Genomic DNA, 72,089 nt, shown 5'->3' on the forward strand with positions numbered 1-72,089 from the left:
CACTGGTTAGCAGTGGTAAAGTGTACAGAGTCCTAATAACAACATAAATCAAATTCAGCAAAACAGGAAGAGGGAGTTCAAAACTAAGGGGGAATACCATACCAAGGTTGTCAGGTCTAACAAATATCACAATATTTTGGTGGTCCACATTCAGCAGTATGATCACAAAAGTTTTTATCTTATTCTCTGTTCAACTGAAAGCCAGTGAATGTATTTTTGGGCTGGGGAATTTACAGGGGCGGCTCCTCCGTAACGGTAGGAGCATTGCCCCACTGGCAGAGCCAGCAGCTAAAAAATAAAACGATATTTGACCATCATTTTATTTTTAAGCAGCTGGCTCAGCCAGCGTGTGCAGGGAGGGAATGGGGTGAGGTGTGGGAGGGGGTAGCAGGAGTGCTCTGTGCACTCTCTAAGCGCACATTTGTGTTTGGCCAACCGTCTCAGGCCGACCAAAATACAAATGCGCACTTAGGTTTCTCCAGCCCGGCTGCATTGAGCAGCCAGCTGGAAAAACCCCACAGACTCCCTGGTCTGTGCAGGGAGTCTTTCTAGCTACTGAGGCCAATCCCCAGGCTGCTCTGCAGCGCTGCGGTTTGGACAGGGAGTCTGATACAGCCCCAGTGCCTGCTGGGAAGTGGAAGAAGAAACACCCAGCGGGACGCAGCCGTCAACTCAAGGTACATTTAATATTCTTCCCCCCGTGCTCCCCCTCCCGCACGCCTTCCCCTCCCCACTACCTTTTATATGATGTGGCAAGAGCTGAGATATTATTTAGTTTCTTGAAGTTGATACAACGTCTTGCTGCTTTATTTTGCAGGCTCTGTAATGTTGTAGTTTCTTTCTTAGAGGTTGACTACAGTGCACAGTCAAAATATCGATTCCCTATTATCGACCTACAGTAATATCGAGTCCAAAATATCGAAGGTCAAGAATGTCGAGGTCAAGAATATCGTTGGACAGAATATTGACCCTAAGATGAGTAATATCAATTTTTTTATATCAATGTAAGTAATATCGAAGTTAGTAATATCGATATGAAATATATCTATGTCACTAATTTCGATGTTACTAATATCGATATTTGTTTCTTGTAATGTATTTTATTATGTATTTTATATGTATGTTGTATATGTTTTTTGTTAAGTATTTTATTTGTTTTTGAATTATATGTGTACTATTTTTTATATATTAAAAATGTTATTTTAAATTAAATTTTATGTTTTAGTACTGGAGCGGGTTGTGTGTTTATAGGGGAATAGGGGGGTAAGTAATTTAATTATAGTTTAATTATAGTAAATTAATTATACATTTTTAGTAATTGTAAATTAATTTTAAATAATGTTTCGTTTAAGTTCTGTAGCGGGTTGTGGGTTTAAAGGGGAATTAGGTGGGAAGTAATTTAATTGTAATTAAGTAATTATTTATTATTTATTGGTATTGATAATTATTTTATTTCTAAATAATTATTAATTGCTAATTAATTATTTTATTGGTAATTAATTTTTTTAATTGGTAATTAAGGTTTGTAATTGGTAATTCCATTTTTTATTTGGCAATTAATTTTTTAATTGCTAATTAAGGTTTGTAATTGCCAATTAAATTTTTTAATTGGTAATTACGTTTTTTAATTGGTCATTATTTTTTTTTTAATTGGTAATTGATATTTTTAATTGTTCATTATTTGGTAATTTATATTTATTAATTAATATTTATTGGTATTTATTGTGTTTTTATTGTTAATTAATTATTCAATTGTAATTATGTTTTAGTAATTATTAATGGGTATTTGCAAATTATGTAGAGTTATTTAAAAATTACATTTTTTATTATTTTATTTACAACAAAGATTTATAAGTATGTCATATTTAACTTCTTCACTATCCAACGCTTTCCCTACTGTTGCACTCTCTGGAGTAGGATAGTAATTTTTACCCCTACGGTATCCAACGCTTTCCCTACTGTTGCACTCTTTGGAGTGGGAATAGTAATTTTTACGCCTACGCTGTCCAACGCTTTTCCTACTGTTGCACTCCCTGGAGTGGGAATAGTAATTTTTACCCCTACGCTATCCAACGCTATCCCTACTGTGGCACTCTCTGGAGTGGGAATAGTAATTTTTACCCCTACGCTATCCAACGCTTTCCCTACTTTTGCACTCTTTGGAGTGGGGATAGTAATTTTTACCCCTATGCTATCCAACGCTTTCCCTACTATTGCACTCTCTGGAGTGGGAATAGTAATTTTTACCCCTACGCTATCCAACGCTTTCCCTACTGTTGCACTGTTTGGAGTTGGAATAGTAATTTTTACCCCTACGCTATCCAACGTTTTCCCTACTGTTGCACTCTCTGGAGTTGGAATAGTAATTTTTACCCCTACGCTATCCAACGCTTTCCCTACTGTTGCACTCTCTGGAGTTGGAATAGTCAATTGTACCCCTACGCTATCCAACGCTTTCCCTACTGTTGCACTTTTTGGAGTTGGAATAGTAATTTTTACCTCTACGCTATCCAACGTTTTCCCTACTGTTGCACTCTCTGGAGTTTGAATAGTAATTTTTACCCCTACGCTATCCAACGGTTTCTCTACTGTTGCGCTCTGTGGAGTGGGAATGGTAATGTTAAGTTCTATGCTATCCAACATTTTTATTACTGTATTTTGTTTAGTTATGGATTTTGAATAGTATTTTTATTTATTTAGCCACTAATTTTTTTGTATAAATTTAGATAATGTAGTATATAATTAATTTTAATAATATTAAAAGTATATTTGTATATTTAAATTTTTTACATTTATTAAACATAATTCTTTATTTTTATTTATGTTTTTTTATGTTTGTAAATGTATTTGTGATTTATAATATTTTTTATTAATGTATAAATTATTAAAATAATTATTACAACTTATTGTTAAGTATGTATATATTATATATTTTCTGTATATGTTTAATTAATGTATTATTATTATATATGTATTATTTATTAATTTTAAACAGTATTAGATATTTTTAACTATGTTTATTTTATCTATTAGTGTTATTTACTTTATTTTACATTTATATTTTTAAAGAAATAAAACAATATTTTTAACATCGATATTTTTAACATCTATATTTTTCTTTTGATATTTTTGTACTTACCATGTTGTAGATAGGATGTCGATATTCTTGCCTTCGATATTTCTGCATCGATATTCCTGTAGGTTGATATTTTCTTGGTCGATATTTTGTCAGTGATCCATTGACTACAAAGTATCAATAATTCAGTCTCTATAACACCAAGGCCATAATGAGCTCAGCCTCAAACAATGTAACCATAACTCTCTTTGAATTCATAGAACCAATAAATAATGAGATTTTACCACTCTAGTAAATAATAAGCTACATAGGTCAACAACTTGTTCTATCATAAATATCCCATACTACAAAGATACCTACTCACCATTATACAAAATGTAAGGCTTTATGATGTCTTGAGAGAAGGTATGGGTTCACAAAGAGGGTACACATACCACTCACAAAAAATATTAACATTATTCTACATAGATTTCTTTGTGATAGGTAGCGTACCTATCGAATAAGTAGTAGAAGTCAAACGTGTACCAGCTCATGCTGTGGTAAAATTCAAATTAAGTTTGCCCAGTATATTGCACTGCCCAAGATGAACGATGTATCACAAATCCATTTTGGAGAACAAAGTGATGGAGGAAATGAAATTTAGATCAAAGGAAATTACTGAACTTAAATAAGTACACCCCCCCCCCTTAGGAATAATTTGGGACTCACACAAAGCTTATTTGAGAGGTCTAATAAAAATGTCAAAAGAAAATGTGTGGCAACAAAGAACATTTTTAAACCAATAACAACAGCAACACTGCCTTAAGACACCTGAACAAAAGACTTAGAAGACACTCAAAATTGCATTCAGATTACCGGTGGAAGAAAATGCACAGAATTAAAGAGGGGTAACTAACACACAGCGTTTTGCATTTGGAGAAAAGAGCAGAGCTGGTTTAGCCTGGAAGGCCAGGTCTGACTATAATGAAAACAGCACTAATTAACTATTCAACGCCAAAACCAGTGTATATACAACCAAAGAAACTGAAACTGCATTCTTACATTTTTTCAAGCATGATACAAGGAGAGCACCGCGCCTGAAACCCTAAAATATAAGAAAATGGCTAAAACAAATGTATTTTCCAGAGATGAGGGAGGAAAATCCAAGGAGTTAAATAGCCCACTTCAGAAGAAAAGATAGATAGCACATCCTTCTCACAATATACTCATTATTTGACAGAGTAAGGCTTTCTTGGAAAATACAAGGAAGCTTTTAATATCTGGGGAGGGGGGGGGGGGTAGTCCTGCCAGTTTTCTTTCAATTATATTGTTGGGCAGTATTTCCTTTAAAAAATACAAGGATAGATCATAGAGAGTTATTTGCATACCCAGGTAATGCAAGTAGAAAAATACTGCAAAACAATTTACAAATAAATTCATAAATAAATTTCCAGCCCCGAAATGCTTTACAAGATTAACGTTAAAAAAATTACAAGCAGCCGCAAAGGTGGGTGTGGTTTAATATCATGAGTCTGTTGAAAATACATTATTATAGCTACATAGGTTTGATAAGGGACTCCCCAGGGACTCAGGAGTTATTTAAACATCAACTGAGCACTCTAGAGGAAGGAATAGTCAAATGAGGACAATGGAATTACAGAATTCAGCACATAAAAAGAGAGCAATATCAAAATGGTATCCTGGATTATGTGAAACAGATTAAGCTGGCTTAATTGCACTCTACAAAGTATGGAAACAAAACATGCCATAGCTGGAGCTCGACAACTTATGCCAAGTATCTTTACATATTCTCCATACTACAGTAATATCTTCCTCATTAAAGGAGAAATCATATTTTTCCTACAGGAAACATATTGGACTCTGCAAAAGACTGCGAAGATATCGGATTGGTTGGAAGGGAATTGTAAGAATTAAAATAGTCACAAGCAAACAACATTCATATGTTTATTAGTGGTCCAAGATAAACTCCTTTCCTGATAAGTGGGGGGAGGAGCACATCACCCATACTACACTGAGAAATTAAGGTAAACCATGCCCTTCTTCTTGTTGGGATATCAAACAATGAATATCTGGGTATAAATCAGGACTCTTAAACCTTTCCCATAAAGAAAACTACCTCTGGTTTTTGATTACCAACCAGAGCCACTGCCTAATATAGGGATTCAACAAGGGTAGAAAAAGGCCAAGTACCTTAAGCATCAACACTGACGTAACCCAATCCTGTCCCAGTAAACAAGCAAAAAGAGCTATATCGCAGAAGGTTTACCTCTGTGTTAGAAATAGGGGTCTCTAGTTGGAAAGGGTTTGAACCTTTGTCCAAGTAGGGACCCTTCCTTCTAGTTAGGATAAGGGAGTTACACTCCTAAAATAACCCCTGCTCACTCCCTTGGTAGCTTGGCACGAGCAGTCAGCGTGTAAAGCATTTGCACATACCCAACAGTAATACAGTGAAGACACTACAAAAGTACACCACACCAGTTTAGAAACATATCCAATATTTTTATATACTTAAATCAAGACCAAAAATGAGAAAAATGCACCATACAGTTCAATAATCAAAAAAGACTTAAAATACAGTCCCTTGAATGCGATAGCTCCATCTGGGGCTATCAGTGTCGTGAACAACAAATCCAAACAGTTCTGGCTGACCGTGGCATCACGGACCAGCTAAGCTGTCAGAAAGACCTGCAAAACAGTACCTCCAGAAATGTAGGGCCTCTGCGGCCTCTCAGTGAGCCCCGAAGAGCCGGCATCTGCAGGCGTCGGTTCCGGAAGTCGATGCAGGAGTCATCGGGCCCTTGAAGTCACACACGTTGCAAATCTCTCTTTGCGGTTGATGTCGGGAGCTCCGGCGTCGGGGCTGCGGTGCAAAGTGCAGCGGTGCAGCATGCAGTGCCCTCAGGTCGCAGTGCAGGCAGCAGCTCGGTGACGGTCGTCCAGCAGCATCGGCGAGACTAGGGTGGCAGTGCAAAGTGATGCTGTGCTCGTTGCCTTGCTGGCAGGTCATGGTGTAAGCAGGGCGTCGTCATTGCTGAAGAGTTGTCATCGGCTGACAAACTGGAGTTGATGGCGCCGGCGACGGCAGGCCAAGGCTGCAGTGCGGGATGAGGACGGTGCATTGTGTAACTTACAAGCAGTGCCCTCGAACCACGGTGCAAGCAGCGGCGTCGATGTCGGTGTGGAGCGGCGTCATCGGGGATACCAAGGCGACAGTGTGAAGCGAGGTGGTGTGGAGTGCGGTGCCCACAGGTCGCGGTGCAAGCAGCAGCTCGGTGGCGGCATCAGGTGGTGGCGTCGGTGAGACCAGGGTTGTGGTGCAGCATGCGGCAGTACCCTCTGCGATGCCTTCAGGACAAGGAATCAGCAGTGGTGTTGTAGATGGCGTTGGTTGCTTTTTCTTCTGTTGCAGCACAAAACACACAGTCCCTAGTGCTGATGGCAGAAGAACTTGAAGTCTTTGCTGTTCCTGAGACTTCATGAACATGGGGCACGCTCTACCTCAAGCACTTGGAGAAGCTCACAAAAATAAATTTCAGAAAGTTCAGTCCAGTCCTTTCACTGCACAAGACAGAAGTAGCCACTGCAGGCAAACACAGCAAAGCACACAGCAAAGGGGTAGTCCATCCTCACAGCTTCTCCAGCTCTTCTTCTTGGCAGTCTTCTTGGGTCCAAAAGAATTCTAACGTTCTGGGGTCTGGGCCCTATTTATACCCTAAATTCCTTTGTCCTCTCAGACAGAGAGTGTCTGTCTTAGTCAAAACCAGTTCTGTCCTCTCTGGCCCAGCTTCCCGGCAGGGGGTGGAGACAGCATTGTGGAAGGAAGACCAGGCCCATTCAGGTGCAAGGAAATCTCCTCCCACTATTCTAAATGCAGCCCAGGTCAATTCAGCCCAGCCCTGACCCATCAGACTCTCTGGAGCCACTGCACATCCTCAGCCTTGTCACGCCAAAGCCAGACAGTCAATCCACATCCTAGCAGAGGCACGCCAGATGGCTAAGCAAGAAAATACCTTCTTTCTAAAAGTGGTATTTTCAAACACAGAATGTAAAAATCACCTTTACTAAAAGATGCATCTTTAAATTCTGAGTTCAGGCATACTAAACTTTATTTTCCTATCTGGTCCCAATGGGAAGTTTTATTTAAAAGATGTTATAAATTAACTCCCGTGCTTTTCTATGGGCCAGATAGCCTTTCAATTGTGAAAAACAAAATTAGCAGCATTTCATTATCAGAACATGCCACAAACATCAGAACATGCCCTACCTTTCATACACTGCACCCTGCCCACAGGGGTACCTTGGGCCTACCTTAGGGGTGACTAATATGTTAGAAAAGAGAAGGGTAGGGTCTGGCAAGTGGGTGCACTTGCCAAGTCGACATGGTAGTTACTAACGGTGTGCAGACCCTGCAGTGGCAGGTCTGAGTTACCTTTGAAGGGCTGCTTGTGTGGGTGGCACAACCAGTGCTGCAAGCCCACTAACAGCATTTGATCCATCAGCCCAGGGCACACAGAGTGCACTGTACTAGGGACTAACTAGTAAATCAAATGACCAATCATGGAATCACCAATCCATGACAACAATTTACAACAGGAGCACTTGCAATTTAACACTGAACAGCAGTGAGAAAGTGTGTAGAGACACTAAACCAGCAAAAACAGAGTCAAACCCGTGAGGTCAGAAAGCAAAAAAACAGGGGAAACACACCAAAAGATGCCAAGTCTAACACTCTGGAGTCCCTACCGACAAGTTTTTTCCAATTGCTCTTGAGAGAGAAAAGGAAGGAAAGAGATAAAAAGTAAGCAGAGAAGGAGAGAAAATACAGTGAAGAAAGAAAGGAGTGAAAGAAGCAGGAATTTTAGACCTGTCAGCCTTAGAGAGGTCTTCCCCCAATTCTTTTGCCTCACCTCCTCCATTTTTGCTGCACTTATTTTTGTTAGCCTCAGGACTCTGTGCACTTTATCACTGCTAATTCAGTGCTAAAATGCTTGTGCTCCTCCCTTAAAACATGGTTACATTAGCTTATTCCAAATTGACATATTTAATCTACTTGTAAGTCCCTTGTAGAGCGGTATACCATATTCCCAGGGCCTGTAAATTAAATGCTACTAGGGGGTCTGCAGCATTATTGTGCCACCCATTTAAGTAGCACTTCAAAGCATGTCCCAGATCTGCATTGTCCTGTTATTAAATATGTCACCCCTAAGGTAGGTCCTAGGCAGCCCATAGGGCAGGATGCTATGCAATTAAAGGTTTGGGCATGTATCTTTAAGTTTTACAGGTCCTGGTATTGAAAAACGTTGAAATGTGTTCTTCCCTACTGTGAGGCCTACCCCGCCCGTAGGATAACATTGGGGATTCCTTTTTGCATTTAATAAGCTGTAATTTCCAATTGGAAGCTGGTAGGTATGCCATGTTTGGTCGCTTTGGAATTGTGGTGAAGAGCCATATTTAATGGTAAAGTCAGGTTTTTGGTCACAATTAGAAAAATGACGTTTTTAGAAGGTGTGTATTTTTCTGCCTTTGGCCCTTTTGTGCCTATAGCCTGGCCTGGTCACATGACTGGGTGTAACTGACAGTTGGAATTTCTGAATTCCTCCCAGATAGTCACACATTAGAATGATTAGGTTGCCTGAATGGGCCATCTGCTGGCAGGGTGGGCATGGAGCTGAGCACAGCCCAATTTCAACCAAATAGCCTGTGCTCTGACTTTACACAAAGGGCCTAACGACCCTTCATTGTCCTTTCAGCCAGCTTGTAGCCAGGGCATGGGAGGCAGGAAATTCCATGTACTTCAAAACCACTGTCTAGAAATTCTTCCCACCTGCCAGAGCCAAGGCACAAGCATAAAAAAGTAAGACCTCAGACACCACCTATTCAGTACACTTCTGGACCTGTAGGTACCCTGCCAGAAAGAAGGATTGCTGTGCTGCTGTAAGGTCTGTCCTGGAAAATGTGCCCAGATAGGCAAACTTAGAAAGGGGGACTTAAAAATGTTTTGACTAAAAACTGCTCTGAGAACCAGGAGGAGACCGGGACCAACTTGCTTGCCTACCCGCCAGCGGTGCATCGCCGACCGGATTGACTTCACGGCTTCCTCCACTATGTTTTCTCTGCAGCAGCAAATCAGTTTCAATGGTCCTTCGCCAAGGGGACATCTGACCTCTTGAAACTGACTTTAGCTACAGCCCTCTGCCTTGTCCTGGTGGAGATTTTCCATTTCAGAGACTTAGTCCAAAGGTAAAAATCTTTACCGTAGCTTCGGCCCAAGGCAATCCGGCGATGAAGCTTACTCATTGGACACCTTCTGCAGCCGTGCCCCACTGAACTTTACCTTCTCAAAATATTTTTTCAAGAATTGTTCTAAGTCCGAAGGTAAGCAGTGACCAGACCCAATCCACATCTTGTATCCATACCGCACTTCATTGCAGTTGGTCACATTTTTCGACTTGGACTCAGTCTTGCATGAATTGATGTCAGTGGTTGGTTCTTTGATCTATTAGATGCTAGGTTTTTCCAAAACATTTAAAATCCATAGCTCCGGTTTTGTTGACTGGATTTTGTCGTTATGGTGTCAAATAATATATCAAAATGTTATCTATTTTTCTAGATTGGTTTAGGATTTTTTTGTGTTTTCACTTTATAGCTGTTTATGTGCTGCATAAATACTTAACACATTGCCTCTAAGTTAGGCATGACTGATTGTTGTGCCAAGCTACCCAGGGTTAAGCACAGGTTAATTTAGTGACTTTTTGTGGTTCACCCTGAAGGAGATTATGGCTGTTGCTTGACCAGGGATCACATCCCAGTCAACCAACAACCCAGTTTCTAACAAGTAACATTTAGAGAAAGAAAGAGAAAGAGAATGATATAAAGGAAAGAAACAACGAGAAAAAAGAGAAAGAAACAAGTAGGAAAGGAATCCAACAAAGGAAGACTGAGGAAGAAAAAATAAACGTCAAATTTATCCTGCCAATAAAGAAATTTTCACCAAAAAAAATAAACGTCAAAGGAGTGAATGAAAGGAGCGTAGAAAGAAAAAAGGTAGAGCAAGAAAGAAAAAATAAAACAGAAAGAGAATGAAAGCAAAGCAAACATGAAAAAAGAGAAAGGGAGTGAGCGAGTGGAAGGAGAGAAAGAGAAAGATGCGAGGAAGAAAAAAAGATATGAAAGAAATAGAAAAGGAGTGAATTAGAAAGGAGATGAAGAAATAAAAAGGTAAAGAAATAAATAAAGCATGAAGGAGAGATTTGCAGACTACTTCTTCCCTTAGGTCTTTTTTCCATGTACTGGCTGGTAACAAGTTTGTCAATAGTTTGATAGAAATTACAGGGGTAACAGAAAAGACCTTGTTGAGCCAAGTAAATATGAATGGAATGAAATGGCACCAATCATAATACCCCCTTCTGTGCAAACTAAAACTAATAAAGTGAGTTTAGTGAGCCCCATGAACAATCAGCATTTAATTTGAGCAGGTGGTTGCAGGTGGGGCCCAACAGGACCAGTTTTGGGGAATGACACTTCTTTTTCCACAACAGATTTTGACCCAGAGCAAGAGAGAGAAAAACGCAAGAGAGAAGGAAGAAGAAAAAAACAGAAAATGGACAAATGGAGAAAGCACTGAAGAAAAACAGCCTGCAATGATGAGAAAAAGAGATGGAGAGTATCCGGAATTGGATTAAAGAGGCCTAAGGTGGGATCAAGATAATACAGCCTTGGTATTCGTGATGCCAGCCTTGGATAGTGCTGTCCACTGGCTTCTGGGCAAAACTTTGTACCGCAGCACTTATTCTTTTATAAATTAAGCACTGGGAAGAGCGAGAAGGAAAAATAAAATACCTAAGTAAAGCTACATATGGAACTGAAGATGGATATCAAATAACTGAAGGAATAACAATAAAAACATATGAAGCTCTGAATCTAACAGAAAGCACTTAGTTAAATGAGAGATCTATCAAAATACAAGTGACTCTGCTACAGCACAGCCTTCTCCAGATGTAGCAACAAGAGGAATTGATAAATGATGAGAATAATTTTGGTAATAAAAAGTTGTAAGATATGCTACTTAAATTTTACAACTCAAATTAAGTATAGATGTATGACTTCTGAAGCAAACCAGAGATAGGTCTAAAATGCCTGCTCCACACTGAAAAGGAAATAAGATGACATGACGACCAAGACAAAAAAATGTATAAATAGTAATGCAGGAAACTAAGCAAGATATGAAAAGAAACATTCAAGGTGTAGCACAAATTAAAGCAAAAAGTGCCAGAAGCAGTAGAAGGTGAGGATTTAAAAGGTATTGTGATACGATTTCTGCAAGAAGCAATTTATAAAAACAATACAACTATTGTTCTGGTAAAAAAAGATACAAAAGGTACATTGATGTAATGAGAAAAAAACCCTGAGCACACAGTCAATCCAATATATTGTCTAAATATCCCAAAAAAACTATTGATTCAAGTCCAGATTCAGTTATTTATTCATATGCATGTCGTCTCGAATGCAGCCAGGTAGTGTTCTCAAAACAAATCTTGAACTCAGATTTGTAAATAACAGAAAAGAATCAGCCAACACGTGTTTCGTTGTGCAATATCGTGCACAGAAGACTTCTTCAGGGCTCCCAATTTGAATATGGTAACAAGTTTGTTGGCTTCGTGAAATTAGTTTTTCACATATGCAGAAATTCCAATAGGAACTTGTATCTATTCTACTAAATATTCCTGGTTGAGTTCTGCAAGTCTTGTGGTGAACGTCTGTGTCTGGCGAAGTCTAAGCGCGAAAAGATGATGAGATAATCACAAGTATGTGACCTCTTGGGAAAACCGTATCTCTCTAATCCTGTGTTCCCGGGTGCACGTCGTCAGGAACACAGGATTAGAGAGATAAGGTTTTCCGAAGAGCAGGGAGGGGCCTGGAGAGAAGCACGTGAAAGAGAGAGTAACACATGAACGATCGAGCAACACAGAGTGCAGAAGGGTGGATATTTAGCAGGAGAGAAGCACGCGAAGCAGAGAGCTAGAAAAAAACATGCACTCCCAAGGAATGCATAGCGAAAAAATAAAAAAAGTAGTTCCCTAAAACTGAGAAGTGGAAGGATACAAGTCAGCTAATTATAAAGATGGTAATGAGGATATGCTCCAGAGGAGGGACAAACACAACAAGAGAACAGAAGAGGAAGTACAGTCATTGAATAAGAAGCAAGAAAATGTAAGTGACACTGAAGCAAGCAGCAGGCGGCTCTCAGGCCACTTAAAATTCTTAGTATAACCCACAAAATACCTTTCACAACCAGACAGCTAACCCCTGTCTGGTAGGCGAGACCCAAACATTGAGGTAATCACTGTGATTGGAGACATCCTAGATTACCTAGCTGTACCTGTGGAATCGAAAATACTATGAATAATAAAAATACATGTTCAAATATTATTAAAAAAGATAGTTCATTTAAATCAAAAAACCAGGGTGCATAGGAGTATGTAAATAATTAAGGTAACTGTTGATATATGTGTATGTATGTATTGTGTATGTGTTATTCCACAATTAAATAATCCTTTTTAGACTTCTATCACTGGTTCTATTGTGTTCCAAAGATGAGAGAACCAGCACTATAGAATGGCAGAGATACCAATGATGCCATCCCCTGAACGGACTTTAAGCCCAACTTACCGAAGACTCGTCTCCTGCTTCCAAGACAGCCCAAAAAAATGCAATATAGTTATCTTTTCCAATTTTCAAAAAAAGGTGAATGACATCCAGTCAAAAAAAGAACTCGAATATTATCAGATCGTTCAAAACTAAACGTAATCATTAATAATGTGCACAGCAAATTTTTATGAACAACTGTAGGGTTGTGGCAGAGGCACTCGTTATTGTAAATTTGGATTTTTCTGGAGTTACGCCAGAAGAAACGGTGCAGCTATCTCTATGAACGGTCCAAGAGACGAAATGGTACATTTTCAGGACAAATATTGAAAAGCAAAAAATAAATGAAAGATTATAACACGTACCCTGTGGCCTTCCCAGTGGTTTAAGGTTCCAGTAGAACACAAAGAAGCCCATAATGGTTTGCCGGTCCATAAATCTATGAATGAATATGATTGGTCAATGGTCTTGCTCTATTCAGCCTGGAATTAACTCAGAGAGTAATTCGGATGTAATAAGGTAGCAATAACGTACAGAAACGACTGTTTTCAGACAAGGAAACGCTTAGTATTACTGATCCGAAACTTGATTGAAATGTAGTGAAATAGGTATAATAGGAGCAGGACGGGCAAAATAAATCGGAAATTAGTCAAACAAAAATAATACGAGTTCAGAGTGAAAAAAATTCAACAAAAGAAAAAACGCAGGTGCTGCACAAAACATAAAAATATAGTACTATATAAACTGCGGGGGAAACGTGTTCACACTGATCGTGAGAGCGCTCTGTGTATCAGAAATAAAAAAAAACGGCAGTGGTGTAGCTACTGCACAAAGGGCACCCTATTAAAAAAAACGCCGACAGCTGGAAGCCACCGTCAGAGTAGCAGTAAAAATAGCAGTAATAAAACATATCTTCCATAAGTGATGTAATAAAAACAAATGTAGTCAGTCAGTCAGTCAGAATGTAGTATACAGGTGTCTAACGAACTATGTATGGCGTGCATAAAACATATTTCACAATATTCTATTATGTAACTTATTATAAGGCGCTGCAGGCAACCGAACGCGACCCAGAGCACTTTTAAATACTGATTGAACTACATGTCATAACGGACAAAACGTGACCTAATATGGCTTTTGATCGGAGTAATGGATCACTTAGAGAAACATGCTAACAAGAAGAGCAGAGATGGGATATATATCATATAAATAAATATATCAGTGGCTGCGGCATGAGGGTCGACTTTAGGCGGTGAGACCGGTGCACTGTGTTTAAAAATAATGTATAGGTTTAAAAGCACATGCTTGTGTGTCGGTCGGACAGTTTTCATGAAACAATAACATTTTCAAAATAGCTAGTGAATACTGTTTCTGTTGAAGAGGGATAGAGATGTGTCTAGTGGCAATTTTAACTCATTATAAAGTACAACAGAGGGTTAATGTGGGTGTTGCAAAAGAACTTGTACCATGCCGATCACAGAACTGAGTGAATTATGAGTAGCGCTATGAAAATGAAATGCACATCTGAGAGGGACTGTGGAGAGATGAGGGGCACTGTTGGAGGGTGGCAGTGAGGGAATTCGTGGAGAAGAATGCCGGGTGGGGGGTGTGGGGAGCAAGGGGCAAAAAAAGCTGTTGCTATGGGCGCCACCCGAGTAAAGCCGTCCCTGGCGGCGTGATAATATAATAGAAATACCTTGCGTTGATCAAATACGCCACTAGAGGGCACTGCACATTTAAAAACACAGCGTGACCCTAAGGCACAGCAACGTTTCACCAGTCTCGAGCAACAATAGTCTAAATACAAATCACGAGAATTTCAAGTTTTTACAGTACGATTATGGCGGTATATGAGCACATTTGAAGCGCACTCAAAAGCTATAATGTATGAACGGGGTCTATATTAAACTGATGTCAGAACTTAACCTCGCGGTTCAGTTTTACACAGTGGGCGGCAGGAGTGCATAAAAAACCCTCGCAGGACTGGGGGATATGGTAGGCTGTCCGCTGTCTTGGCGGTTGCCGCCAGCACCACGCTGCAGTTCCCACCCCTTGACAGAAGAGGTGGTGCCTCCCACTAGTCCTGCCTCTCTTTGTTCTTCTGGGCCCTGAATCATGTGCAAGACCAGCAGCACTCAGCAGCTAGCTCGCGCAGTCCTGGGGCTGAAAGAGAGAGTGTGCCGCTGTCCCCGGGGAGCAGCACGAGAAGCGCGCAAGTGCAGCGTGTGCTTCTGAGCAGATACTCCGTTTTCAGGACGTGTGCCTCCAGGATTGAATTAAATGTTGTGTTCCAGGCAGAGGCGCGAGAAGGCGATTGCGTCATCTGAGGGTGTCAGTTTGAGGGGAAAAATAAGTATGTTGTTTTACCCAGAACTCAATGTGGGGTGTCGTAAAACGCACTGTCGTGTTCGTTCCTTAGGGAAGGGCCAGAGACATCAATGCGTTTAAGGACAATAGACATGTGCATCCTCAGGGTGCAGTTGAAATGTGTGTCTGTTGGTCGGTAAGGCACACTGGGAACATTCGCGTGCACACCTTGAAGCACAGGGAGTCAGGGGCGTAACACAGGTCCCCGCAGCCCATGCGGTGCGGGGGCCCCTAGCTCCAAGGGGCCCCCTCGGCACTGAACTCTGTCCAAAGAGCTCCTGATTGAGCTCGGAGGGGGCCCCCCTAAGTACCGTGCAGGGAGGCCCCCTCACTTTTCGTTACGCCAGTGCAGGGAGTGTGAACAATCCTGGGCTGTACGAGTGAGGCTTGTGGTGTGTCTGCCTACGTCCCCAAACAGGACGCAACGTGTGTGTCACACCGGAGCACAGTTTGTGCTCATGTTGAAACACAATGCATTCTTTGTGTCCCGTGATACTTTGTATGAATGTATTTAGCAACATCAGTACATTCTCGAGATACATTGTGTTCATGTACTGTGATCTGATCGTCTTCGGTAGTGAGACATTCAGGTTGCCAGAGACCTGCGTAGTTTCAGGCGCATTTGAAGTTTACATGCTATTTCTGGCACGGTGGCACCGCAATATATAGATTTCTGTAAGCAGCGCCTTAGAAGTAGTCTACCTCCGAAAGCAAAGCTTGATAGTGTCTTTGTGCCCCTGGCCTCAGTGAGTATATTTATATCCCTATGGTAGCGAAAACCTGTTTGTGGCGGCAAAACGTATGAAAGCTTGTTTGTTGCGCTACAATAGAAAATTTGCTAACATTCGTGCCAAGAATTTTCAATTCTATTAAGGACAGGAGGCGAGGATTATGCTTTCTCAATTCCTTTACTGAACAGCAGCCAATCAGCACAGTAAAGTAAAAACTCAGACTACATTACCCATAAACCCTGGGCAACCATAGAGTCCACATAAGTATAAATAAGGAGATAGAGGTTACAACTTCCTCTTTCTTTGCAATAACAGTAAGTAAAAGTTCAACAGTAAGATCCAGAGGCCAAGTCGTCCAACAGAGAGGTCATCATCAGGCAGAAGAAACTGGAACCTCCCAGAGCCAAAGGAACAGCAAAAGTCCAACCAACAGGATAAACTCGGAACACATCTCACTTAAGGTCGGAGCCTGAAAGGAGTAAGAACAAAGCCGTAAAGACCATTCCCAAACGGAACATTAGAAACCACAACAGGGCGGGGAAGAGTACATGCATAAACAGTATCATGATGCAGCAGAAATGTACAAAACAATTCATCAACATGAAAGTACAAGGGTGGGATCATCCTCGCCTCCTGTCCTTAATAGAATTGAAAATTCTTGGCACGAATGTTAGCAAATTTTCTATTCTATGGCAGGACGGAGGCTCCGATTATGCTTTTTCAAAGCTTCGCCACCACAACAGATGCAACATCAACACTATGCTTAAAATAAAAAGTCTTGAACACAGACTCAGATGACCAATCAGCAGCCTTCATGATGTCCTGAAGGCTGGCACCCATGGAAAAGGCTTTAGAAGCCATGGCTCCTCTAGCAGAATGAGCACCAAACAGAGAAGTGTCAATGCCCGCTTCATGCATGAGCCAACGTAACCAACGTGCCAAAGTCGCTGGAGTTACCGGCTTGAAAGGTTTCTGCAAAGCAATAAGTAATTGTCCCTGTAAATCATGCCGAAAAGGTGCAGTGCTTACCTCATAATCTTTAATACATTGAACTACACACAATTGAGGATTGTGGGGGAAAGAAGGGTAAGAAACTGAGGACGTATTACACTTAGTCCTTCTTGAGATAATAAAGGTAACACCTTCAGGAGAGAAAGACCGACCAGCGAGATCCAAGGCACGCACATCAGAAACCCTTTTGCAAGAGACCAAGCACAAAAGCATAGTGAGCTTGGCTGAAAGTTGTTTGCGTGTCAAGAGAGAGTTAGAAGGCCAGGCTGACAGGAAACGCAAAACAACTGAGACATCCCAAAGGGCAACATATTTGGGACAAGGAGGTTTTACCATCCGGATGCCCCTCAACAATTTAGATATCAAGGGATGTTCTCCCGCTGGTTTACCATCAATAGGCACATGGCCTGCTGAAATTGCAGAACGAAAGTTATTAACTGTTCTGTAAGCTAGCCCAGAGAATGCTAGGGATGCCAGAAAATTAACGATTAAAGAAAGATCCGCTGAAACCGGATCCACCGACCGCTGTGAGCACCAATCACACCAGCGTTTCCAACTTGATGCATAACGCTTGTGTGTGTTGGGTGCCCAAGCCTCATTGATATATCTGGTAGCGTCTCCCGATAAGCCTTGGACTTTCCAGCGTCCCCCGAAATTCTCCATGCTACCAGAAGGAGTTGACCGGACAGCACCAGTGGGTGAGGCTTGCGAAGAGGATCCAACAGCAGGTTCCACATGTGAGGAAGTAGAAGCGGCGTCGAGCAGCTCATCTCCAGGAGAACTGGAAACCACGCTTGAGCCCTCCAAAGGGGGGATATTAGAACAAGTTCCGACAAGAATAGACGTGCTCAGGCCATAACCCGGGGAATCATGAGGAACGGCAGGAAGGCATAACACAGATGGCGAGGCCAGATTTGGAGAAATGCGTCCGTGGCCAGAGCCTCCGGATCCGGACGCAAGCTGTAGAATCGGGGAACCTGGGTGTTGAGCCGGGAGGCAAAGAGATCCAGATGACAAGTCCCCCAAAAGCGGGACAGCTTGCGAAACACACGAGGATTAAGTCTCCAATCGCTGAAGTCTCTCAGGTGACGAGAGTTCCAGTCCGCGATCAGATTGCGAGAACCCGGCAGGTATTCTGCAATAATCGTGATCTTGCGCTCCAAACAAAGGTGCCAGAAGTCCTTTGCAATCTCCGAGAGAAGCTTGGACTTGGTACCCCCCAGTTTGTTCACATAACGAACCGCAGAAACATTGTCCATTCGGAGAAGAATGCAACAGTTTGTTTTCTGTGGGGTGAGACACCGAATCGCGAAGGAGCCCGCCAACAGCTCCAGGCAATTGATGTGCAGGGACAATTCCTCTGGGGACCAACGACCCCCTGTCGACACCGTACCGCAACGGACTACCCAGCCCCAAAGGCTGGCATCGGACTCTATCACAACATCGGGAGTCCTCCCAAACAGAGATCGGCCGTGCCAGGATTCCATGTGGTCCAACCACCACATCATTTCCGTCCTGGCATCCTCCGACAGGAGGACGTGATCGGAATACCGAAGACCCTTCTGCAAATGACGTATTTTGAGGCGCTGAAGAGCTCGATAATGCAGAGGGCCCGGAAAGATCGCCTGGATGGAAGACGATAAGAGACCTACAATCCTGGCTACTGACCTTAACGAGACAGTCTGTTGGGCGAGAAACGACCTCAAGTCCCTCTTGATGGACCTTATTTTCTGACCTGGAAGAAGGAGTTGACAAGAGACAGAGTCTATTTGAAAGCCCAGGAAAGACATCGACCGGGATGGAGAAAAGTCGGACTTCAGGGGATTGATGAGAAAACCCAAAGATTGCAAAAGGTCTATGGACCAGTGTAAGTGAGATTGAAGAAGAACAGGGCATTGAGCCAAAAGGAGAATGTCGTCTAGATAGACGATAAGACGCACTCCGCGTGACCTCAAAGACTCCATCACTGGACGAAGGAGCTTCGTGAAGCACCATGGAGCGGAGGACAGGCCGAAAGGAAGAACCTTGTACTCGTACCAACTGTCCAACCATTGGAACTGAAGGTACCGGCGATGAGGAGCATAAATCGGGACCGACAGATAAGCATCTTTTAGGTCCAGTCAAACCATCCAATCTCCTTCCTGAAGAAGGTCTCGCAGAAGATGAATGCCCTCCATTTTGAAGTGGCGATAAACTACTCCGCCGTAGAAGTCCTTCAAGTTGAGGACTAAACGAGACCCTCCCCCTTTTTTCTCCACGAGAAAAACATTGCTGACGAAACCCTGGGGATGAGGAGATGTGAGAACGATGGCTCCTTTGGTCAAAAGAGAAGAGACTTCCGCGGAGATGAACTCCTGGTCTTGTTGGGAAAAAACAAGGGGGCGAGGCCGAAGATCTTGGTGAGGGTGAGAGTAAAATTCTATTTTGCACCCTTGCACCGTCTCCAGTATCCAGGCATCGTTTGAGATCAAACGCCAATTGTGTAGAAAAAATTGAATCCTGCCCCCCAAAATTACAGTTGAAGCAAGAATCAAGCTCACCTGATGGGGAAGAATCTTGACGTCCTTCATGACCTCCGGAGTATCCACCTTTGCCAGCTTGCCCTCTACTTCTCTTAGACGGGTAGAAAGAAGACTTGTTGGAGGAGTATTGCTGTTGACCGCCTCGTTGGGACTTGTTCCCTCGCTAGGGAGTATTGTCGGAACCACGGCCGGACGAACGTCCCCTTCGTCCGGCCCTGCCAAAAACCGGACGGAATGCCCGTTCCAAATTAGATTGGGCCTTGTCAAGGCCGCTAAAGGTGGAAACAAAGTTTGTCAGCTCCTTCAGAAATGAAGCGCCGAAAAGTAAACCTTGGGCTAGAGGGCCCGACTCCGAGGAGGCCAAATCCGTAAGTCTTGGATCCAGTTTCATTAAGATGGAGCGACGGCGCTCAGTGGACAAGGCACAGTTGGCATTGCCAAGCAAACAGACAGCCCGTTGAGATCAGCCGACCAGCTCATCGGGGTTAATAAGGGTGCCAGATTCCTTGGCTTGATATCCCAAGTCCAGAATTTTTGTGAGGGGGCCCAAGAGATCTAAAAGTTTATCTTGGCACATACGCCACGACCTATCCAAACCTTTGGTAGGGTCCTTTGAATATTTCCTCATGTAAGTGACCATAGTAGGATCAACATCAGGAGTGGATGCCAGCTTGTCCATGAAAGGGGCAAAAGAGTTTGCCCCATCCGACCGCACTGTTGCATGGCGCCTCTCTGGCCAACACTTTCTTATTTTTAATTATTTTGTTCCAATATTTTCCTTCTTCAACCATTTTTAAATGTTTGTCCAAAATTATCATCCTTTCACTTCCATCCACAGCCGGGATATTAATGCCATTTTTAAATTTCTAGTGAGAATGCTGTGCCCATCCGGACCTCTAGCACAAACACGACAGATGCAGGGGTTCTTCCAAAACAGCGTTTATTAAAAACCAATGCATTTCGAGCATCTAGTGCTCTTCGTCAGGGTACGCTGTAAACAATATAGAAACACATATATATTAACTTCATTACTCTGCTACGTATATAACAAAGTCATTCCTAATCATTGCTTAATGCTTGATACCTTATTAAAAAGCTTAACTCACTATCATTGCGTTTCTGAAAATAAAAGTTTTCAAGGCAGTCTATAAAACCATTCCAAATAAATTACTTTTTTTCTATAACATGTAGACACATAAGCAGCGGCCCTTTTAACTAAATGTAACCTCCCCCTTGCCATGAATCATTTATTAACCTACTGCTCTCTAAGTAGCCACCCTGTGTCTTCACTCGTCCCGTGCCATATTAGCTCACCACCTTCCATACTGCATTCACTCTCCGTTCACCATCTTACAAACGCTTCGTGTAAACACATCCCTCATAAATCACTCGCTCTCCTTCCTTGTACTGGCGTGCATACTTTCCCTCTTATACCTGCCCCTCGGTCTTACAAAAAAACCTCCCAATCTCCTTCTCACAGCACACAACTTCTCAAACATCTTACCAATCACTCGGAAGAACAAACAACCACCCACACGATTAAACCTTACACGCAACTATAACGCCTCACAGCAGCCACACAATAAAAATAATGAAAATAACAACAATCGATCTTGCATACCCTCCTACACCCGTGATGCTCATCCTGCAAAATCACACATCAAATCACATACCTGTTTCAAACGTTCTGCGACAGCCCGATTCGTATCACTAAATGACCATGGGAATCACCCTTATTTAAATCCCGCCCTTGTGAAATCCCTCCTACTAATTAGGGTAAATGTTTCACGCGGATGGGGCAAACTCTTTTGCCCCTTTCATGGACTAATTCACAGGTGCCACAGGGTTTTGGCACTAATCCTACCAGCACGCAAATGTGTAATTTAATATACACTGGATGGAATATAAGTATGCAAAGCATAGGAGTGCTCCCCACACCCCTCATTTTTGATTACCAAATCGTAACCCTATATGGGGTAGCACCCACCACATCGTAGGAGTAGCTGAGAGAAAAAGTAACGGAGCAGATTTTCCACACAGACGGAGTTAACATCTGGGTTTTTGGAAGAGACTAAGTTTATTGGGACATTGACATTGGAAAGTGTTATTTTACGCGTGAAACATTATGGATGTAACATAAATGCTGTTATCTTATTTGAAAGTTCGAATTTCACCAAGATTTTAGCAGTAGAGAGAATTGTGTTCTGGGTAGTGTAGTACCATGGGTTAGTGTAGGCGTACACCAAAGCGTCAAACAGGCGTCAGAATGGCAACTATTACCCTAATTAGTAGGAGGGATTTCACAAGGGCAGGATTTAAATAAGGGTGATTCCCATGGTCATTTAGTGATACGAATCGGGCTGACGCAGAACGTTTGTAACAGGTATGTGATTTGATGTGTGATTTTGCAGGATGAGCATCACAGGTATAGGAGGGTATGCAAGATCGATTGTTGTTATTTTCATTATTTTTATTGAGTGGTTGCTGTGAGGCGTTATAGTTGCGTGTAAGGTTTAATTGTGTGGGTGGTTATTTGTTCTTCCGAGTGATTGGTAAGATGTTTGAGAAGTTGTGTGCTGTGAGAAGGAGATTGGGAGGTTTTTTTGTAAGACCGAGGGGCAGGTATTAGAGGGAAAGTATGCACGCCAGTACAAGGAAGGAGAGCGAGTGATTTATGAGGGATGTGTTTACACGAGGCGTTTGTAAGATGGTGAACGGAGAGTGAATGCAGTATGGAAGGTGGTGAGCTAATATGGCACGGGACGAGTGAAGACACAGGGTGGCTACTTAGAGAGCAGTAGGTTAATAAATGATTCATGGCAAGGGGGAGGTTACATTTAGTTAAAAGGGCCGCTGCTTATGTGTCTACATGTTATAGGAAAAAAGTAATTTATTTGGAATGGTTTTATAGACTGCCTTGAAAACTTTTATTTTCAGAAACGCAATGATAGTGAGTTACGCTTTTTAATAAGGTATCAAGCATTAAGCAATGATTAGGAATGACTTTGTTATATACGTAGCAGAGTAATGAAGTTAATATATATGTGTTTCTATATTGTTTACAGCGTACCCTGACGAAGAGCACTAGATGCTCGAAATGCATTGGTTTTTAATAAACGCTGTTTTGGAAGAACCCCTGCATCTGTCGTGTTTGTGCTAGAGGTCCGGATGGGCACAGCATTCTCACTAGAAATTTGAAAATGGCATTATTATCCCGGCTGTGGATGGAAGTGAAAGGATGATAATTTTGGACAAACGTTTAAAAATGGTTGAAGAAGGAAAATATTGGAACAAAATAATTAAAACGAAGAAAGTGTTGGCCAGAGAGGCGCCATGCAACAGTGCGGTCGGATGGGGCAAACTCTTTTGCCCCTTTCATGGACTAATTCACAGGTGCTACAGGGTTTTGGCACTAATCCTACCAGCATGCAAATGTGTAATTTAATATACACTGGATGGAACATTTTAAGTATGCAAAGCATAGGAGTGCGCCCCACACCCCCCATTTTTGATGCCAGCTTGTCCGCCAAATCAGGACGTGGGCACGCAGAGCGCAAACGCGCTCTCACATCCTTGTCAAAGGGATGACGGATGTGGGATTGAATGTATTGAGCCATCTCGGGGGAAGGCAACCAAGAAGAAGAGTGAGGGTGGATAATGTCAGAGGGGTTGAAGGTCAACAATTGTGGAGTAGTAGGAGCATCAACATAATGTTCTTTCCGTGACTTCTTGGAGGGAGGAGGCTTAGAAGGCTCGGAGGAAGAAGAAGAGGACGTTCCGTCATCTGTATCAGAAGGAGGGTCTGAACGAGAGGACACCTTGCGCTTCTTTACAGAAGGAGCAGAAAGGGATTTAGCAAGTTTCGCAAAATGGCTGGAATGAGGATTATTTGGCGACCTTTTGGAACGCCCAAAGGAAGTAGGCACCCATCCGTGCTGCGCAGCATAATCTGCAAGATGTTTCTTCAGTGGCGCAATTGCCTGACAAAGCGCTTGGCCCATAAAGTCATCAAATGAAGTAGAGGATTCCTCCTCCTCATAATAGTCATAACCTTCCTCTTCGCAGTATTCTGCCATGGCGACAATGTCTGCCAATAAATGCCCAATGAAGGTTAAACAAATTAATAGGCAAAAGCCAAGTAATTGGGGGAGTGGTACCCCTAGCGCAAGTCTTAGGAATACAGGGAGACCCTGTGAAAATTAATTAATTAAGTGTGGAGGGAGCAGACTTGCACCAACAAAGAAGAAAAACAATTTTTTCCCCACTCGAGGCAAAGCCTATGCAATATTTTACAACCCTCTAACTCTGAACCTGTCAGAGGGCGTAAGGGAGCTCAAACGGCAGCAATTCAGGGCGCGCTGTATTCAGCAGTCAACTCCGGCCAAGCTGAGGCAAAGACGGCGTTTCCGATATACACGCCTGACAGGACGTGTAAAAAACTGTCGCGCATGCGCGAACAGCCGCTGCCGGATAGGAAGGGTGCGCGAGACACGCGCGTCCTTCCAGCTCTGCTCCCGCTCCACAACAAGACCTAATTATGCAAATAACCAAGTCGGGAGGTGCCGCACACGCTCCCCAAACACCGGCACAGAAGCCGGTTAAGCAATGAAGACGCGCCGCAAAGCGCCGATAACAGGCAGAAATGCGCACACAGCGTGTCAATAATACAAGCAAGAAGCAATTATACAAGTAAACAAAGCGGTAAGCCAAAAACGTATCAATAATGAAAGGAGTAATGCAAAAAGCACTTAACTGGCTGCGAAGCAGCAAAGAAAGAGGAAGTTGTAACCTCTATCTCCTTATTTATACTTATGTGGACTCTATGGTTGCCCAGGGTTTATAGGTAATGTAGTCTGAGTTTTTACTTTACTGTACTGATTGGCTGCTGTTCAGTAAAGGAATTGAGAAAGCATAATCGGAGCCTCCGTCCTGTCATAGAATACAAAGTGCCTCGCCGGTGCACAGTCAATGAATATATTTGTATAGCACAGGCTTCTCCAACGAGTAGCGCGGGAACTACTGGTAGCTCTTCTATGTCCAGTCCAGCCTATTAAACTAGAACCTTTTGCTTGGCTGAATACATGTATACAAAAATTGAAAAGTGTTTAAGAGACAGAAAAATGTGTCGCTTTAGAACTGATAAGATGATGTTTGAATTTCCAAAATCTAGGGAGGCCCCTCACTTTTCGTTACGCCAGTGGTGATGACTCGTGGCGTTTGGAAGGTTTCTTACTCACCGGGCCTGGGCCATGCCCGAGGCAATGGCTCTCTGATGAGGGTGTGTGAGGCACGCGCACTGGCAGCAGCAGCAGGTTTCTCAGATCAACTGCAGTTGAGTCGACGCAACACTGACACAAGAGTCAAGTCAACAATAATATCCAGCAAGGGTCAGTGTGCATGTTCGGTTTGGGCTGATCATTTTTCAGACCAGCCCGAACATGCGCACTAGGCTGCACATTAGGAGACCGAGGGTTGTTTCATGCCGCAGCCCCCTGTCACCTAATGAGCGGGGAGTATCCCCTGCTCAAGCCAATCCTGGCGCTGCTGGAGCAGCGTCTGTTTTGGCTCATTGGGCGCGGCGTGTGGGTGGCACTACTGTACAATCATGACCAATCACTGTCATGGCTTATGAAGCCATGCAGACAGTGGTTGGCCATTTCCAGTCAACCGTGTGATAGCGTGTCAGTGACTGACTACCATGATGTTGGAGCAGACTGCGCCACAGACACCTCGTGTGCTGCTGAGTGCCTGCCTACGGCTCGCTCGCTCGTGCTTGGTTCACCAATTATTTAATACATTGAATCAATCGGATTCGGATCGCTAGAGACAGAGTTAGTAAACTAAGTTTGACAGTTCTATATTTATATTATGGTCTGATTTTCGGTACCTTTTATAATTCTCACATGCCCACATCCTGTGATTCTGAGCAAATCGCGAACAGCCGCTGCCGGATAGGAAGGGTGCGCGAGACACGCGCGTCCTTCCAGCTCTGCTCCCGCTCCACAACAAGACCTAATTATGCAAATAACCAAGTCGGGAGGTGCCGCACACGCTCCCCAAACACCGGCACAGAAGCCGGTTAAGCAATGAAGACGCGCCGCAAAGCGCCGATAACAGGCAGAAATGCGCACACAGCGTGTCAATAATACAAGCAAGAAGCAATTATACAAGTAAACAAAGCGGTAAGCCAAAAACGTATCAATAATGAAAGGAGTGATGCAAAAAGCACTTAACTGGCTGCGAAGCAGCAAAGAAAGAGGAAGTTGTAACCTCTATCTCCTTATTTATACTTATGTGGACTCTATGGTTGCCCAGGGTTTATAGGTAATGTAGTCTGAGTTTTTACTTTACTGTACTGATTGGCTGCTGTTCAGTAAAGGAATTGAGAAAGCATAATCGGAGCCTCCGTCCTGTCATAGAATACAAAGTGCCTCGCCGGTGCACAGTCAATGAATATATTTGTATAGCACAGGCTTCTCCAACGAGTAGCGCGGGAACTACTGGTAGCTCTTCTATGTCCAGTCCAGCCTATTAAACTAGAACCTTTTGCTTGGCTGAATACATGTATACAAAAATTGAAAAGTGTTTAAGAGACAGAAAAATGTGTCGCTTCAGAACTGATAAGATGATGTTTGAATTTCCAAAATCTAGGGAGGCCCCTCACTTTTTGTTACGCCAGTGGTGATGACTCGTGGCGTTTCGAAGGTTTCTTACTCACCGGGCCTGGGCCATGCCCGAGGCAATGGCTCTCTGAAGAGGGTGTGTGAGGCACGCGCACTGGCAGCAGCAGCAGGTTTCTCAGATCAACTGCAGTTGAGTCGACACAACACTGACACAAGAGTCAAGTCATTAATAATATCCAGCAAGGGTCAGTGTGCATGTTCGGTTTGGGCTGATCATTTTTCAGACCAGCCCGAACATGCGCACTAGGCTGCACATTAGGAGACCGAGGGTTGTTTCATGCCGCAGCCCCCTGTCACCTAATGAGCGGGGAGTATCCCCTGCTCAAGCCAATACTGGCGCTGCTGGAGCAGCGTCTGTTTTGGCTCATTGGGCGCGGCGCGTGGGTGGCACTACTGTACAATCATGACCAATCACTGTCATGGCTTATGAAGCCATGCAGACAGTGGTTGGCCATTTCCAGTCAACCGTGTGATAGCGTGTCAGTGACTGACTACCATGATGTCGGAGCAGACTGCGCCACAGACACCTCGTGTGCTGCTGAGTGCCTGCCTACGGCTCGCTCGCTCGTGCTTGGTTCACCAATTATTTAATACATTGAATCAATCGGATTCGGATCGCTAGAGACAGAGTTAGTAAACTAAGTTTGACAGTTCTATATTTATATTATGGTCTGATTTTCGGTACCTTTTATAATTCTCAAATGCCCACATCCTGTGATTCTGAGCAAATCACTTATCCTCCATGTGGCCTGTGCCTGTGCCTGAAAACAACAGAACAAAATTAATGTGTCCTCCTGGCTTGTGCAATGTACAGGGTGCTTGTGTAAAGCACTCCGATAACGTTGGGTCCAGATCGGGCAATATAAAACTAGCAAAAAAGGAATGAAAACGAGTCAATGACATAAAGGGGCAGGGAGAGTATTTCGGTGGAAGAAAGAGGCAGAGGTGAAATATGACCTTAATAATGTTTAGCAACGCCCAATATTCAGCATCGCACCAGTAGGCTTCTGAGAGAATGTGGGCCGACACAGAATAACCTTCTAAAAATTAGGCACAGCCTGTAGACACCACTACTGCAGTGAGGGAGGAAGAGATGGCGTAGGCCGATCTGCCCCTCTACCAGGGTCTGTGGTAAACTGAGGAGCCGGAGCCCCCGCCCGCCTCTGGAGTTTCTGCTGTCGCTAGGAGTGCCTGAGCACAGGGAGAGAGGGCACTCTCCTACCCCCTTACTCACTGCAACAAAGGACGGGGGGAGGGTCGAGGCTGGACCTCCAGTTTAACGGGGTGGTACTTGTCGGTATGTGAAAGACCCTGCCCCAGCCCTGAAGGTCAGCACTGACATGTCGCTTCCAGCCACATCACCCGTTCAGAGGCACCATCTTGACATATGGCTGCCTGCATCACAGTCAAGGCCGACATATCATTCACCAGGTCCTACGAAGGCTTCAAAACATGGGCCTGATATCTAACTGACTCTGCCCTAGCTCTGCCAGCCTTTCAAATGCACTGGGCTGACATGTGCCTTCTCTAACCTTGCAAGTCTCTCAGCAGCACTAGGCTGACATCTAACTGCCTCTTGAGTACAGCATGGGCACCATTAACACCTGTGTACACCAAAAGCCTACAGATAGGAATTCTTTGCTTTCTTACGATTCCTTTCACCCCAGGGCACTGAGGGACAATCTGCCCGTGGGACAATTCCTGAGGTACAGACGCAATTGTTCCAGCACCAATACCTTCCTAGAACAATCTGAAGAACTGACGTCAAAGCTGACCAATAGGAACTACCCTAAGAAGATAGTAAAACAAGCAAAAAAGAGAGCGCTAAATACACCCAGGAGCGCCCTCTTAGAAAAGGTAGTCAAAAAGAGGGACGACTGTATACCCGTGGTCATGACGTACGATCCTATGGCCACCAAAATCCGTCAGTCTACCTGCAAGCATTGGTCAATTCTGTCCAACAGCGACTTCTGTATGCCTCCTCCGAGATTTGCTTTCAAGAGGACGACTAACTTGAAAGATAAACTTGTACATTCAAAAGTCCCCTTAGCACAAACCGATCACAACTCCACCATACCCAATGGCCATTTTCCATGTGGAACATGCTCGGTATGTCCACTTACTAAGAAGAGCAAAAGTGTGACTCTCATATCGGGTAAGGAGTGGTTCCAAAATCAGTTTAGCAACTGCAACTCCACACAAGTTGTATACAGGTTAACGTGCCAGTGTGGGTTACACTATATAGGACTCACTTCCCGAAAGATCAAAGTGCGAATACAGGAACATCTGAGAAACACACTTTCCAGTGGACAGTGTTTGAGAAGATCAAGGGTTCCCCCCAGAATATTGATGAGATCCTATTAGCCAAAGAAGCACGCTGGATTTATAATGAGAAAACGGACAGGATTGGGCTCAACGAGATCATAGAATGGAACAGGATTAAACTGTGATTGGCACTCTGCTCCATTTGAGACCCTCTACCTGAAAAACATATACAGTTTGCCTCCCCCAGGTGTTGGTGGACTACACATTCCCAGTCCTCAATGGGATTCCTTTAAATCACTGAACCAGCTGCTGTGTAGCCATATTAGCCTATATCACCCTGGTTATGTGAGGGCGTTACATCTCTAGCTATAGCTAGGCACAAGTATTCAGACCTCTTAGAGGCAGCAGTATATGCCCCCTTACTTCTGTGTTCTGACATGGCATAATGACTTCTGCCCATGTGGCACACAGGAGTCCCATGTATTTTTTCTGTTGCCAATTTTTTCTGTTGCCGGTAACTTACAGCTCTGTGCCCGTTTTTCCTGTGTTTGCACATTTTCATTAAACCACCTATGACCCTTTCTTGGTATGCTCTCAGTAGTGTGGCACCTTGGGACCAATGTGGGGATCAAGTATGTAAAAACTCCCTTAGTTAGACCTGAATATCCGGTCCTTTGACTAGGCTAAGATGGCCGCCGGGCCCGATGGCATGATCACGTGTTGTAACGCGATGGGCGTGGCTCCGCCTACGCCTCGCATTTGTATGCTCCATGGACGGGCCACCGGCACGGCTGAGGAAAGGCGTCTTCCTGGCTCGTCACGGTGAGGAGCTGTTCGTTAGTCACTCGCCAGGGAAGTACCAAGTGGACCTCTGTTTCCATGCGATAAGTGGAGTATGTTTTGATGCCGTGGGCATAGTTTCTGCGTAGTTTTACAGTTTTAAAGTAAAAGCCGGGTACGATCGATCTGAGGGTGGTAGTACCTCTTTTGTTTCACTATCTAGCAATCGTTGGGGACAGTATGTAAGGTGTACAGCACTGTGATACGAGCAACAGCGCAACGATTGTTAACCTTCCGAGGGGGCAGCACTCCCGGATATTTCTATGCGATGGCAGCGCTTAGTGAGCATGTCACTGTGTGCTCTACATAGGGTACCTTTGAATCAAATATGATGTATGACTGGGCATATTGAAAGTCAGTAGAATACCGCACTAGACAATACAGTATACAAGCTCATGTATGTTTCCTCTTTCTGCAGATACAACATTTTTATCAGGGAACAAGGGTCATACTTACGTTAGAAGTACCCAGTGACCTTGTTGATACCGGAGCGGCGGGTATGCGTAGCTTGGCTGCCTCCGGGTAATATTCCACACATTACCACACTTATTATCCCCTAAGTGCGTTTTCTGGCCACCCTGAGGTCTACATGTTTTTAAATTTTGTCTCCTTACCTGTTCTCTCTTGGCAGCAAGTTACAGAACTAGTGTCCAAAAAAGTGAAGTGGCAGCACTTGAGTGCAGCCCTGATGAAACTGCTTAACGTAATATAGCAGTGAAACATGTCGGCACTGGCAGTAGGTAATGGTATGTATGATTAGCTACCAGCCTTTTTAATAATCAACAGCACACGATCACCGCCCTATGAATAAAATTGGTTAAGGGACGGGTGTGCTGTGTGTGTTTTTAGGCACTCAGTTATTATTTTTATGTGTGTTTGTCACCAGCAGATTTCTCTGCACTTCACTTTATGTCACATTATATGTTGTAAGTTTTGGGCACTTCTTTCCTTTCCTCTTATTTTTCTTTGAGAAGCAAGTGACTACCGATGATGAGACAGGGGCCTGTCTGGAAATTCCATACCAGTTACCCCGATGGTGGTGTTTCCGTGAGGGGTCATTTGCTTCTCGCACATTTTTTCCTCTATCAAGAGTAAGGTCCAATGTCTGGTGTGGACTTGTGTGGCCAATTATAGTCTGGTTCACTTTGAGTGGGTGTTCTGTGGTGGTGCCCAGGAGAACAGGTCTTTTAAACATGGGCGGAGTACGGTGCATTACCTCCTTATAATGTGGATAAAAGAGTAGTGGGGAGTAGGACTTTTTGGACCCCCCCTTGAGTCACTGATATATGTGTACGCCATTGGATTGGGTCTTATTTTGCATTGTTGACTGTGAGTGGAGGGCGACCCTTTCCGTATTCCCTCTGAGCTCCTAGATTGTTTGAATGTTTTGTACGGCTGCTCAGCCGTGAGAGCTTAGTATCCCCCGTCCTGGAGGATCAGTGTTTTAAAATTCCTTACATGTTGACCTTGTGGTTGGCAGGGTGCTGCACTACTGGGGTAACCTTTTTTTGGGGAGTGTGTGGGGGCCTGTGACCACTAGTGACCCGAGCCCTTTTTCAAATAGTGTGTGCTTCCATTTATCAATGGATAAGAACTGTCTAGCTTTCACAGAGGAACAGATAGCTGCTATCCTAGCAGGTCCTTCACTGCTACCTGATAACCCTCTGCTTAGTACCACCACAGCTAGGGAAGAATGGGAGAAGCTCAGTACTCTTAAAAAGAGGCAGGTTAGGATTGCGCTTCACGGGGCCCTTATGACTGAATACTATAATGCAGGCGCAGCCCCAGCCAGTCTACTTGTAAGAATAGAACCCCGCATCTTCCTTGACGACAGTAGATTCAGGCGAGACTGGAGTTTCATCGCTAACAAGTGTACTAGAGATTGGCTGATTTTGATTATCAGCACGGCCAAGCGGCTTAGTGAGGAGCTATTGAAAGAGATCCTGGAATTGGAAGAATCCATACAGAGAGACACCACCTTATTAGATACCAAAGAACAACTCCAAAGGATCCAGGACGATCTTTCTGAATACAGAAATTATATGGTTACTCAAAAACTGAAGGGCCTCACTCGCAATCTAGAGAGATACTCGCATGAATGGGCATTTCCCTACGTGAAGGACGAGTACTATACAACGCCACAGGAACCACAGTCCTTTGGAGGAAGACAGAGGGGTCGTGGGGGCAGACAACAATCAAGACGGACCCCTAATCAGTGGACCTTCGACAACACTTCCATTGAGGAAGAAGAGGATACACCTCAAGGCAACCGGGTGAGATTCCAGCAACAGAACCAGAACAGCGAGGATCTAGGTGCTCTTCTCAGGTCTTTTTTAGCCCAAGGCCAGCGAACCACCAACCGCGGGGGAGGTCAAGGCGGTGGAAGAGGCAGAGGAAACCACACCAACCAGCCGAACCAGCAACGTCAGCAATGGCAGACGTTCTCACCCAGGATGACTCGCAGCAGAGGCAGGACCCAGAAGTGAGGGGGAACATTGTAGTTAATCTCTCTGATCATGTCCTGACAGACAACGAGAAAAGAGTACTCAATAAAGGTTTGGGGTTCATTCCTACCCCTACTCTTGACGCATTTAAATGTAGGATTGAATTCCACGAAACAATGAGGAAAATTAAGTTGAAAAAGTTTGTTAAGGACAATCAACAATCAGAGAACATTACCTACACTTCCAACTTGAGAAAACCTTCCTCATTTTGTCCACCCACTTCAGCGGTTGGTCCAGAAATTGTGGTTTTTGAGTCTCTTGTCCTACAGGACATAGAAAAAATAGAACAGACCCAGGGACAGTTTTACCATAGAAATATGATGAAGGAAGACTGGGAAGCAGTCAAAAGCCTCCAAAACAACCATACGCTGACTATAAAATCGGCTGATAAGGGCGGAGCCATTGTCCTTCTCAACACAACCGATTATGAGGCCGAAGTACTACGCCTCCTGAGTGTCAGAACTAACTATTTACCACTCAATAAAGACCCTGTGGAAGAACTGTCGAAAATCATCCGCGATATGGTCGGAGTAGCCAAGGAAAGGAAATGGATTTCGGTTAAAGAGGCGGAGTTCCTTGTAAATACCAACCCCAGGACTCCGTCTTTTTACATTCTACCAAAAATCCATAAACCCACGCGTCCACCTCCTGGACGCCCGATTGTTGCGGGTATTCAATCAATTCTTGAACCGCTATCCCAATACGCTGATTACTTTTTAAGAGAGTCTGTGGTTAATCAAAAATCATTCGTTAAAGACACAACCGACATCTTGAATGTACTTGAGGACATCCAGTATGACCCTGCAAATGAGTTCTTTGTCACTATCGACATCGAATCTTTGTACACCTGTATACCCCAGGACGCGGCGCTGGTGGCAGCAGCCCGCGCCCTGGGCAATCAGGAATGGTTCTACGACACAACCCAGATATTCGTACTGCAATGTATTGAGCTAGCCCTTACAAGGAACTATTTTGGCTATAAAGACCAGCTTTATCTCCAGGTGTCTGGTACATCTATGGGGGCTACAATGGCACCCAGCATAGCCTGCATCTATGTTGGACAGTTCGAGGAGCACGTCATCTATCATAAAAACAACCCCTTCCAGAGCCAGATCCGGCTCTGGAAGAGATATATAGATGACGTGCTCTGCATCTGGTCAGGAACAGAGGAACTTCTCTTGGAATTCCTCAACTGGCTGAATGTACAAGATGAGAACCTCAAGTTCACTTGGACATATGACAGACACAAGGCAGTGTACCTTGATCTGGACATTGAGTACAGCATGGTCACCATTAACACCTGTGTACACCAAAAGCCTACAGATAGGAATTCTTTGCTTTCTTACGATTCCTTTCACCCCAGGGCACTGAGGGACAATCTGCCCGTGGGGCAATTCCTGAGGTACAGATGCAATTGTTCCAGCACCAATACCTTCCTAGAACAATCTGAAGAACTGACGTCAAAGCTGACCAATAGGAACTACCCTAAGAAGATAGTAAAACGAGCAAAAAAGAGAGCGCTAAATACACCCAGGAGCGCCCTCTTAGAAAAGGTAGTCAAAAAGAGGGACAATTGTATACCTGTGGTCATGACGTACGATCCTATGGCCACCAAAATCCGTCAGTCTATCCGCAAGCATTGGTCAATTCTGTCGAACAGCGACTTCCGTATGCCTCCTCCGAGATTTGCTTTCAAGAGGGCGACTAACTTGAAAGATAAACTTGTACATTCAAAAGTCCCCTTAGCACAAACCGATCACAACTCCACCATACCCAATGGCCATTTTCCATGTGGAACATGCTCGGATTGTCCACTTACTAAGAAGAGCAAAAGTGTGACTCTCATATCGGGTAAGGAGTGGTTCCAAAATCAGTTTAGCAACTGCAACTCCACACAAGTTGTATACAGGTTAACGTGCCAGTGTGGGTTACACTATATAGGACTCACTTCCCGAAAGATCAAAGTGCGAATACAGGAACATCTGAGCACTATCAGAGCGGGCAAATTAACAACTAAGCTGGTCCAACACTGTTCTACTGAGAAACACACTTTCCAGTGGACAGTGCTTGAGAAGATCAAGGGTTCCCCACAGAATATTGATGAGATCCTATTAGCCAAAGAAGCACGCTGGATTTATAATGAGAAAACGGACAGGATTGGGCTCAACAAGATCATAGAATGGAACAGGATTAAACTGTGATTGGCACTCTGTTCCATTTGAGACCCTCTACCTGAAAAACATATACAGTTTGCCTCCCCCAGGTGTTGGTGGACTACACATTCCCAGTCCTCAATGGGATTCCTTTAAATCCCTGAACCAGCTGCTGTGCAGCCATATTAGCCTATATCACCCTGGTTATGTGAGGGCGTTACATCTCTAGCTATAGCTAGGCACAAGTATTCAGACCTCTTAGAGGCAGCAGTATATGCCCCCTTACTTCTGTGTTCTGACATGGCATAATGACTTCTGCCCATGTGGCACACAGGAGTCACATGTATTTTTTCTGTTGCCAATTTTTCTGTTGCCGGTAACTTACAGCTCTGTGCCCGTTTTTCCTGTGTTTGCACATTTTCATTAAACCACCTATGACCCTTTCTTGGTATGCTCTCAGTAGTGTGGTACCTTGGGACCAATGTGGGGATCAAGTATGTAAAAACTCCCTTAGTTAGACCTGAATATCCGGTCCTTTGACTAGGCTAAGATGGCCGCCGCGCCCGATGGCGTGATCACGTGTTGTAACGCGATGGGCGTGGCTCCGCCTACGCCTCGCATTTGTATTTTCCATGGACGGGCCACCGGCACGGCTGAGGAAAGGCGTGTTCTTGGCTCGTCACGGTGAGGAGCTGTTCGTTAGTCACTCGCCAGGGAAGTACCAAGTGGACCTCTGTTTCCATGCGATAAGTGGAGTATGTTTTGATGCCGTGGGCATAGTTTCTGCGTAGTTTTACAGTTTTAAAGTAAAAGCCGGGTACGATCGATCTGAGGGTGGTAGTACCTCTTTTGTTTCACTATCTAGCAATCGTTGGGGACAGTATGTAAGGTATACAGCACTGTGATACGAGCAACAGCGCAACGATTGTTAACCTTCCGAGGGGGCAGCACTCCCGGATATTTCTATGCGATGGCAGCGCTTAGTGAGCATGTCACTGTGTGCTCTACATAGGGTACCTTTGAATCAAATATGATGTATGACTGGGCATATTGAAAGTCAGTAGAATACCGCACTAGACAATACAGTTTACAAGCTCATGTATGTTTCCTCTTTCTGCAGATACAAATTTTTTATCAGGGAACAAGGGTCATACTTACGTTAGAAGTACCCAGTGACCTTGTTGATACCGGAGCGGCGGGTATGCGTAGCTTGGCTGCCACCGGGTAATATTCCACACATTACCACACTTATTATCCCCTAAGTGCGTTTTCTGGCCACCCTGAGGTCTACATGTTTTTAAATTTTGTCCCCTTACCTGTTCTCTCTTGGCAGCACGTTACAGAACTAGTGTCCAAAAAAGTGAAGTGGCAGCACTTGAGTGCAGCCCTGATGAAACTGCTTAACGCAATATAGCAGTGAAACATGTCGGCACTGGCAGTAGGTAATGGTATGCATGATTAGCTACCAGCCTTTTTAATAATCAACAGCACACGATCACCGCCCTATGAATAAAATTGGTGAAGGGACTGGTGTGCTGTGTGTGTTTTTAGGCACTCAGTTATTATTTTATGTGTGTTTGTCACCAGCAGATTTCTCTGCACTTCACTTTATGTCACTTTATATGTTGTATGTTTTGGACACTTCTTTCCTTTCCTCTTATTTTTCTTTGAGAAGCAAGTGACTACCGATGATGAGACAGGGGCCTGTCTGGAAATTGCATACCAGTTACCCCGATGGTGGTGTTTCCGTGAGGGGTCATTTGCTTCTTGCACATTTTTTCCTCTATCAAGAGTAAGTTCCAATGTCTGGTGTGGACTTGTGTGACCAATTATAGTCTGTTTCACTTTGAGTGGGTGTTCTGTGGTGGTGCCCAGGAGAACAGGTCTTTTAAACATGGGCAGAGTACGGTGCATTACCTCCTTATAATGTGGATAAGAGAGAAGTGGGGAGTAGGACTTTTTGGACCCCCCTTGAGTCACTGATATATGTGTACGCCATTGGATTGGGTCTTATTTTGCAATGTTATCTAACTGCCTCTGACCTCGACCCAGCCCAACCAGCCTTTCAAAGGCACTGGGCTGACATGTGACTCATAAAGTGCTACAAGTATTTCTGAGGCACTGGGCTGACATCTAACTGACCCTCTCCAAACTCTGCCAGCCTTTCAAAGGCGCTAGCATGACACGAGAGTCTCTGCGTTAAGATCTATCAGTAGTCAAACCTACAATGTGACTGATAATTTTCAAGACCCATGCACACTCTAAATAGTAAACAAAACTGTCAGTGTAGACATTTTAGTGCAATAGGAGACAAAGCGTTAGATTGCAAATAAGTAATCAATATTCTTGGAATCGGTCTTGAGAAAAGGTGTTTTTTAATGTTCAAGGAAACCAGCCGACACGTGTTTCGTTGTGTCTGGGACAATCTTCCAGTGACTCCTCAGGGCTGGGGGGGATACAAAAGGGAAGTTGTGGGGTACATGACAACAACAAATAAAACCAATTGGTATGCGTCACTTTACTGAGTATTGGACCAAACGCCAAAGGAAAAACCACTACACGCGTGATTGTAGAAAAGGCGACGTGTGTGGGGGTGACAGTAGAAATGGCGACGTGTGTGGGGGTGACGTTCTGCTGTGTAGGTGGATATACCGTCGTGGGGTTAAGGCTGTTTTGAATGGTACCACATAAGTCATGCCATGGTGTGCGAAGGTGGAAGTGGTGGTGGTAAGTAACCAACTAAAGTGCCACATAAATATGTACGTAAAGTGGAACAGGCAGTGTGGGACGTGCTTGAGCCAAGAATAATCTGCAACATTGTGAGGAGTGTCTAAATTAAACCTGCCTTAGTTGAGCAATCCACAGAGGTGCTCATAGAATAAAGCATACCTATAGCGCAAAGTAGTATCATGTGGAGAGTCTATGAAATTAAAAAAAGGGAAAATATACTAGATAAGAGCATATATGTTCATCCCATAAAATAAACGAATCTATATATCCAAAGGTTGCTTAGCAGGGTAAACCAATATAAGGGGGATGAAGATCAATAAAAGGATGCTCACCGCTCCGTCGGTGATACTTCCGACCCGACAAGGCCCTGGACTGTTTAGCAATATACACGATGAATGGAGGAATTCAAATAATAAAAGAAATGACAGAGCACGTATAATGATTGGCTCTGTAATATTGTAGAATAAAGCGTGGTGCATGCGGGTAAAAAATTCCTACTACGCTTGCTCACCTTATCCAGTTAATCTTCGTATTGCGAGATTCATTAAGGTGAGCGAGTGTTACATCTGACACTCCGAACACGTTGGGAACTATTGTAGTTGATGATCTAGAGAGAAAAACGAGGGGGGAGGAGAATTTCAATAATGCGTGAAAGATCGATTATGTTAAGCAAGCTGGTAGTAGAAACATGATGTGTGTCTCTGTTAACCGGTAAGCCATAAAATGTTCAGGGGTCTACTTAAAACGGGGATTGTATTTTAGTCACTCCAAACCCAATTATAATATTATGGGGTGGAGAAATAAGATGTTGATCTGTTAGAGAAATCGACCGCCAAAATTACGAGATACTATGGCATTTGAAGGAGTTTAGTGCATGATGTCCCGGGGATCACGGACATATGGTCAAACCTAAAATAAGTACCGAAATCGTGGTGACAGAGAACGTTGAGTGACTAGGTACTTGGAGAAAACGAATTAAAAGAGGGGGTGGTTGAAGTGACCTAGAAGGGCATAAACTTACTTGAGATTAAATAATCAGAGTTCCTCCACGGGTATCTTTGATTGAAGGATCGGTAAAAAGAATTCAGAAGTAATTAACCCTAAAACGATAAAACGCTATGTTGTGGAAACTTGCAAACCATCTTCCTATCGATGCCCAGGCTGCTGGCGCAAACCGCCTTAGTTCCCATGTTGAGTAATTACCAAAATAAAGAGACGGGCGCTGGAAGCAGGAATCAAGAGCAGAGTTTATTACTCATGAGGAGAGCCAGTCATTTCGGACACGAAACACAGTGTCTTTCGGGAGGTGCTCTAACAAGTGAGCTGAGACTCTTGGTTTTATACCTTACAGAACACTCGATAACACAATTAGGGCTGTATGATGCAAGAGAAGAACATCCCTATAATCCTCGTGGTGATCCTACCCCACATGTGTTCACAATGGGGACCCTTGACCTGCTGATAAGAGGGGAGGGCAATCACGCAGCTGAGTGTTCCGTCAACTGTTTAGGATGTGTACGCCTGATCATAGCCCAGGGGGTGGGGTGGCTAGGATCAATAGTGGCATACAATAAGGGCAGTAAATGGTATCCCCTGACTCAGGCGATGGCCTCGGACATGTGTGGTCAGCTGGACCCGGGGGAAGGGGTCATCAAAGGAGTGGTATTCATGCCACGGGGACAATCGAGCGCGGAGGGAAGGCTCGTCAACAGAGGGGCATTCATGGAAGGAAAGGAGGTGTTGGTCAGGCGCGGCCGTGACTCCCAAGGACAGGGTCTTGCAGAGGAGGAAGGTTTATGACTTGTCCATGTGAGGGAGAAGGAGGGGGGGGGTCAGGGTGCGCGCAGGGTCAGAGTCGCACAGAGTGCTGGGTTTCATGGTCTATGCATGTGAGAGTGAGAGGGGGGTGCTCAAATGCACGCAGGAGGGAAGCCAGTGATTCTAATGAGTGGGCAAGAGGCCAAGGTGCCTAAAATGGCTGTCAGGTACATATGGGCACGGGCTTTTACTGGCGGAGTAATACGGTCAACATTTCAGGGTATACGTGGTGTCTACAGGGAGGGGGACGGGAGAGGGCAAATGAACGCCGCTTAGGTACATTAATTTTGCAAATTTCCACAGTCGCCGCTTTTAACATAAGCGAGTTCATTTTCCTATTCTTTCTAGTTAAGGGGCGTACATATAAACATGTGATTGATGAAATAACATTTGTCAATACTAACATATTACATAAAAATCATGAACAGTTGAAGTGATGGGCAGAATGTAGCACATAGGAAATTGCATTTGTCGAGTTCCTATCATTTCAAAAGCACTACATAGCAGAAATGTTTCTGACTTAAAAAATGTGACCAATGAACATTTTGACCAAGCAGTTGAGGGCGGAATCAGTTCTATATACAGGGTCTCTTCGTCACAGTGTCTTTTATCAGTGAGCCATCACTGGTAGGCTCTAGTCCGTGTCCTTTCGTTGGCGCTGTTGAGCGCCGGCGGTGGAGCTATAGGTCCAGCTCGATTCTATCCATACGCGTTGCAGGGTGCGGTCAGTCCTCTGCTGTTAGACCACAGTCCTGTTCCCTAAACAATCCGTTTAACGGCGCCTTATGCTCGGCACCTATATTTCCGTGGTGCACCCCATTTCCACCTGGATGCTGTTCTTCCTTTCGACAGGAAGTCATGTGGAAAAGAGGGTGTGTGGTTTCGATAGTCGATGGGAGTGAGAGGGCGGAGTGGAGGCAGATTTTCCTGGGACACACCAAGGGGACCAAGGGAGCAAATGATAACAAGCAAGCAAGCCCATCAATCGGGCCCAAAGAAGGGGGACGGAGACTCCAGGCACACGTGGGTTAGCAGACGGAGGGCTTCAGGGTGGCCCGTCATTTCTCATGTTCCACGTTGAAATTGCTGTCTCGTCCCGCATCTTGTTGCTCTGCAGCTCCACCTTTGGTCGAGGTCACATGTGTCTCAAGATCTGCAGCTAGGCTGTGTGTCACGTCCGACCCTTCTCCTCCGGTGATCGCATATCTTTGAAATAGGTACAAAACAAGCTTTAGAGAACTGGTCAGGAGAAGACATTTATGCATGTAAATTCTTCCCTCAATCCAACGCACTTGGGAGATGCGCTCATCGGTCACAGTCAGAGGTCTATTACCAAGCAGTGCATATGTCGGCATTCCTACTGAGTTCATGCCAAGTTTATTCATCGTCCTATTTATAACTCAAGTGAGGATAAATAAGATTCCCATCAACTGTGCATTTCATCATATTCAACATTTCGGAACATTTCCCTTCAAGGCTGGCTAACCTTTTCAAACAGGGCGGGGGCGCTATCATCGAGAGTCAGGGTAAAACAGGTTTTGCTCGGGGGACGACAGTTACTCATGGTCATCATGTTTATATCCGGGACAGCAGCTGGGGTTAATCAAGTGGGGCGGGGATGCTTCGGGCATTCGCGCTTGGGTGCAAAAGGGGGTGGGGCAATCTGGGCATTGGGGGTCAATCTAGACGTTGGCGTTCGTCTCTAATGAACAGAAATAAGGTGCCATTGACATACAGTTCCCCTGTAAATGGCCAGATCTGGGGGACTTTAGTCGTCTTACCTGTCCTTTCCTTCTCAGCCAATTCAAGTTCATTCATTTTGCAGAAAGGAGAGGTAGTAATATGGCGAGATACAATCACTTTAGTTTTGGTCAATTTCGCTGAACACCTTCGCGTTCAATAAGTTTCCAATCAGACTAGTGCCAGCGAGGCACGACTTTACCATACAAAGGAAGAGGAAATAGGGAGACTCCCATAGAGAGCGAGAGTCATCCGCAATCTAAACGAGCCATTTGGTACACGTATGACACGTATGACATGTAGAGAGAGAGAGATAGAGAGAGTTAGAGAGAGTTAGAGAGATAGAGAGAGAGAGAGAGGTATAGAGAGGAAAATGGTGGGATAGAGATAGAGAAAGACAGAGAGATGTGTACAAAAATAGGTCCTTTAGTGCGTTCACAACACAGAACAGCAGGGGGTCAGGTAACGGAGAGACGCGAACAAAGGGAGAACATAAACCCCTACAGTACACACACACGAACTCAGACAGAGGAAGACAGTACATGTATTACACATATATAAGACATTCACGACAAAACAGAAAACAACAGGTGGCCAACAAAATCTGTTTTATATGTCCTATGTATCTTTACTATCCTATTTATCTACGTGCTTAGCTCTTTCTACCCTTCCCTCCCTTTTCCTCTCGCTTGTCATGTCTGCGAGCGTTCCCAATTGCCAATACTCACACCTCGGTTGGTCGATCAGAAATTAACCTGGTCGTGCTAGTTACCCATGGTTGGATCTTAAGCCATTTTTCTGTTCCCTCCTGTGGTGGGAAGTTCTCCAGGCTGAGGCAACGGCAAGTATTGATCGGGAGAACAGTCGGGCAGCTTGGCTATATCTATAAGAGTGTGAGAAAGAGGGGGGCAGTGCATTTTGAACATCAGCAACATTTCTAACTTCCTAGACGGGTGGTGCCGTGGCAACCCTTACCTGTATAATTTTTCTTTGTCCTTTCCCTACCTAGTCAAACGTCCAGTTACATTATTTAGCACGTCATTTCTAGTCAATCTTTCGTCATTCAGTATTTGTCCAGTCTCTATGTCAGTCCATCCTCTCAGTCGCTATGTCCTAAGGAGGAACAGTCATGTTAAGCCTACGTCTTTAAAAAAAGTTTATCTGTTATAACGACTAAACACAGATTTCCCCTTTTCCCTCTTTCGTCGGTGGTCCGACCGTCGCTCTTCCATACTTCAGTCGACGTTCTGACGTGACCTGCAGAAGGGAGGAAAAGAAGGGGTAGGGGGGGGGGCAGCATTCAAAGCACATCATCATGCGGTAGTTCGAAAATGTTTTACCTACCATATACTCGCCCTATCTCCTCGTACCGCATTCCCTTGCCCCTTCGGCATTTCAGCCCAGAGGGACCAGTGGTGTCATATAGATAATCATTGACGATCCGAGCATCTACATGAGCTACCTGGTCGTAACCGTCTTTATCGGGTGCAAGGGTGACGGTCAGAAGGCATTTTCTGTGGTGTCATTTTTAAGGGTATCTGAAAACACTTTTCCGGTTGCTTGCGGCACATAAGGTAGCTGCCAAATACCTGATCCCTTTTGATCTACATCCATCATCATACTTAATCTTCGCTCGCAGTAGTAAGGCATTACAAAACTTATTAATGCAACTGCAACGACCATGCTTTCTCCTTCAAAATACTTTTTAATAAACGAAATTGGTAGCAGTTCATTTCATAAAGTGCAGCAGTGCAAATAAAATCGTATTGAAATTACCTTACAGAGCAGACATGATGCATGTCAAAAATTCATTATTAATCAATTCATAATTCATTATCCAATACTCATTCTTTATCTAAATTACACCAATTCATTTTCCAACTCATAATCAGTACCCACCCTAAGTCAATTCATTGTCCAAGCACATGCTCAATATCCTTCATATCTACTTTCATTATCCAAAACGTTATATATATATATCTCGGGGTTAAAAAGTTGCAAGGTCACGGTACAATAAAGTTCATTCAAAAACTCTCATTTTGTGTCGGCGCCATTTTGGGTGGGGTCAGGCGAGTTCCAGCACAGTCAGGATGTCTCTAGTCTTGCATGGTTGGCCCAGAGCCTTCCGTTGGGAATTCAAAAAGTTTCGTGCTATAAGGTTAACAGTCTAACAATATGGACAATGAGTCAAAGAGTGGGAAGGGCGGCAACAATTTTCCTACCGGGTCATCCTGGTGTTCCTCCGGAACTGAACAAGTCTGTGCCGTGGCTGCATTTTAGCCAGTTCTAATCCGAGGCTGGCGCCGGCAGGAGTTGCACCGATGTCGTGGTTCCCGGTGAAGGGGGCGGGGGCACCCATGCAGGGGGTCGGGGGCCCCCCGGCTCTTATAGAATCTTCAAGGTCGAGGAGAGGCGATATGGAGCGAGTGCCCGTCCTGGGCAGAAGACCGCTTTATGATGTTGACCCTCTTTAAGTAAGAGCATTGGGGTGTCGCTGGAAGCCTCCACCTGGAGGGAGGTGGGGGAGGCTCGTTCGCGTCACCTCCCCCTTCCAGCGACCCCGCGCCGTTCCTCGGCTCCGTCGCTTCGATATTGGCCGTGCCAGCCATTGAAGATGGGGGGGGGGGTCGGTGGCTGTGGCAAGACATCCCCCCCTTTTCTCGTCGACATGTGGCGGGACTACCTGGAACTGTCCAGGAATTTGACATGTGGCGGGACTACTTGCAAGCGCCGCCGTTCTCGCTTTTGGCTTCGGCCTTCTTCGTGGGTCGGACCAGGCGGGAGACAGAAGGGGAGGGGTGGTCGGTGGCTGAGGCAAGACAGCCCCCCCCCCCGTGGCCCGCAGGGCAGCAGGAGAGAAGGAGAGGACTCTGCCATTCTTTGGACCGCCTGGCCAACATCATCTCCTTCTGACCGTGGCCAGGCGGGCCCCTCGTGCCTCGAGGCCTCACCTTCCGGATGGGCGTAACTGCGGACCTGTTGCACTTCGGGAGTTTTCCGGAATGGGGGTAGGTACCTATTTGATTGTTTCTATTTCATGTGACCGTTATTTGGGCGTGGCGGGCAATGAGGCAGGCATGTTGGGAGCAGGAACAGTCAGTGAAGCCTAGCTGCCTCGTGGCTATTTTTGCTGTCAAACTTTTCGCCATTTTATATTTCTTGTTACGAACTATTTCTCCATTTTATATTTCTTGTTACGAACTATTTCTAATGTTTCTTATTTTTAGTGAAGTCAAAAGCTCATCAGGGGGTTACTGACTTAGCCTGATTTCCTTTTTTATTTTTCTTTCTCTTCCTTAGCGTGTTTCGAGCTAAAGCTTTCTGTTAGTAGGGAACGGTGATCACTTCATATTTTTATGTGTCCTTTTCACTGGGGGGGGGGGGGTGGTACATCTGGACGGACCAGACGAGTCCCCTCCAATAAATGGTCCGGGGTGGAACGAGATTATCGATCAAAAGGGGAACATATATTCCTTCATTAGGGTATCATCCTGGACGGACCGAGCGATGTACTTCCATTTACCAGGGTAGCCTCCTGGACGGACCAGTCGGTCTATTTCTACTAAATGGCCCATGAGTAGAGAGCATATGTCCTCCATAAGAGTAGTCTCCTGGGCGGACCATGCGAGCTACCCCACAATAACCAACCAGTGGGGAGTGGGTAGGACTGACGAATTCACAAAGGGGCATAACCTACCCTTTTCTGCTTGCAAAGACTAGATAGAATATCTCTATTCCACGTTGTTTGCAGGCGGAAAATACCTCAAACGAAACAATGCCTGGAACAACAATGTCCAGGTTTTCAATCAATCAGTGGGGAGAAAAACAGGCATGACGGATTACAACGGGGACAAAAGTCTGCATTACCTGCCCTTCGCTATCCAAAAAGGAAGACAGAATATTTCTACTCGTCTCAGTTTGTAGACAGGGAAGATCTCAAAAGAACAACAATCGATTATTAATCGACTTCAAACAATCCAGTGGGGAGAAAGGTAGGCATGACGGCTTAATACCGGGGACAAAAAAAGTCTACATTACCTACCCTTCTCTATCTGCAAAGAGGGTCGACGTTCCTATTCGCCGCTGTTTGCAAACAGAGAATGTCTCGTTCTCAAAAGAGAACCAATATGTCAAGTAGCCCTCAGAGCTAAATGAACCAATACCAACAATGCCAGTATACAAATACTGGTTTTCAATACAAACAATCAATCAATCAGGTGGACAGAGCCACCCTACCAATCAGGCGTAAAAACACCCTACTTAATCTTACCCGGACCGGACCATACGGATAGCTCTTCGACTTCCTCCTCCAGCGCCCGATCGTTCTCTTACTCCATGTAGCATTCCTGTGGGATTCCAGTCAGGACAATAGGTCACTTGAAGAGAGGTCCGTTCAGAATTGGTGAAGTTCTGTCGATCGGCCGCCGGGCGAGGGCCCTCTTAAGGCAGGCATGCCCCGATCATTTAGACGTTCACTTCTTCGTCTGGATCTCTCTTACCGAACCCTATGTCACTGATGGGCCCCACGTTGGGCGCCAATTGTGGAAACTTGCAAACCATCTTCCTATCGATGCCCAGGCTGCTGGCGCAAACCGCCTTAGTTCCCATGTTGAGTAATTACCAAAATAAAGAGACGGGCGCTGGAAGCAGGAATCAAGAGCAGAGTTTATTACTCATGAGGAGAGCCAGTCATTTCGGACACGAAACACAGTGTCTTTCGGGAGGTGCTCTAACAAGTGAGCTGAGACTCTTGGTTTTATACCTTACAGAACACTCGATAACACAATTAGGGCTGTATGATGCAAGAGAAGAACATCCCTATAATCCTCGTGGTGATCCTACCCCACATGTGTTCACAATGGGGACCCTTGACCTGCTGATAAGAGGGGAGGGCAATCACGCAGCTGAGTGTTCCGTCAACTGTTTAGGATGTGTACGCCTGATCATAGCCCAGGGGGTGGGGTGGCTAGGATCAATAGTGGCATACAATAAGGGCAGTAAATGGTATCCCCTGACTCAGGCGATGGCCTCGGACATGTGTGGTCAGCTGGACCCGGGGGAAGGGGTCATCAAAGGAGTGGTATTCATGCCACGGGGACAATCGAGCGCGGAGGGAAGGCTCGTCAACAGAGGGGCATTCATGGAAGGAAAGGAGGTGTTGGTCAGGCGCGGCCGTGACTCCCAAGGACAGGGTCTTGCAGAGGAGGAAGGTTTATGACTTGTCCATGTGAGGGAGAAGGAGGGGGGGGGGGTCAGGGTGCGCGCAGGGTCAGAGTCGCACAGAGTGCTGGGTTTCATGGTCTATGCATGTGAGAGTGAGAGGGGGGTGCTCAAATGCGCGCAGGAGGGAAGCCAGTGATTCTAATGAGTGGGCAAGAGGCCAAGGTGCCTAAAATGGCTGTCAGGTACATATGGGCACGGGCTTTTACTGGCGGAGTAATACGGTCAACATTTCAGGGTATACGTGGTGTCTACAGGGAGGGGGACGGGAGAGGGCAAATGAACGCCGCTTAGGTACATTAATTTTGCAAATTTCCACAATGTAGTGCCTGATATTCTGTACTAGAAACAATTGGTGATATCTAAACACAGCTCTCCTGTAGAGAGCAAGCTAGTGATAACTAGACTTTTTTTTTTTTTTTTTTGAAGCCTTTATTAGATGTTAAAGCAGTATACACTACACACGGCCCTCGCCTACAACCTGAGACTTCAGGCCGGCGGCCACGCAAAAATAGGGGGACGGAGGGTAAAGGTAGGCACATACTGAACACAACATGGCAGGATGGTTAGACACAGCATGTCGCCTACAACCCTTTAGGGCCGGCCGCGTTAGAGATGAAGCACAGTCAGGTAAAGCATAAAACATAGCAGTAGGCGAAGGCAGACCGTATACAAGGAGAATGCAAATGAGGCTTCTTTTGTCATTTTTCCCCCAAAAACATAGAACTGGGAACAATCCCACCCGTTATGTACCACCATACCTTGTATGTGGATCAGAGGATTTAGGGGTGGGGCACCACAGAATACAGAAAAAGAAATGCAGGGGTGGTCTCCGCCAGAATAAGTGTGGTCCTCACCCTGGGAATGCCATTGGCTAACACGGGATAGGAGGGGAAGAGACGAGGAGGGGGGGTGGGGAGGTGAGGGGAGGGACATCACATCTCTAAGTCTGCGAGTTCAGTAGATTGCCAAGGTCATGTGTGTAATGCTACGCGTAACATGGTGGTGTCGCGAGTACCAGGGAGCCGCATTGATAGAGGCCAGGCTGCGGAGCTGGGCATTGAGTATAGGAGGACCATCTATGAAGAGGAGGCATAGGAGTACCGTGGGACAAGGAGGGGGGGGGGAACGGGACAAGGCGCTCAGTACAGGCAGGCTCGGACTCCGGAACGCACACCAAGGAGGGAGGGAAGAAGGGAAGAGGGCGGTGCAGGAGAAGTACGGTAGGGGCTAGGTGCAGGCCAGGGACAGAGGAAAGGGGAAGAATGCTTCAAGTATCAGGTTGATCTTCGCTCTGGTGTCGGAGCAGATAGGCAGTGAGGGGCCCCCATATATCCTTGGGGCGTGATTTGTGCGGTAAGAGTTCAGAATAGTTGTGTAGGTGATCTTGCCAGGTAGACATCGTATGGAGCCAGACCTTGAATTTGGGAGCTCGTCCTCTGCCCCATCTACATGCAACCTGGCGTTTATCCAGCAGAAGGCCTAATGCAAAAAAATGTTTGTGTGCTTTCAGTGCCGGGACCGCATGCCCCAGCAAGGCAGTTTTTGGACAGGGCTCCATACCGATCCCAACCATATCAGATAAAGCTCTAAAAATGGCACGCCAATATTCCGCCACTGCAGGGCAGGTCCACGCCAGATGGAAGAAGTCAGCCCCTCCCGCTCCGCAATGGAGGCAACGGTCGTTATCTCGGAGACCAAGTCGGAACAGTTTGGAAGGAGTGAAATAAGTGCGGTGCAAGAATTTAAAGTGAATTAAGCGCAAGCGGGTATTACCGGTAACTGCGGTGGTGTGCAAGCAGCTTTCCTCCCACTGGTCGTCAGAGAGCGGTGCATCTAGGTCACCGTCCCACTCGCTGCGGGCCTTGATCGGGGGAGGCGATGGGGCAGGCTGCGCATGTTTATAAAGCATGGATACCACATGCTTAGGGGTTTCAGTTTGTAAAAGCGAATGTAAGGGGGGAGGGTGTCTGGCTCATCAGGAAAGTTCGGGAGGACTGCTCTGACATTCTGTCTTAAATGGACATAAAGAAACATGTACATGACCGTGGGGGAGGGGTCTCCCCAAAAAACTGTGCTGAGGAGCGGAACCGCCCCTGGAGGAAAAGATCCCCCCAGGTATGAATCGCTAGCTTCTTGAGGAACTTGCGCCCTATCTCCTCACCGGCTATGCTCAATCTGGGGTCGTGAGCTAGGGGCATGCATGGTGAGTACAGAAAGGTGACCTCCATATGAGCCGCAATACGACGCCAGGCCTGGACAGTGCAGTCCACAGTAGTAGGGTCCCGATCTGTCGCTCTCGATTCGGTATAAAGGTAACCTGATGGCTGAACGGGGCGCATATAACCATCCTCCACCACTAGATGGGCCATAAAGGGAGGGGGATGTAGCCAGTATGCCACGAAGTGGGCCTGGGCACTGTCATAGTACCTCTGAAAGTCAGGAACATCAAACCCGCCTTGGTGATAGCGTAACTTCAGTGTCTTTAAACTGATCCTAGCCTGTTTGCCACCCCATATCAGTCTCGACAGTTGGGAATCAAGGGCACGAAAGAAGTGGGAGCCTGGGCTATAAGGTATATTGGTGAATAGGTAGAGCAACTTAGGAAGGACAACCATTTTAACAAGGGAAATGCGTCCTGCCATCGAGAGTGGGAGATGGATCCATTTGGTAATGTTGTCAGTGATTTTGTCCAGAGCAGTGCCATAGTTAGCCCTAATGAGGGCCTCGCGATTTCGGGAGACCACTACGCCAAGGTACTTGAGTTCCTCGGATTCCCATATCAGAGGATAGTCCAGAGGGAATTGCGCGGTCTTATCAGTTAAGGGGAAGAGGGCAGACTTCGCCCAGTTAATCTGAACTCCCGCGATAGCACCGAACTTAGTAATTTCCCGTAGTAGGGGGTTAAGGTTGTCTCGTGGTTTGTCGATATAGAGAGTGATATCATCGGCATATAATGCAACTAGGAGCTGCCGTTCCGGGTATATCAGAGAGCGGTGGTTATGATGTTGTCGGAGTTTGGCAGCAAGCGGCTCAATGGCTATCGCGAATAGGACGGGGAGAAGGGGCAACCTTGTCTGGTGCCTCTGTGGATGGGAAAGGAGGCAGATCGTGCTCCATTGAGGAGGACGGAAGCGCGCGGCTCACTGTAAAGCAACTTAATCCAGTCGAGGAAGCTGTAAGGGTTCCCCGTGCGTTCAAGGAGGGCAAAAAGGTAATCCCACTCGAGTGAATCGAACGCCTTGGTGGCGTCAAGAAACACCGCCGCAGCCTCGCATCTGGGGTTAATGTCTGGTAGGACGGCCTGAAGGGTGCGTAAATTATGGGAGGTCGCCCTATTAGGAACAAAACCCGCCTGGTCGGGAAGGACCAGACGCTCCATTAGCAGGTTGAGGCGGGATGATAGTACCTTCGCTAGGATTTTGACATCCGTATTAAGTAGCGAGAGGGGCCTATAGGAGTCGCAGTGTTCCGGAGGCTTGCCCGGCTTCAGTAAGGATGTGATGAGTGCTTCACGCATGGACGAGGGCAAAAGGCCACCCTCAAGGGAGGCATAGTAAACCTGCTGAAGTATAGGGGCAAGGATATGAATATATGCTTTGTAGAAATCGACCAGCAGGCCATCGGAACCCGGCGATTTGCCCGACTTCATGGACATGATGGCGTCCTTAATTTCATCCACTTCGAGTATGTGGTGTAGGAATTTTTGTTGGGAAGGGCCAAGCCAGGCTATAGCAGTATCATCTAGGTAGGGACTCAGGTCAATAGGATCCGATCTATGAGAGGTGTAGAGAGAGGAATAATGTTTGGTAAGAATGCGGAGTTGCTCAGGCAAATCCCGTTGCGGAATTTGGTGTTCATCCAACAGAGTGGTGACATAGCCATTGTACCTAGGTGGGCGTACAGCAGAGGCAAGTGCCCTACCGGGCCTATCTCCCTCCCCAAAGACCCATGCTGTATGTTGCTTGCCGAGGAATTTGCACTCCCTATCCGCTGCCTCAGTATATTCGTTCAGTTTTTCACGAAGGAGAGCATTAGAAGAATGGCCAAGGGGCTCGTTCGCACTAGTGCGCTCCAGCTCCCGCATTTCGGATTCGAGTTTGCAAAGTTCCCCCCGTAAGGATTTGAGTACACCACCCCCTTTAGAGATACACCACCCACGGACAGTGACCTTGAAGGCCTCCCACACCACAGTGAGGTCAGATACCGACCCTACATTCCGGTCTAAAAAATCTTGAATGTCTTGTTCAAGGTCAGCCCTGAAAGCGGAATCAGTAAGATGTGAGGGGTTGAGGCGCCAGCTGAGATACGGGGAGGTCTCAAGGGGGATGCGCAGTGAAATGAGGACCAGGGAATTGTCCGAGAATGTCCTTGAGAGGTGTATGGCTTTGGTCAACCAGGGAGAAAGGCCCGCTGACAAGAACACGTAGTCTAAACGTGCCCATGTGGAATGTATTGCCGAGTGGTGAGTGCCCTGCTTAAGGGATGGGTGCAGGTGTCGCCAAGAATCAATGAGGGAGTGATCAGTAAGCAAGGAAGAGAGGACGCGTTGAGTATGAGAGTAGTTCACCGTTTGTGGGTGAGAGCGGTCCATGCACGGCATGACGACGGCATTAAAGTCGCCGCCTAGTTTCACATGGCCTATACCTAGGGTCTGGATTTTACCCCATAATGTGAGCAGCGATGAGGTGTCATCGACGTTGGGGCCATAGTAGCAGGCAAAAAGGACCGAATGGGAATGTAGAGTCCCCTAGACAATGCAGTATCTCCCCCCGGGGTCCACCTCCGTCCCCGAAGGAACAAACCTCAAACCCCGCCTGACCAAGATCGTAACGCCCCTGGCGTAATTAGAGTAGGAGGAAAAAACCCTGCAGGAAGCCCAAAGAGATGCAAAGTGAGAGGTGTTATCGGACAACAGATGCGTTTCTTGGAGCATAGCAATTGAGAGCCCCTGCCTGTCCAGATACCCCAAGATTTGTCTCTTCTTTCTGGGGTTATTCAGTCCCCTAACATTCCATGACACCAGCTGGAATTGGAGCGCAGGCGGCTCAGACTCTACGTCACCCATTCATACAGATGCAGCATCTTGTAGCATAAAATCACACAGTTTAGGACCAAAGCATTTTCAACTTCGAACATAGCACAATCGTCTCGCAGACAACCCCCCCTCGGACCACCCAGGGACAACAAATCCAAAATGACTAGGTCATTAGTAGTGGAACAAAACCCTTTCCCACCCACACCGGCAACCCCAACTGGCCGGGAATTCAGCCCCCACCCGGTTCCCCAACACTCATACCAAGTACTCCCTAAACAGAGTAGAACACAAATACCACCTCCCAGGAGGGAGGAGGGTCTCAGGGGTTCGCCCATTGGGGGGACCGGAACTAGGGGCCCCAGACGTACCGAACCACCTCCTTACTTACACCCACTGACCACAGGGAAACCTGTCGTCTGGCGTGGGGCGGAGGTGGGCGACCGAGCGCATATGGGAGTCTCAATCAGTTCTGCCCGAGTGGAGCCAGCATCAGAACAAAGCACACAAAACCAAGTGTGTCCGAATCAATATAGCGCGCCCATGTCATGACATAAAAGGTGGACCATACCATCTCAGAGTCTCTCAGTCCTGTTGCGACAATGGTGATCGCGACCTGGATCTGCGCATTGCAGCACCATCATCATCCCGCTCCGCCCTGCAGCTCTTAAGGAAGTCCTCTACCTGATGGGGATTTTGAAAGAGATGGGTTTTGCCTCGGAAAGTCACTTTCAATCTGGCGGGGTAGAGCATAGCATAGGGAATCTCCTGCGCCTGAAGCTTCTTTTTAACCGGAGTGTATTTACGTCTTGCCTCCTGAATAGTAGAGGTGAAATCCGGGAAGAAGGACAAGGTGGTATTACAGTAGTTTACAGTTCCCACCTCCCTCGCCCGACGCAACACAGAGTCTCTGTCCCTATAATTCAGGAAGCGCACAATGATGGGGCGCGGTAGTGCTCCAGGAGGCGGGCGAGCTGCCAGGGATCTGTGGGCCCGCTCAACAATGAAGTGTGACGTGAAGGATTCCCCACCAAAGAGTTCGACGAGCATGTTCTTCACGAAGGTCTCCATTTTACCAGTGTTGGTTGTTTCCACAAGGCCCAGGATACGGACATTATTGCGCCGAGACCGCGCCTCCAAGTCCTCGTTCTTATCAGCGATGAGTTTGAGCAGCCTGTCCATTTGAGTGACCTGTTTACTTGTTGAGGTAGCGCCATCCTCCAGGACGGAAATTCTATCCTCCGTTTCCTTAATGCGGGTATCGTGCTGCTCAAGCTTGGAGACGACGCTGTCCATGCGAGTGTTGATGTTGTCTATCTTGGCGTCGATCGTGGAGAGGCTCTGCTTCAGACCCAGCAACAGCGTTTTCCAGTCTTCATCCAGAGGCTCCTGGGAGGTCGGACCCCCATCAGGCTCCGGTATCGATTTGGGAGTCTTTTTGGATTCAAAAGGTATCTTGGACTGCCTGGCGTCGTTGCGACCCATGACACCTCTGGGCGCCCGCGTTGATGGAAGGGAGGCGGACGCCAGGTCGCAAGGAGGACCGGGGCAAAAGCGCAGGAAGTGCCCCACCGGCCGGGAGCTCGCCGGCAGGGGAGAGATGTCTTGCGAGGAGGCCACAGGAAGACCGCCAGGTAATACTGCCGCAGGAAGGCGGCAAGGAATTCAGCACTAATGGACTGGCGGCACCGCGGACCGACGTCCCACGCAGTGTCCCCGTCTAGGCAGGCAGCTCAGCAAAGTAATCCAGTGTGCTGGCTCCAAAGGTAGAGACGCAGGCAGTAAGGCAATAGATAGTGCAGCATCAGCGGGGGGAGAGGGGGAGGGAGGGTAGGAAGAGAGGGCAGAGCACCGGGTTGTAAATGGGGCTGTGGGTTCTGTTGGCCCTCTAGAGAGCAGCAGGTGTGGCAAGACAGGTAAGGAGGGGGGGGGGGTGGAGGGAGGAGCTGCTCTAGGGCCGAGTACGTAGTGCAGGAGAGTCCAGTGCTGCCCAACTGGATCGTAGCAGCTAGGTGCAAAGCAGTAAGGTCCCAGCAAGGCGCAGGTACAGGTTGCACAGGCAGCGTGGGTAATCCGGCCTGGAGGAGGGCGCAACAGGCAGCAGGGGCAGACAGACAGTGCCACAGGAGAAGAGCGAAGAGGCCGCCTCCGCAGCGCGACCTCCCCGAACCTCCCAGACCCCGCAGGGGATGATCCGATATGGCGGGGGGTCCAAGCGCCACGAGAGTAGCAGAGCGCCGCAGGGTCCAGCCGGGCCGGCAGGAGGGTGGAGGGTTGGGCCGGGCAGGCAGCAGCGACTCTCACCTGCTGGGCTGGTGCCCCCCCAGGCGTCCAAGGCAGTCGCGATTGTTCCGCAGTCTAGTGCTCCGCAGCAGGATGGATCCAAGAGCCGCGCCGGCCGCGCCACAAAGCACCAGGCTGTCCCTGCAGAGGTGGAGCCGCTCCGGAGGATCACAGCAGCAGCTCCAAGGGCCGGTCGGACAGAAGCAGGCAGACGAACCCGCCCCTATGGAGGTAAGCGGGACAAGCACGGGATTCTCAGGTGCAGGCAGTCTGTGCCCCCGGGGGGGGAGCGAAGAGGCCGCAGTCGCAGCACAGCCGTTCCGGGCCGCCCCAACCCCGCAGGAGGCAGGACAAAATGGCGGGGGATCCAGGCGCCAACGAAGCAGCGCAACGCTGCAGAGTCTAGTACAGGCAGCAGAGTGGGGGGGGGGGGCGGGCAGGCCACGTCAAGCGAAGCCCAAAGGCAGCGGGCAGCTCTCACCTGCAAGGGTCGGAGCCCCCCCCAGACATTGGAAGCAGTCCAACGCTGTCCACGGGCTAGCGCTCCACCACGGGAAGTATCTTAGGCCTCGTCGACCAGGCCGCAAAGCACCGGGCTGTCCTGACAGAGGGAGGCCGACCCGGAGGGCAGCCACAACAGCACCACGAGCCGCCCAAGCAGAAACAGGCCGCCGATCACGACCAGGAGCAGTTGGTCCGGGCAAGTCAGGTACCGCCGGAATCAGCACATCGAGAGGCAGGCAATGGGACTGAGTAGCATCGGAGGAGAGACAACAGGATCACTGTAGGATGTGATGAAACGCTTGGTCGGTCGGGAGCCTCACATCAGTGCGGCCATCTTGGTCTGGCGCCACCTAGCACCCCCCGATATCTAGACTTACTCGGTATATCAGACGGGTGCATCCGACATCTGTAATCCGTACTGCCCCAGGTAAGGCCACATTGACCGCTGCCCCAGAAGTGAAGATATAGAAAAAATAAGAAGACGCAAGAAGTGCCCGGATGCTCGAGCACTAGACTGCTAACCTCGCGTTAACAATCAGAGCGTCCGGCACTTGGGAGACCCACGTACATATATCACCAATTGTTTCTAGTACAGAATATCAGGCACTACATAGCGTTTTATCGTTTTAGGGTTAATTACTTCTGAATTCTTTTTACCGATCCTTCAACCAAAGATACCCGTGGAGGAACTCTGATTATTTAATCTCAAGTAAGTCTATGCCCTTCTAGGTCACTTCAACCACGCCCTCTTTTAATTTGTTTTCTCCAAGTTCCTAGTTACTCAACGTTCTCTGTCACCACGATGTCGGTACTTATTTTAGGTTTGACCACATGTCCATGATCCCCGGGACATCATGCACTAAACTCCTTCAAATGCCATAGTATCTAGTAATTTTAGCGGTCGATTTCTCTAACAGATCAACATCTTATTTCCTTACCCCATATTATTATAATTGTGTTTGGAGTGACTAAAATACAATCCCCGTTTTAAGTAGACCCCTGAACATTTTATGGCTTACCGGTTAACAGAGACACACATCATGTTTCTACTACCAGCTTGCTTAACATAATCGATCTTTCACGCATTATTGAAATTCTCCTCCCCCCTCGTTTTTCTCTCTAGATCATCAACTACAATAGTTCCCAACGTGTTCGGAGTGTCAAGTGTAACACTCGCTCACCTTAATGTATCTCGCAATACGAAGTTTAACTGGATAAGGTGAGCAAGCGTTGTAAGAATTTTTTACCCGCATGCACCACGCTTTATTCTATAATATTACAGAGCCAATCATTATACGTGCTCTGTCATTTCTTTTATTATTAGAATTCATTGTGTATATTGCTAAACAGTCCAGGGACCTGTCGGGTCGGAAGTATCACAGACGGAGCGGTGAGCATCCTTTTATTGATCTTCATCCCCCTTATATTGGTTTCCCCCGCTAAGCAACCTTTGGATATATAGATTCATTTATTTTATGGGATGAACATATATGCTCTTATCTAGTATAATTTTCCTTTTTTTCATTTCATAGACTCTCCACATGATACTACTTTGCGCTATAGGTATGCTTTATTCTATGAGCGCCTCTGTGGATTGCTCTACTAAGGCAGGTTTAATTTAGACACTCCTCACAATGTTGTAGATTATTCTTGGCTCAAGCACGTCCCCGCACTGCCTGTTCCACTTTACGCACATATTTTTTGTGGCACTTTAGTTGGTTACTTATCCCCCACCACTTCCACCTTCCCACACCATGGCATGACTTATGTGGTACCATTCAAAACGACCTTAACCCCATGACGGTATATCCACCTACACAGAAGAACGCCACCCCCACACACGTCGCCATTTTTACTGTCACCCCCACACACGTCGCCTTTTATACAATCACGCGTGTAGTGGTTTTTCCTTTGGCGTTTGGTCTAATACTCAGTAAAGTGACGCATACCAATTGGTTTTATTTGTTGTTGTCATTTACCCAACAACTTCCCTTTTGCATCCACCCTAGCCCTGAGGAGTCGCTGGAAGGTTGTCCCAGACCCGATGAAACACGTGTCGGCTGGTTTTCTTGAACATTAAAAAACACCCTTTTCTCAAGACCGATTCCAAGAATATTGATTACTTATTTGCAATGTAACGCTTTGTCTCCTATTGTACTAAAATGTCTACACTGACAGTTTTGTTTACTATTTAGAGTGTGCATGGGTCTTGAAAATTACTATATACAGTGTCTGTCTTGACTGACACTACATTGAGGGGTTATAGGGCTTATCCCCTCACCTAATGTTGCACCTCATATTCATCATTTAATCACGAAATAATATTGTGTCAATACCCAGCTGTGCGCCCTTTTCTATAACCTACTAAAAACCCTTTCTTAGACCCTTACAGCTAAAATGTGACTGACTTTTCTCCAGCCCTGCCTGCCTCTCAGGGGATTACTGCCTGTGTTCCTCGTTTTGCTCTTTTTTGGTGTCTTCACAATTATAGAATCCATGTTTTATTTTTCCAATCTGTTTTTATCCATATTTATCTATTTATTTGTCTGTTCTTATTTGTACTGTTTGGTAGGTGAAAAAACGAAGGTGGAACTGTTTTATTACAATATGTATTTAATTCATAAATGTGGATTTGCACTTCCATTTTTTGGAGAGTGTTATTGTGCAAATGATAAACTAAGTTGAAAACTTGAGCACGTCATCACCAGCCCTGGTGCCCTCTGCAGTTAGTTTCCCTGTCACTGTTCACCACATCCCAAGCCATCCGTATGGGCGTTGTGAACACGCCTGGCAGCAGGGGAGAGCTGAAAAGGCGGGCCATTGTCGACTCCCGCCTTTTGCCATTATTAACAATAAATACCGTTATGAAAAACATTGGTATACATCGGCAATGTCATTTTGCTTATTGCACGCCTGGTGAAATGTCGCTCCTTTGCACAATGGCGGCTACCTCTTTAACCTCTTAAGTGCTGCGTCGGGGCGTTGGCCGACGGCAGCACTACCTCCCCAGTGCTGCGCACGACCATTGGACGTCCATTCAGCACTAGTTCCAATGGACAGCGCAGCACTGGGGAGGGATATTTGCGCCGCATCTAAGGTGTTAACACTGTTTTTCCTTTGAAGTTTCTTCCTCTGGAACGTCAGTCATGTTAACGTTTCATTGGAGTGCACACAGGAAGATGAAAGGCTGAGTGGACAACAATCAAAACTATACAAAGATAGTATCCCTCTTGACCTATATTGCTTTGCCGAAGGCTTATTCAAAGCTCATACCTGGGGTACACAAAAAATGCCCTGCTACACATAGAATTGATGTTTCATTTATACTCATTTTATTTCATTTTTTACCTTTTTTTAAAATAAAGAAACATCTATTATATTCCTTTTTGCCTTGTATTATTACATAGTTACATTTGTTGATCAATTTACAATTTCATTGTACATAATACTCACAAAGAATTATATAAACAACTTTACACAGGAAAATATATAAGTCTTTTTCAATGACACCCGTTGTTAATAGTGACTTATTGCGACATTCTTTAATGTCTTTGCCTCAAACTCGAAGCTTCTCATTGGTGAGTTTATTCACAGAGGACAGAGTCCAGGAGATCTCTTTCCCAGCAGGAACACTGGACCCTAAGTTGAATCACCAAGTACTCCCCTTGACTCCCTGACAGTCAGAGTGTAGTAGGGCAAAGACTTCCGAGGCTTACTCAAGTTTTAGACACTCGGGGCACAACAATAACTCTTAATAACTGAATGCACAGACTCTGCTTTACTTCAGAGAAGGAAAAGTACTTTAATACTCAAAGAACTAAACATAAAAATAGAAACTTTTCTAACCAGAGAGCCAACCCCAAGCATTGCTATAGGGTAATGCTGTAGTATTGGGGTTCCCAAGGCCTACATGCTCCGTAGATAACCCACTTACATTCAAGAACTGTTGGCACGGAAACTGTAAAATTCAAAGAACAAGTTTATTAAGACCCCATGGGGTGGTGGTACATTCCTACAGCACCCTTCGGTAATGCAAGAAGTATCACACCGAACATCGGTGTGACTCGGTCTTTTATACAATTTACAGGTAATAAAAGATAGGCGGCACAAAGTTACAAGACATTATGTACATATATGGTCATTTTCTGGAACACAGCCAGCTCATTGGAGGGTTACAACCCCGCTGGTCAGTTTGGCGGCACATTCCTAAGGGGTGACTGGTCAGTGGGGACTGCGCATGTACAGGCTTGACCAGTGCTAAAAATAGCCTGTTGCTGGGCAAACTCAAGTGGTCAGTGGTACGGACAACGGACTAAAGGGCACGCTAGCCACGAGGCCGCTTATGGTCTAAGATGGCCGCCGTAACATCCAAAATGGCGTTTTCGTGTATAGCCAAGTTAAGCGGGAAAACGTGTAGTTCAGCTAGGCGCTAACACAGCCGCGGTCAATTACAACAGACGACCCTTTTAGCGTTTAGCTGAAGCTACCTCATAGTGAACATAATCTGGGTGTTCATCCTAAATATCTATTAACATTATTTGAGTTACTTCTTTATGAAGCATCATGTGGTCATGGGCAAGAGCTCGTCTTGATGGTACACAAGCGGATAGGCACATAGAACATAAAGCTGGGCCACATTGAATACATAAGCATACGGAAAACAGTATCCCCACAATAATACAGAGAATCGTTAGCAGTTTCCAACCCCAAGCAGTGAGCATTGACCAGAACCATCCTGAAAGTGTCCAAGTTCCATTGTCCGGATGAATTTCAGCAGCTATCTTATGTAACTTGGAAATGGCATCATAAACAGATGGTGAATTGTCAGGTATATAAACACAGCAGCTACTTCCGATAATTCTGCATGCCCCCCCACGGTCAGCTAAAACTACGTCTAACACCATCCTATTTTGGAGCGTGACAATCCTAGAAATCTGGAGTTCTTCAGTGATATTCCCAAGTGCAATGGCAGTATCATTGGCTACGGCCTCAACAACACGTGTCAATCGTCGTATTTTCCGACTGTTCAATGCAGCCCCCACAAAGGAAAACAGTCCCAAATTGAAGTCCACATATTGCTGTAAGGCAGTATCAGTCTGGTCGATGTCGTCCAGAACAACAGTCCGTTTGACACGATTCAACACAAAGTCGTGGTACAAAATATAGTCATTATGATACATTGGTGGGGCAATGAACACAGGGGGTAATACAAAAGATACATAGCACGTGCCTAACCATCCCAACGGAAGTTGATGATATCCTTTCGTTCCACAAATGAAATAAGTATTGCGAGATGCTACAAACGATATGCCATTCGGGCTATCAAAGGTAAGTGTGGTGTTGCATTCACTTTTCCCCACCGGAATTGAGCCTTTATTTCGTATACACAAATCAGCTTTAGTAGCGATAACATTAATGACATGTGAGCTAGATACATTGATATTTCGTTGATTGCTGTACACACGCGGGGCAGATACATTATCAGGCCGGTACTCCTCCCATTCAAATCGAGTACCCTCAGCCCGTGGAAACCCATCCCTGTCGTGATAGCAGACTTTATTCAAACGAAAAAGCACACCCCCTTTTGTTGGCCATCTCAGAGTGAAGAGGAGAGTGTACCAGGCATTACAGGATCCATTATGTGAAAACGGGAGTGGGATGAGTGGAGTACCCCCTTTCTTCTGATGCCCAGGCAACATCCCACACACCCAACAATTAGACGTATTTGTCATATTATGCGTGTGATGCAGAATCTGGATAAAACTATTATTCAGGTAAGTCTGTCGGTGCCGTTCTTCATGATAGGGTAAGGTGAAATGAAAATGTTCAGATGGGGCCGGGGTAGTCGGCAACAAATGTTCACGTGCAGGCACCACAAGTTCAACTACCCAGGCTATCACAGCTATTACCACAATGGTCAAGACAAAAAGGATGGCACCAAGTATTCGTTTATCTCGGGATGCAGTGGACGCCATAGTTCAGAAAGTTCTTAATGTCTCAAATAGTTCAAATTGTTCACAAAGTCTCAGATACACGTAAGTGTATACCTAAAAAAGAAAAATACGGTGCTGAGCTCCGAGGTAGCCGTTGTTTTCTTCTCCGGGGTCAAGACGGGTGTTGCTACTCTTGGCAGAACTGATCCCCCCCCCTTGAGATTCCCGGCTTCCGTTTCACAAACCCCAGAGCGGTAACCAACCAGTCTCGAAAACCAAAAAAATCTTCTTATCGTGGCCGCAGGTTATAACGCTCTCGTCCAGCAACAGCTCCCTCAACTTCGGCCGATGTCACAGCTGGGCTCTTTTCTTTCTCCAAAATTTCCTTGTAGTCTGTTAACACAGCAGGATTCACCAGATCAGGAGAGACACGACGGCAGTGAGTTGAATGCACCCACCGCTTCCTATTGGTCACTCGTACTGCTGTCCGGGTTGCCAGAAGGACCTGCTCAGGGCCCCGCCACCTCGGCTCCAAACTGCTCGCTCTCTCAAATGACCGGATCATGACATGGTCGCCGGGGCGAAGATCATGGCCCTCTCCAGTAGAGTTGTCAGGGAGCGCTTCTCGAACCTGTTGATGAATAGAAAGCAAATCATTTGTTAATCGTGCCAAATAATCATTCATCATTATACAAGGCACATCATGTATTAATCGCGGCTTGGGCACCCCCCAGATATTCATAGGGCGACCAAACAACACCTCATATGGTGTGAGGCCAGTTCGCGAGTGGGGCACCGATCTGAGAGAGAGTAATGCTAGCGGCAAAGCATCCGGCCACTCCAACGACTTAGATGCTACGATTTTAGCCAGTTTGAGTTTCAACGTGGCATTATACCGCTCAACTAGACCTGCCGACTGAGGGTGGAACACAGCATGAAACTTCTGCTGAATCCCTAACCCCTTCAGTACATACTCTACAATCTTCCCGACAAAATGAGGCCCATTATCGCTCCACAAAAATTTGCAAACTCCAAAGCGAGGGAAAAACTCCTTTAGCAACACCTTAGCCGTTGTTGGAGCTGTATTGTCTTTCGTGGGGAAGGCCTCAACCCATTTGCTAAAGGCACATACCACCACTAAGACGTACTTCAGATTGTTGCAACGCTCAAGCTGGATATAATCCATTTGGAGTACCTCGAATGGTGCAGAAGGTGGAACGAACCCTCCTTTCGGAGTATGGGTCCCCTTTCCAGGATTGTGTTGCAAACATACCAGGCAGGTCTGCACTACTCTCTTGGCAGTATTAGCAATCTCGGGATGTTCCCAAACTCGCGTTAGCAGTCGAGTGATTGCAAGGGCTCCCACGTGCGCCAACCCATGTGCCATCTGAACCATCGCTTGCAAGTAAGCTGCAGGCAATTTCCATTTCTCCATGTCCTTGCTTCTCCAACAACCTTCATCATCTAGCACTCCATCTGCTGCCCATTCCGTAAGTTCTGATTCAGTAGCTGATTTCTGAATGTCTAAGATTTCTGCTCTAGCATCGCTCCATCGCTCAGCCTGTGATTGTGTCACATACATGGGGGAGTCAGTTTGAGACATAGCCGTTTGCCTCGCTATGCTGTCTGCAAAGGCATTTCCCTGCCCCACCTTATCAGTGACTTTTTTATGGGCGCTACATTTTATTATCGCTACTTTCTTTGGACAAAGCAACGCGTTTAGGAGATCACGCACTAATTCTCTGTGCATAATGTGTACTCCGTGAGAAGTCAAAAACCCACGTTCTCTCCAGAGTAGCCCGAAGTCATGTGCTACTCCGAAGGCATACCGGCTGTCCGTGTATATGTTCACACATAGACCAGCACTCAACTCACAGGCTCTCGTTAAGGCTATCAGCTCTGCTCCCTGAGCCGATTTCTGGGGTATCCGTGCTGTTTCTACCACCGTTTTAAGTGTGGGAATCGCATAGGCTGCGGAAGTCGTACCATCTGGCAGCCTCAAACACGATCCATCAACCCACAGTTCCCCATCCACATCTGGAAGTGGCATATCCTGTAAGTCGACACGACCCTTTGTCTGTTCCTCAGTCAGGAAAACACAGTCATGATGTTTTTCTTCCTGACCCTCCTCGACCGGATAGGGCAATAAAGTGGCAGGGTTCAGGGTAGCACATCTTTTCAGTGTGATATGTGGCGCCAAAAGTGTAAGCTCATATCCTGTCAAACCAGCACTCGTGAGATACTGGGTCTTTGTTTGATTTAACAGGGCATCCACTGCATGGGGAACCAGCACCAACAATTTGTGCGATAACACTATTCCCTCACTCTGCCGTATGGCTACTGCTGTTGCTGCAACTGCTCGAAAACACCCAGGTAACCCTCGTGCTACAGGATCAAGAATGGCTGAGAAGTATGCACACGGCCTCTGCTTGTCCCCGTGTGCTTGCACTAATACTGATAACGCGCACCCATCTTTCTCATGCACGTACAATGTGAAAATCTTCGTGTAATCTGGTGTACCTAATACGGGGGCAGAGCAGAGGGCCTGTCTCAATTGTTCAAAAGCATTTTGACATTCATCTGTCCACTCAAGGGGCATTGGTGTAGCTTTGGACAGTAACGCTAGCAGAGGTTTTATAATGTGCGAAAACCCCATGATCCACTGCCTACAAAATGACGTTAACCCTATGAAGGCACGTACATCTCTCTGTGTGCGGGGGACTGGTGTATCTAGAATCGCCTGAATTCGATCTGATGTTAATGCACGCCCCTCCTTAGACAAAAGATGACCGAGGTAGGTCACCTTGGGTCTACAGTATTGGAGCTTTTTCTTAGAAACCTTGTGATTATTCTGTGCCAGAAAAGAAAGCAACGCAATCGTACTCTCCTCACATTGTGCATAAGAGTCTGCAGCAAGCAGAAGGTCATCCACGTATTGGATAAGGACAACCCCAGACTGTAACTCAAAGGAATCAAGCTGTCTTTTCAGAGCCTGGCTGTAGATACTCGGGCTCTCAGTGTAACCTTGAGGAACACGACAAAATCTATACGATTTATTATTTAACGTGAAGCCAAACAAATATCTGCTATCAGGATGGACAGGGATGGAAAAGAACGCATTTTTCAAATCAATTACACTAAATGTTGTGGCCGTTGGTGGCACCAGTGTATGCAAGGTCGTAATGTCGGACACCACCGGGTATTGAGGAATGACAATTTTGTTAATCTCTCTCAAGTCAATAATAAACCGATAGACTTTGTCGTCAGTATCTCTCTTAAGGATCGGAAGAATAGGGCTGTTACAAACATTATAAGGAACCTCCTCCACCACTCCCGCAGTTATCAAATCCTGGACAATATGTGTCAGGGCAATTTCACCTTCCCTCGAAATCTTATACTGTGGTACCCGTGGCAGAGAGGCCCCCTCCTTAACAGTAATATGAATAGGTGGAATACGCATCTCTCCGACATCCGTATCCAAGGTCGCCCATAATGTGTGCGGGAGAGAGGCCAAAGCTGGAATGTCTAGAATAGTGCAAAATCTGTCTGAGTCAGGATAATTATCATTCAAAATAACCCGCACTCCCTCAGGAGCGCACCGAATCGTTGCTCGAAAATATTTAAGCAAATCAATACCCAGGATATTATCCGGTGTATGGGGTGATAACAAAAATTGGCCAAAACTAAAAAATGTGTCAATACAAAGTGCAAGGGGTTTGGACAATGGGCTAGGGGAGGGTGTGCCATCAAACCCTACACATGTTATCATTTCGCCAGACAGGGGAGCCCTCGGAACCAATTTTTTTGACAAAGCGCTACGAGTAGCTCCTGTGTCGACCAGAAATTGATCAGTAGAACCCAAAATGCCTGCTGTTACATATGGACCCTTCTGGTCTACCGGCACTTCAATTGATTCCGCACCCCATCCTACGCAGTCCTATGCAAGCACATAATCCTGGTGCTCCACATTCTCACCCTCCGATATCTGGTATTGGTTTCGTCTATCAAAAGTATTTCGTTCATCCTGGCCACGGCCCCTCTCCTCAGCCCTTCCACGATCGCCTCCACCACCTCTTGCTCCCGTATAACTTCCTCTCGACCTACCACCTCCACGACCACGCTGACTACGTTGTTCACGAAGTACCGGACAATCATCCGCCCAATGCCCAAACTCTTTACAGTACGCACATTGATCCTCCGCTATATCCGTACGACCATACGACGTATTTCCTCCACCCCGTCTACCTCTATCACTCCCTCTACCCTGTGTTCCCCGAACCTGCGCCAACATCACCTTCGTTTTCAATTCCTTCGCTTTTTTATCAATACTTTCTTTAGCCTCCAACTCCTGCCGCTCATAATACTGAGCCATAGTTAACAAAGACGCAGGGGTCGCCGTGGCCCAGGAACTTTCGCTCGTTTTCAATCGCTTTGCAATCTCCGGTAGGAGATTAGCTACATACTTATCTACAAACAAGTGCCTACCCGTATCCTCCGTCAAAGATTGACCACTGTAATCATGAAACGCCTCTTCAAAGCGTGTAAAGAAATCTGAAACCGTTTCATCTGGCTTTTGTTTGCACGAAGCTAACATAGTCCAATCGATCTTTTTAGAAGGCACGAGCGTTTTTAATTTATTTAAAATAGCCGCCGGGAGGTCCAAAATCAACTGACAAGGCTTACATGCCGGTTCCCTGTCTAAATCGGCTGCCGTAATTTCCTTCCAAGTACCCCCTAGTATCGTTTCGTCATTATTTTTACGAATCTGTCTCCACATATCTGGTGGAAGAATTAACCCAAAAAACAGATCTATATCAACAAGAGTCATCACACAAGACGAAATAGCCCCTTCCACCCCTTCATAGAATGCCGCTGGATTTTTACGAATATCAGGTAAATAATTTTTCAATGCCATAACATCTGCTCTATTCCAAGGCGTATATACCCAATTATATACAAAATATCCCTTGGCATCCTTTGATAATTTATCATCATCTGTACCATCCCCTTTAGGTGGAACATACAATGGTGCGGCTTCAGGCATAGGCATAACATGCAATGCAGAACTCTTATCTGAACCCCGGAGAGAACACTCCTTAGACTGCCCATTAGACTCCGGCTCGGACTCCTTATTCTTTTTCCGCTCGTCCCGCAATCTGGTAGTCTCATCTCGTAACTGGATCAGTTGCTTGAAAAGGTCATCGACATCTGCAAGATCAAACAAACCTTTATCCAAATTCTCACGATGAACTGACACAGCCTTAGGCTCTAATGTATCTGAAAAATGACGATATGCGACAACAACTTCATCTGCCAACGTAGCCAGAAAATACAGTAATTCTTGGTCTGTCCATGTACCCCTTTCCTTAATAACTTCAGACTGAGAAGCAAAATTCGTATTTACTTTACGTGCCCAACTACGTAAATGTGCGGATCTCTCCGCAGAAAACCTGAGACCAGATACACCCTTCTTTCCCGGCTTATCCTGTCCATCATCCTCCGAATCTGCAGCTGGGGCCGTAGGCGAAACATACGGAGGCGGCGACCGATCTAACAATGAAAAATCATCAATTTCATTATTAAGGACAGGATAAAGCGGTCGACGAATAGGAAATTGACCAGTCGTTTGCAATTTACGCTCCCGTTCCTCCCTCTCTTTCTTCTCCTGAGCCTCCTTTTCCTCAAGCTGTAAAGCCTTATCTCGAGCAGCCTTGCGCTGCTCTTCGTTCGCCAAGGCAATTTCACGTTTCATTCGCTCGCGCACTGCTTTTTCCCACAGTCGCACACAATCAAACATGTTTTGTCTAGACCTACGTTGAAACAAGCATTGTTCCACAAACTGTACTTTACGTAAATCGAACGACCCATGTAGAGGCCATTGCAATTCAGGGTCTGTTTTTGTATACTTATGCCATAATTTGCTGTACATTATAGGGGGAAGGCCAAATTTTATATACATCTCACGGTTTGGTGTTCCTTCTGGGGGAGCCGGCTGTGCTTCCGCTAACCTAATTGTGGTACCATTTCCAAGACAGCACATCCCTCGGAGTGTGCTTAAAACAGGCATGTTCAAAAAGTATCACGAAAGCGTGACACCGCATAAAAAGGCACTTACAGTAATTCACACAAATGTGCCGCTCAAAGGAAAGAACCAAAGTTAGAGAAACATCTCTACAAGCCTGCCTATGTGAAGTGCCCTACACATATAGATTCAAAGTTCACAAATTCACAAACGTTAGCTAACTCAAATCAAAATCATAGATCATAGAACTCCGGCAAGCGTCCGAAGACTACCTTACCGATCACAAATCATAGAACTTCAGTAAGCGTCCACAGACTACCTTACCGATCACAAATCTTACCCAAAATCTCAAATATCCAGATTCCAACTACCAAGGTCTTGTAATCGAATCAGCCAAACAGCACTTTCCCAGCAACGCAGACGATCGAAAACTCAGTCGGAGACCGGCGCCACCTGGAAGGTCAGATCAGAAGGAAAGGAAGAAACACCGCGGGTGCCAAGACTCGGGTCACTCGGTGGCAGCGTACGCGTCCATGGCGAGTTTCCAAACCTTCGTCACGACCTCTCCTTCAGGCATCCGAGTCGCCGATGAGTCCCTTCGTGGTCGCCAATTTGTAGTATTGGGGTTCCCAAGGCCTACATGCTCCGTAGATAACCCACTTACATTCAAGAACTGTTGGCACGGAAACTGTAAAATTCAAAGAACAAGTTTATTAAGACCCCATGGGGTGGTGGTACATTCCTACAGCACCCTTCGGTAATGCAAGAAGTATCACACCGAACATCGGTGTGACTCGGTCTTTTATACAATTTACAGGTAATAAAAGATAGGCGGCACAAAGTTACAAGACATTATGTACATATATGGTCATTTTCTGGAACACAGCCAGCTCATTGGAGGGTTACAACCCCGCTGGTCAGTTTGGCGGCACATTCCTAAGGGGTGACTGGTCAGTGGGGACTGCGCATGTACAGGCTTGACCAGTGCTAAAAATAGCCTGTTGCTGGGCAAACTCAAGTGGTCAGTGGTACGGACAACGGACTAAAGGGCACGCTAGCCACGAGGCCGCTTATGGTCTAAGATGGCCGCCGTAACATCCAAAATGGCGTTTTCGTGTATAGCCAAGTTAAGCGGGAAAACGTGTAGTTCAGCTAGGCGCTAACACAGCCGCGGTCAATTACAACAATGCTGTGAGGCCCTCGTTCAAGGGAGTAGCTAGAAAATTCACCCTATTTTGAAACGAAAGCTTTTATGCCAATGTTGCTTGAACATGAAATACATTTGAAAAACAAGAGACAAGAGGTGTTTGGCAAAACAGGAACAGTTTGTTTAATTAAAGATTGAGACTGAGAGATCAGTTAGAGGCATAGGGTCTAAGGGCTGTCGAAACTTATAATCGATCTGAGTTGTTTAAATAAAAAACTTCTGTGATGTACTCAGAAATGCATTGTATCTCGAAGTCTGTTATGAAGCTCTGTGGTTATACTGAATAAGCAGCCACCTATGTTATATGACATCTCTTTATTAATGTAATAACTGCACTTTCACAATTGCTTTATTAACCTTACTTCTTTCTCAAATTTGCTTGAAAATGCACCATGTATCCACTCTTTTAAAAAAAATTCCTAGGGGGGAGAACCCACCGACCCCCCCTAGGTTGTTTGGCCTCGCTTGCTACGGTGAAGTATGACACTCATCTTATGCCACACCACTTTCAAATGTCACCAGCCATCACTGCTTAATACAGGAAAGGTTGGAGAAACCTGGCATAGGATGGGTAAGCAAATTGAATCACCTCAAGATGCTTTATTATATGAGTGAACACACGGAGATGATAGACGGAGCGCTCAAACTTTTCAGACACTCACCCCCAGTCACAGATCTGGGTTGAATCCATCATTGTTATTTAGCTCACTTCGCCACCCTAGTTCAGACACTGCAATATGCAAATCAGTAATGACCCTGTGCCTCATGGGAACAGTCTAGCCCGAACTGCCAAGCCATGTCTTCTCTGGACCGTAAAGAAGCATCCTGGGACCAGGTTTGGGCTAACAGCCCTCATCAGCCAGGCTATCTTGAATCCAGTGGCAAAGGGAGCAAGAAATCCACGTCTGGGCATACCCTGCCAACTTAGGGTGAACAAAGCAAACACATGGAGATGATGGACGGAGTGCTGAAACATTTCAGACACTCACCCATAGTCACAGATCTGGGTTGAATCCATCATCGTTATTTAGCTCACTTCGCAACCTCAGTTCAGACACCGCTATATGCAAATCAGTCTTGACCCCGTGCCTCATGGGAACAGTCTAGCCCAAACTGCTAAGCCATGTCTTCCCTGGTCCCGAAAGAAGCATCCTGGAACCGGTTTCGGGCTAACAGCCCTCATCAGCCAGGCTAGCTTGAATCCAGTGGCAAAGTGAGTAAGGGACCCAAGTCTGGATACAAAAGTGATGGTCAGAATGCAGAACAAATCAAAACATTCACCTCCAGTCAAGGGATCTGGGTTAAATCCATCATTCTTTTTCTAGCCATGTCACCCCAGTTTAGACCCAGCAATATGCAAATCAGTCTTGACCCCGTGCCTCATGGGAACAGTCTAGCCTAAACTGCTAAGCCATGTCTTCCCTGGTCCCGAAAGAAGCATCCTGGAACCGGTTTCGGGCTAACAGCCCTCATCAGCCAGGCTAGCTTGAATCCAGTGGCAAAGTGAGTAAGGGACCCAAGTCTGGATACAAAAGTGATGGTCAGAATGCAGAACAAATCAAAACATTCACCTCCAGTCAAGGGATCTGGGTTAAATCCATCATTCTTTTTCTAGCCATGCCACCCCAGTTTAGACCCGGCAATATGCAAATCAGTCTTGAGCCTATGCCTCATGGGAACAGTTCAGCCCAAACTGCCAAGCCAAGCCCTCCCTAGACCCGAAACAATCATCCTAGGACCGGTTTCAGGGTTTCACCCTTCATCAGCCAGGATAGCTTGACTCCAGTGGCATGGGGAGCAAGGGACCCACATCTGGACATACCAGTCCCACTCGCGGTGACCAATGCAAAAAGAGCTCCGGACATACCCAGACATGAGTCCCCCAGCTCACTGTGCCACTGGATTCAAGCTATCCTGACTGATGAGGGGTGAAACCCCAAAACCGGTCCTAGGATATTTGTTTCCAGTCGAGGGAGGACCTGGCCTGGCCGTTCGCGCTGGACTGTTCCCATTGGGTGCAGGGTTAAGACTGATTTGCAAATGACTGGGTTCAAAATGGAATGGTATGGGGAGCTAAAAACTATGGATTTACGGCCAGATCTCTGTTCTGGGGTGAATGTATGACACTGTTCTGCATTCTGTCCATCAATTGTTCCTTTTGCATTGGTCAACCCGAGTGGGACGGGTATGCCCAGATGTGGGTCCCGTGTTCTCCATGCCACTGGAGTCAAGCTATCTTGGCTGATGAGGGGTGAAACCCCAGAATTGGCCACCCCAGTGTAGACCCGGCAATATGCAAATCAGTCTTGAGCCTGTGCCTCATGGGAATAGTCCAGCCCAAACTGCCAAGCCAGGCACTCCCTAGACCGGAAACAATCATCCTAGGACCGGTTTCGGGGTTTCACCCTTCATCAGCCAGGATAGCTTGGCTCCAGTGACATGGGGAGCAAGGGACCCACATCTGGGCATACCCGTCCCACTCGGGGTGACCAATGCAAAAAGAGCTCCGGGCATACCCAGACATGGGTCCCCCGGCTGACTGTGCCACTGGATTCAAGCTATCCTGACTGATGAGGGGTGAAACCCCAAAACCGATCCTAGGATATTTGTATCCAGTCGAGGGAGGACCTGGCCTGGCCGTTTGGGCTGGACTGTTCCCATTGGGTGCAGGGTTAAGACTGATTTGCAAATGACTGGGTTCAAACTGGAATGGTATGGGGAGCTAAAAAACGATGGATTTACGGCCAGGTCTCTGTTCTGGGGTGAATGTATGACATTGTTCTGCATTCTGACCATCAATTGTTCCTTTTGCATTGGTCAACCCGAGTGGGATGGGTATGCCCAGATGTGGGTCCTGTGCTCTCCATGTAAATGTAAATGTAAATGTGGGTGTACTTGTAAAGCGCACTGCGACTCCATGGAGTATCCTGGCGCTGAAAGACCACTGGGGAACCCGTCCTGGTTATCCCTGTGAGATGGTCCCTTTCTGGGTATCTCCAAGGTGAAACCAGGCATCCCCGGCGTCTGTGGGGGGCCGTTGTAGAGATGAGGCAAGCTTAATGCCCAGAGTTGCCGAGTGTGTTCCCTGGTTAGAGTAGGCATCGAGGCGAGAATTATCGAGTCCGTTTTTGACCTTGGTCAAAATGCCACTGGGTGCAGGGTCAAGACTGATTTGCAGGGTCAATATTTGCATATGGGTGGGTTCAAATCGGAATGGCATGGGGAGCAAAAAAAACAATGGATTTACACCCAGATCTCTGTACTGGGGTGAATGTATGACATTGTTCTGCATTTTGTCCATCAGTTGTTCTTTTTGCATTGATCACCCCGAGTGGGACAGGTATTCCCAGATGTGGGTCCTGTGCTCTCCATGCCACTGGAGTCAAGCTATCCTGGCTGATGATGGGTGAAACTCCGAAACCGGTCTTAGTATGCTTGTTTTCAGTCCAGAGAGGACCTGGCCTGGCAGTTCGGGATGGACTGTTCCCTTTGGGTGCAGGGTCAAGACTGATTTGCACATGGCTGGGTTTAAACTGGAATGGTATGCGTAGCAAAACAATTATGGATTTACGCCCAGTACTCTGCACTGGGGTGAATGTATTACATTGTTCTGCATTCTGTCCATCAATTGTTCTTTTTGCATTCTTTCAAGTTGCAACTTATTCAGATCTTCTGTACAATGTTTTTGTTCTGTAAGCACAGGAGCATGGGGGGCGCAAGACGTGCAGTGCTACATTTTGTTTAGATGTTTAAGGCGTAAATTTGCTGTCCTAAGTAGGCCAACACAGAACGAATGGAGATAATGGAGCCTGCAGCTGATGGTGGTTACTCGATGAGGGAGAATTTTAGAGGCAGGGGTTGGAGGAATGAAGAAAACTGTTGGGATTGTGCAGATGTATTGTTGGGATTTGCTGATCACAGAACAAATATGAGCTTCAGGTGTCATATTTGAGTTGGAGGTGACTCTTGGACTTTTTAGGTCTCATGTTAGGACCATGTTGTGCTGCAAGATCTTTTGTGTACAATTCAGAGTGCTTACAACCCCCCCACGATTCAGAAAAGGGGGTGGTGATGAACAGAGTGTCTGAATTAAGCAGACCACTCTTACCCAGTCCAAAGATAAGGGCTTGATCCATCACCGTTTTTTAGCTCACTGCACCATCCCAGCTCAGAACTTGGCTATATGCAAATTAGTCTGACCCTGGCCCAGTGCATCATGGGAACAGGGCAGACCAAACTACCAAGCCAATTCTTATACTGGGAAGGAAACAAGCTTCCGGGGACCGTTTTCTGGCATTTCAGCCGTCTTCGGCCCGGCTTGCTTGAATCCTGATGGTGCAATGAGCAAGGGACTCACATCTGAGTATACCCTTCCACGCTTATGGTGGACAAAAATGATTCAGAAAAGGGTGTGGTGATGAACAGAGTGTCTGAATTAAGCAGACCACTCTTACCCAGTCCAAAGATCAGGGCTTGATCCATCACCGTTTTTTAGTTCACTGCACCATCCCAGCTCAGAACTTGGCTATATGCAAATTAGTCTTACCCCCCCCCCCGCCACAGCATACCTTTAGTTGTTTTTGTTGTCACTCTTATTTGCAATATTTCAATTGCTTAGCTCTCTTAGGCTTCCGTTCATTTCTTCTGTTATCTCCTCCATGGAGCAAAGACCAATTACATGTGCTCTTTCTTCTTTTTGTTCTTCCTTGTCTTTTGCAATGCACTCTATTTTTATTGTATAGGCTTTTTGGTATTATTCCTACACATGCAGTGCACTTTCTCACTTTTAATACTGCACATCACTCTACTCCAATACATTCTACCATCCTACGCTATAACAGTCTACACCACTCTACGGCACTGCACTCTACTCCACCATACACAACTACACTCTACTCTACTCTATGTCACATTAGTCTATGGCCCTCCACTCTACTCTTCTCCACTCAATGCCACTCCACGCCACTCTACTCCACACTACTCTGTGCTACTCTATTGAACGTCACTCCACTCTATTTGTCTGATCCAGGACTGGAGGCAGAGATTAGATGCTTGGCAGGTTATTGGTGCAAGTGAAGCAAAGGTACTTAGATAGATCTGTTTCCATTGACATTCTCCATGTCTTTTGCAGTGAAGTATTTAATGGTAGGCATGCAGATATTAGGGGTTTGGAATTTATATTGTTTGTTGGTGACTTAAAAGCAGAGTTTAATGCTGCTAGTATGAGAATGATGACAGAAGATGTGGTTGCCTATTTTCTACAGGAGATGGCAGAGTTAAATGTTCTGACAACTGGCAACCAGTGGGTCACCTGGGATTCCAGATAAGGCTAATATGACCTGGAGAAATAAAGACTTATTCTGAGTCTTTTATAAGAGCCAGAGAGAAATATTGCAAATCAGAAAAGGCAGGAATCAGAAGTCTAGTCATGTCTGAAAGATTAAAGATCAGGAACTTGTGGTCTATAATTTTAAATGCTTCAATTCGCTAAGTATTGGTAGTGTGAGAAAACCTAGCCCGAAAAAAAAGTAACATTGCAATATATGGAATAAAAACATCTACTGCCAAATTGCACCTAACCGCTACTAAGCACTTCCCCCAACTGTGCTAGAATAGGAAATGATTCCTGACCTTTATCCACATTTATAAGATTTATATGTTACTCTGCCCTCAGCTTACTTTTCCACATGTGGATAATATGAAATTCATGACCAGCTGAAGAAAGATGTGTCTACAAACCAACATATCTTTAAGCAGGTATCCATCCACTATTGTAACTGTACAGCTAATTTCGGTGGCG

This window comes from Lissotriton vulgaris, chromosome 10 (assembly GCF_964263255.1).
Source record: "Lissotriton vulgaris chromosome 10, aLisVul1.2, whole genome shotgun sequence".
NCBI classification, from domain to species: Eukaryota; Metazoa; Chordata; class Amphibia; order Caudata; family Salamandridae; genus Lissotriton; species Lissotriton vulgaris.